The 72089-nt window shown below is 28.1% G+C and overlaps 2 protein-coding genes across 5 annotated transcripts; both read right to left on the reverse strand.

The window, feature by feature from the left end:
- Window positions 1–18828: 18828 nt before the first annotated feature.
- Window positions 18829–19365, reverse strand: LOC136089759 (uncharacterized). The gene has a single exon (XM_065815842.1). The coding sequence runs from the start codon at window positions 19363–19365 to the stop codon at window positions 18829–18831; it is 537 nt and encodes a 178-aa protein (XP_065671914.1).
- Window positions 19366–23755: 4390 nt separating this feature from the next.
- Window positions 23756–50500, reverse strand: LOC100211556 (protein PF3D7_1417600). Of its 4 annotated transcripts, none has more exons than XM_065816522.1 (4): window positions 50341–50500; window positions 36860–38075; window positions 27260–27472; window positions 23756–25924 (listed from the first exon to the last, which is right to left on the reverse strand). In XM_065816522.1, the coding sequence occupies exons 2-4, from the start codon at window positions 38049–38051 to the stop codon at window positions 24168–24170; spliced, it is 3162 nt and encodes a 1053-aa protein (XP_065672594.1). In that variant the 5' UTR covers window positions 38052–38075; window positions 50341–50500; the 3' UTR covers window positions 23756–24167. The 4 variants fall into 4 exon arrangements, with proteins under 4 accessions (XP_065672594.1, XP_065672595.1, XP_065672593.1 ...); XM_065816523.1 differs by lacking the exon at window positions 50341–50500 and adding an exon at window positions 50151–50264; XM_065816521.1 differs by lacking the exon at window positions 50341–50500 and adding an exon at window positions 49829–49966.
- Between the last annotated feature and the right edge of the window lie 21589 nt (window positions 50501–72089).

Genomic DNA, 72089 nt, shown 5'->3' on the forward strand with positions numbered 1-72089 from the left:
TTTTACTTATTACTGTTTTAATAGTAACCTATGTTTAATAAGAGTTAATAGTTTGATAATATTGATGAGTCTGAGGTCTAAGGCTAAAGCATGCTTCAATTAATTAAGTTGAAGGAATTGGAAAAGTGTTTCCATACTGTGATGATTTTCCTTTAGATTTCAAACCATGTCTAATATGATCAGCTTAATGATCCCGGAATACTTCTTTTTTCTTTAACTTAAAATCTAATTAGATGGTTTAAATACGTTTGTGACAGATTCATGGCAGTATTTAAACATCCTTCTCCTCCATCAATTCCAAAACGTACTATATAATTAAAAGACCTAACTTTCTGAAGTAATAAGTAACAATTTATTTACTAGCACAGACACGACATTAAAAACAAACAAACTAACAACAAAAAAAAGAAGGCTGTCAATTAAGCTCTGTATTACAATTGTATTTTTCTTGGTTAAATGTTTCAAGTATGCAAGCTTTATGATAATGTCAAAAGTTCGGTAAGATATTTAGTAACAAATACTTTATTGAGATGTACATCAGCCAACTCACATTGATAATTGATGATGCAGTCAACTCAGATTGATAATTGATGATACAGCCAATTCACATATTAATTGATGATACAGTCAACTCACTTATTAATTGATGATACAGTCAACTCACATATTAATTGATATAAATTGATGATTTATTGGTTTTGTTGCCATTGATGCGTCGATGTATATTAACAATATATCTAACAATGTTTTTGAGAGTCAAAAGGTATACACCTAATTTTTTTGGTTTTTATCATTCGATAAAAAAACTCAATGTTTTATTCAATCACGTTTTTTTTTCAATATTCTCTTTAATATTTAATATTCTCCTTATTAAATAGTAAATTGTTCATTTCAACTTGTTTGCTATACTAATTTTTTTTCACTTATAATTTTTTAGAAAACAAGTATTGTCAGTAAAAAGTACTGCCGGTAATTATATATATAATAGTATAATAATTGTTTAAATAATAAAACTTTATTATTTATAAATTATTACTTTATTAAAACTTTTTCTGATAAAATTTTACTTTTAGGATTTTTTTTTTTTATATAACAAAAATTTTACCAAAATTGTACTAACAAATTATTGTTTTTACCAAAGCCGTTCCAAAATCATATTGACAGTTTATTAGGAACATCAAAACACTTTACAAAATTATTTATTGTTTAATTATTCTATAATACCTTCAACTCGTTACTCATAACTGTCAAATTTAATGGTTTTATTCATAAACCGCCTATTTTAATAGTTTTATTTAAAAACTGTCAATTTTAATAAAACTTTACTTTAAATTTATTCATAAACCGCTTTTTTAAAATAAATTTATTCATAAACCGTCAATTTAAATGGTTTTATTCATAAACCAAAATTAAAATTTTATCCGCTCCAGCCTAAGAAAAAATATTGTGCTAAAATGCTTCGCGATCTAACTTCAGACTCCACCTCAAAGGTCCTGCTTCGATGTTACTTAAGGATCCATCTTGATAAGTTTCTTAAATAAAAGTAAAATCTGACGACTATATATGTTATATACAGGGGCGGATCCAGGATTTTTATTAACAGCAGCAAAAATGCCATAAATATTTTTTGGTCTGAAAAAAAAAAAAAAGGTCCTCGCTTTTCACATTTGTCGACAGTAAATAGGCCAGTAAAAGTACAATAGGCCAGTAAAATACAATAGGCCAGTAAAATACAATAGGCCAGTAAAATACAATAGGCCAGTAAAATACAATAGGCCAGTAAAATACAATAGGCCAGTAAAAGTAGGGGAGGGGAGAGGGAATCACACACCATTTGCGCCAGCCTTGGATGTACAGTGGCTTGTAGTGATACATGAGGTCCCCTACCACTGCTTTCTTCTTTCGTCCATTAGAGCGGAAGAACGTTACCTGATTTACGCGACGTTAAAACTATCTAGTCAAACTGAATACTTTTTAACGAAATGGTAGTTTACTTTTTTTTTATGACTTTTAATCATGACTAAAACCCTAAACGAACCCTCAGTCGATGTATTTAAACCCTCAGTCGATGTATTTATTAACCTCAGTCGATGTATTTAAATTTAGTTCTTGGTATTCCTATTGCCAGTCAATGTATTTATGCCAAATAATACACAAACCATTGGCGTTAATTTACATCTCTACCCCCCTATTTTTATTTTTGATTATGATAGAGAATTTATCCTGATTATGACTAAGTTATAATTAAGCCGTTAAACATTAGGAACTTAATCATTAAAAAAACTTGATAGCCCGGTTTTTATTCCGCTAAAACATTCTATGGATAAATTTGTTGTGTATTTTTTCTTTTTTTTAGTATTTTTTTCTTGAAAAAACATCGAATTTCAATAAGTTTTATTTTTTATTTTCAGATTATATACATATTTTTTTTAATATATTAATATTTTAGATAGACAAATGTTACTATATACAAAAATAATAATCAAACGGGATATTCATCTACAACTTGGTTCCAAAAGTGATAATAAGAATGTTCTTTAAAACGTTGCGCCCACATGAATACTAACAAATAATTGGGAATCATTACTCTATTTGTGGGTCCAAACATAGCTTTAAATTTGGCTTAGCTTCTTTGCCACATTGCCTCAACCCTGTTTGTTGTAACATTTATTGCAGGATCAACAAAATGTAAAGTATGGTTTACTGTACCATGTTGAAAACCTTGCGCTGCTAAACCTTGGTATGCTGCCCACATATCACTCCATATTTCAGTTCCAGGACGAATCCATTGTATAATGATGGGTAATATGGTTGCTGCATTGCGGTGCGCTACAGGAACTAGTAACCCTTCTTTAGTTGCTATATCGTACGCACCAAAAATCCATTGATCTTCTTTAATTCTACCTCGGTTGTATTTCCTTCTTGAAAAAAGGGATTCATCTATTTCCACTATTGAACCTGGCCCTCCTAATTGTACACGGTTGTTAAGGAAATAAGTAACGGCAATGTCTCTACAAAATTGATTCCAATCAACTACAGTTTTATTGCTACCAATTTCTAAATCCTTTTGTATGTCTTCTACTGAAAGGCCACGACTTTTTCCGGCGCTACGAGTCCAAATATAAGTAATACCTATTATTGGCCAAAGTTTCAGTTGAGATCTTTCAAAAAAACTTCTAACACGAAAACTTATATTCTTTTTGCATGCATCTCCAAATCTTTTCATCGACATTATGACTATTTTGTTCGTTGCACTGGATGTTACATCGAGGACAGATCATATTTATAGCAAGTAAACCAAACTCCCTGCACCACCGGATGCACTCGTTATCATTGTTTTTAAACCTACGACCAATTTTCGGTAAATTAAAGCTATCAAACTCGATAACAGTCGGTCGTCTAACGTTCGCCATTTTAATTTTAAAACAGAAATACAGAAACATTTCTTATAGAATCTTTTATAACTACATTTTATTTTTTGCAAATTTTTTGCATTGGAATTTTTATGAATACTTTCGGAATTTTCATGAGTATTTTAATTACTTTAAAACTACAGAAACCAGGTGGCGTAATTAAATAGTGAAATTTTAAAGTGTTATAAAAAAAGATGGTGAGCATTAGCGTTTTTGGTATATTTTTTTGACACTTTAACATCAAATTAGAGAACATTCCTTTGGTTTTCAGGTCTATGTTTTTATACGATTCTTAATCAGGATAAAATTCTCTAACATAATCAAAAATAAAAATAGGGGGGGGGGGTAGAGATGTAAATTAGCGCCCAAAACATTATCATATAAATTTATCTATATATTTAAATTAACAAAATATTTGTGGTTGTTAAAATGTTTTGGTCTGTAAAAAAAATGGAGGTTGATATTTGAAAATGAAAACGACAGATTTAATCAAAATTTGTTTAAAATTCAATTTTTTTATTTAATCAAAATTTGTTTTAAAACACAAACTTAATTTAATGGCTTACCTTATAAAATATCTGAAAATTAAAATAGACACTTCAACGATTTATATAAATTTATAAAAACAATTTATAAATATTTTCATATTTTTAATAATATACTTCATTACTTCATTACAATAACCTTTTGTCAAATAATGAAAAAAAGAAACAGGTTTCAAATCAAATAAAAAATAGTAAATAAACGTTTCAATAAAAATATATTGCTTTAAATAAATAAGGAATGTTTTTAAAATCCCAAAATAGCAAACTCCAGGCATATTACAATTAACGATACAATGAACAAATGTCAGCAAATAATAAAAATAAAAGTGTCAATGAATAAATGTCAACTTAAAAAGACAAACATAATATGGTTGTTCTTTGTTTAAAACAACATAGTTCTTTGTTTGATTTGGATGTAGAAAGTTTTCAGTTTTTTATAAATGAATATAGGAAAGTATATTGTGACGATAACACTTAATTTCTAAATTCTGTTTCAAGTAGTTCTGTAACAAATTTTCCTAGCGTAACATATTTGTAACAAAAGTGTTTCTCTTAATAGCATTTTAATCAGCTAGATTATTTCTTCAATACAATAACATTTTTGTAACATACACCTTGTCAAAGGGAACAATAGTTCCAAGAAGAAGTTAAAAAAGAAAGCTCCTTTGATACAGTTTTATTAGATAATTCCTATTGGAATTGTCTAATGAAACTGTATCGTAATTTTTAATTTGAGCTGAGCCTTTAACTTTGGAAGATTTATGATATTCATGCAGATTCTTTAAATACTAGTCTTTCCATTTTGATCAGAAATGCGTCAATAACATGGAAAGTTGTTTATTACATTGGTTTACGTCTATATTATAATCATTTTTGAAAGAGAATTTATATCATTGGTTTTCCAAAATCAGTAACTTCCTGATACAATAACATTTTTGTAACATACACCTTGTCACAGAGAATATTAGTTATTTACTAGTAGAAATTTCCAAATTAAAAAAAGTAGTAGAAGGTTCCTGGCAATTTTAGAATAAACTAAAAATCTATCTGAGAGGAAAATTGTGCATTATAGTTTAACCTTTTTAAAGTTTTGATGTCAATCAGATCATATAATAAAGCGTTGCTAGACGTTTTAAAACTTGCATTAGGTAAACGTTCTATCCAACGTTTTTTCTTCTCTTTGTCTCTGGGAAATCTATAAATTTTTTAAAACGTTTTTAAATCGTTTGACTTCTTCAATTGAAGTCAAATCATTGATCAATGATAACTCGTAGAACAGCAAAAAACACATTTCACCATTTTTTATAAACATAAACAAATTCCACCATTTTTATATTAGGCTAAATAAATAAACCAACAGACGGTGCTATTTAATTTAATCTTTATAATTATATAACTTCTTCATTTAATGTTTGCTACCAACTTTATTAAAAAAAGTTTTATTAACGGAGAGTGGATATTTTACAGAATTTCTGTCTTTGCTACACAATTTTTTTTTTTGCTAAAGGTTCTAGCTTGATGACTTTTAGCCACTACGTAAGACCTCCTTGTTAATAAAAGAGATTGCGCGTAAATAGGGTCAATATATATAAAATTATCGGGGGTATGTATAGAGTTGTTTCAAAGTATGACAAATTGACTTTTGCTACAGTTGCTACAGTCCATTTGCCATTTTATTTAACTCCCAGTTCAATTTAAGTTGATACGCTCCTGATATATATATATATATATATATATATATATATATATATATATATATATATATATATATATATATATATATATATATATATATATATATATATATATATGTATACATGTAGTAAGCAATATTAATCTGACGAACAGTGATGTTTTCAAAAAATACTTGCAAAGCTTAGTTTGGATTAACCAAAGTGTTTGGAAATTGTTAAATACAAATACATGTAGTAATTTTTATATTTTACATAAAACATTAGTTTTTCTTACAAGTTTTGTTTGTGTTGGATTATACTACTCGCGAAAAGCGATAAGGCGTAAATAAACCCATAATCGCTTTTCGTATGAATATGCTGAGTTAAAAATATAATAATCATTAAAATAACATAAAGTTACAAAAAAATATACTACTACTAACCTACAAATTATTAATCTCGAAAATTTTATTTAAAACGTTATTAAACTCTGCCCGTTGTTAAAAAAAAACAACATAAGGTACTATATAATTAAATGAAGAAAATCTCAAACAATATAAAAAATCGTTCTATGACATCGAAAAACAAAAACAAAAACTAATCTCTCGATGAGACCTCCCAACTAAACTTAAATTAACTAAAAATTCTTTTTGTTTTAACGGCACCTAAAGAATTGAATTTACTATTAAATATAACCGTCACTGAAACCATTAGAGATTTTTGTAAACAAGTTTTTATAGAAGTTTGGTTGTTGATATTTTTAGAAATGTAAAAGTTTGAGGTTTGAACACCTTACAACACATTAAAATCTTTTCAGACATAACTTTTTTTAAAACAACTTTCAAACTGTTAAACTAATGTTGTTTCATTCTTAAAATTCCTTTTTACACGTTAAAACTTAGAATAAATAAAAAAATTTAGATAAAGAAGAAAAAGCTTTAAAATAACTTAAAGTATTATTAGCTATTTCTTAAAAATCAATTCATGAACCCATCACTCCCCTTACCCTCAAAGTGTATCATAAAATCTGGTTTAGGTCTGGGTCTTATCTATGCTAATGAAATTCTGTCCGCTAAATTCTGGACAGCTCTAAGGCCATTTGAACATTTCTAGACATTTCGCTATCTGGAACATTTCAGACTATTGCTTGGCTATGTGTTTCTGTTTCTAACTGTTTAAAAGCAAGAGCTGTTCTATATGTTTCTAACTGTTTAAAAGCAGAGCTGTCCTAAATGTTTCTTTTCTAACCGTTTTAAAGCAAGCAGAGCTGCTTAAAAACAGTTAGAAAAGAAATCTAGTTCTCTGGTCTCGAACTAGGTGCGGATGCAGTCATTCAATCTATTTTTAAATATATTGTTGTTTTATTTACACTTTTAGCATCTTGTTTGCGCAGTTGTAGAAAAATGGAATAAAAAATCTTTCAAGGAGGTTTATGAAATAAAATTTGAATTAGTGATAAGCTTGTTTGTTGCTAAATCAAGAAATGCATTTAAACCTCTCTTTAGAGCTCTTGATATCAAAACTTGTTTTTTGTGAAACCAAACATGATAAATTTATTGATCTCTACTTGGACGAAAGAGTTTTTACTTTAAAAAATCATAAAATTTTATTAAATCTTATCTTGTTAATGGGATAGAATCTGATGTTTTAAAAAATGAAGAAAATACTGTATGCGCTAAAGCAAATATAAAATAGCCTACACATTTTTTTTTTTGTAAAATTTTTACGCGTATGTATCTTCGTTCTCTGAATTGAGAAAACGGCTTGAAGAATATTGCAATACTTTTCACAACACTCTGTACTTCTCTAATTCATTATAAATTAATTAGTTTGTGATTTTATAATCCATTTTATGGTTTACTTTTTAGCAGTATATTTATGAGACCTTTTGAGAGACCCTGAATTATTTGCCAGGCCGGTAAAATTAATTTAGCTAGTAAGCCACTGCGTAAAACGTCATGATGCAGCGCCAAATACTTTATATACGGTTTATATGCGTTTGTACCAGACTACTTATGCTTTGTGTACGTTAGTAACAGGCTACTGGTGCTTCATATACATTTGATGCTGTTTATAAGGCTACTGGTGCTTCATATACATTTGGTGCTGTGTACAAGGCTACTAGTGATTTATGCAAAGTATAGTTCTAAAGGTCGTTAAAGGTGTGCATATAACAGGTGTTATATGAACTTTACTGTATTTTTGTACAACTTTTGATTATAAAAAAGTTAAACATTAAAGTTGGCTCAGAAAATTAATCACATGGTGATGTTCTTCAGAACTGGATAATACATGCCGGGTGAATCCAAAACTTTGAAGAGATTTTGCTTTCAAAAATTAAATTCAGAGAAAGATGATTTTTTCTTTTAACTACTTTTATATTAAAAGAATACATAAATATTTTTATAAATATTTTTCATAGCTAAACTTTAATAAAACACACATGGTAATAACTTCGAGATGGAATATTTTTAATTCTTCTCTGTCATCACTGGAATAATTATTCTGCTAAAAAGTATAATAGATAAACAGTTTAAAAGAGAGTTTGATTTCATTTGTTTGTTTCATCTATCTATGTGTGTATCGACTTGTGCCATACACGATTAGCTTCACTAACCATGATCTTTCTTGGAAGTTTCACAGTTTTTTTCCAGCAGTCAGATTTAAACTCTTTTCTCCCCCTTCTCCTTCTCCATCTCACCGCCACCCCTCCTCAAAAGGCGGATGTTCAAGTAATAACCTTTTTTTGAGGAAAATATATATATATATATATATATATATATATATATATATATATATATATATATATATATATATATATGAACTTACGGGTAAGTGAACTACGCCCCAGAGGAACAGAACGTAAACATACATATATAGTAAATTATGGGTGAGCTAACAAGGTAAATAAGAGACCTACATCTATAGAGTTGTAAACCATATATCAATAGAAAGGTAGACCTTTTAATTATATAAGTTTTGTAAAGCATATTCGAAAGCCACTGAGCGGTTTGAGGTAATGAAAGCAGTTTGAGGTAATGAAAGAATTAATACAATATTTTGTTACGCTAATTGAAAATTATGTTTAATTGTTTTTTAAACTTTAGGAAAATCTACCTGAAAACTGAAAACTATAAAACGTTTATTTGAAAAGGCAAAAGGTGAAGCTGCAGTTCGAAAAAGACGCTTGTTAGAGGCAAAAAAAAAGTAGAAAAAACAAGCAAACTTTTTAAGAAGTTTTTTAAAAAATCAAGAACAAACGCGACTTCTTTATGGTGTTCTAAAAATTCTGTAAATTCAAAAGAAATAAAAATTAAAAGTTCACCGAGAAAAAAATTGACACAACATTAAATGATGCAGAAGAGATACTTAAAATTATGTTGACAATATCTTCAGAGAATTCAAGTAATGGAAAGTCTGCTACTTCTGAAGAATTAGAAGATGGGGATGACAAAGATATTGATACTGATGACATTAAGTCAATAAAAACTCGATGTCCTAAGACGCAGAAAATAGTAAAAATCCGATTGAATAACGACATTGGTCTTTTTAAGTTACTTGAAGAATCGAAAAAGCCACTTGTAACTAATGCGTTGTGACTGATGCGGTAAGAATTGAAACATTAAAACTCGGTTATTTCAAAACATCGATGGTCCTTTTTTGCCAACTAAAAATCGTTTTTCATATAAATTCCAAATCATCGAAAATGCTTTATTCAATGTAAAGAAATGAAAAGAAATTAACTTAACAACAGAGGAATAATTGATGCAGTACTTCAAGAGCAAATTCAAAGTGAAAGTCAGAAGTGGTGTGATATTTTGAAAAGACTTATACTGCATCAAAAATCTTGCATTACAAAATCTGTCTTTTCGAGGCTACAAAGAACCAATTCAGTCAGATTTTAATACAGAAAATTTGCTTGGTTTGGTGAAATTAATTTTTTATTCTGACCCTGTGTTTATACATTCGAGACATTCTTATATGCGTGTTTATACATGCGAGACAACTATCCATAAATCTCTAATATAATTTTACATAAACTATAAATAGGCTTTTATGCTTTTATATAGATATATTGAAAATATAAATTAGGTTGTTACCACTGCTATTTATTTATAAAATGGTTGCCAAGCTGGATTTATGTAACTACGCCTATGGTTGTAAAATCGAATTAAATTAAACTCTGTAGTATCCATAATATTTTTAAGTTTCCTGATTACCCCTGTCCTTATTTCTCCCTGTTTTTAAGTATGCTTTAAAGAAGAACAAAATTCTTCTATTGGATTAACTGAGCCGTTTATGCTGGCAAATACTTAACAGCTACGCCATGAGAGGCTAGTGTTTGCCTGATAGATAGGCTCCAGTGGAATTTTCAATTGTCCATAACAAGCACGGCGCTTTTACATCTGCATCCCTAATTGCTGGTACCAACATTGTAGCAATAAAAGTACAAAAATGAATCTGCATTCCAGCATCTAGTTTTTATTTCATAAGCCAGCAGTCCCATTGTTGAAACAGCACAAATAAAACTAACATTCTTGCCATGATTTGCAGACGACTGTAAATTTGCTGGGGCACCTCCTAGAGAATATGTGCTGTTTGTGTGCACATTAAATACAGTTTCATCCAAAGAAATAAGTTTTTTATTTGAAATTCCGTTTAATTCGATCGCAAATATATAGCGCGCATCAATAACTCATGTTGAGTTTTGTTCTTCTGGCACATGCACAACACGTTTTCTTGATAAATCCAAGCGTTTGAGTTTTCTTGAAACAGTAGGCTGAGGCATGTTGAAGCCAACTGCAGAAAGGTTTTCTTTTATTGCTTCTTGCGCACAAAGATTGTTTTTTTGTACACATAATTCAATAATATTTTTTTATTTGAATGTTTATAGGTCTTTTACCTCGTTTTTATCAGAAAATGACTTGAATGCAGTCATGTCGAATTCTCATGTTTAACTAAGCGACAAGATTTTGAACTACGCGCTTAGATAAATTAAGAGAAGCGGAAATACTTGTTGTAGATTCATTTCTTTTTACTAAATGCTTAAGGTGGTACTACCCTGTTGAAATCAGCAAAAAGAAAAAAAAAGTTTTCATTAAATTCTAACAGTTTCAACATCATAAATCACAAGAATCACTTTACTTTCCTTCAAAAAATAACAGAAAGTCCTAAAAATTGTATTCAAAGGCAACAAGGTTATTTTCGAACCCTTAGCAACGGCCTTAGAAACCATGACTGTTTATGTGTTTGCCCTATTTTCACAACTTTTTCATTGGTTTTGTAAAAAGGTTATTTTGATACAGAACAAAATATAAAAGGTGGTTAATCATTTTTTCTGGCCAGTATGGATGTTTTTTAATTAGAGATTTTTTTAGTATGTGATATTTTTTATTTAAAAACTGTTTTTCAACAATGATTTAGGATATATAATTTCAGGTTACTAAAAGATGGAAGATAATAACGAGAACTTTTTATAGAAGTAAAGAAATTACAGATTGAGAGATGTATGGTAATTTGCGTATGACTCCATACAAATAGACAATTTAAAATATGTACAAGAGAGCAATTTGATAATTTTGGATAGAAAGTAAAGGATATTAGAATTCTTTACGATATTCATGAAGGCATATTATTTTAAATGTCTTGTTTTTAGATAAGATATTCTTAAAAAATTATTGGTTGATAGGTAGTTTATAGGGTATTTCACTGAAATTATAAGTATATATATATATATATATATATATATATATATATATATATATATATATATATATATATATATATATATATATATATATATATGTATGTATATATATATATATATATATATATATATATATATTAATACAAACAAGGTACAAGCAACAAGGCAAGGAGGCAAATCCATTCAAAAATGAGTTTAATAAATTATTTACAAACAAACAAGGAGGCGAATCCATTCATGAGTTTAATAAATTATTTACCATATATCGATTCTTTCTCCACAAATAAGGCATAAAAAGTATTCCTAAATCAAAAAATTAACAATAGTCATCAAAAACTAACCATATAAACAGAAAGGGTTTTGATTTTTATTACATTTTAAAAAATATTTTTAAAATACATTTTTACAGCAAAATTAAATTTAAGCAACAACTAAAAAATAGTCAAGTATAAAGGAAATAATAATAATAATGAAAAAAAAAACTTTTAATTTGTGCAGTTAGAAATTCTCAAAGTTTATTTCAAAAAAATAAAAAAATCACTCAATATTACAACAACAACAACAACAACATCCAAAAGCAATATATTTACCAGAAATATAGATGTTTTACATAAGCATGTAACATGCTTATGTAAAACGTCTTGTATCATGCTTATGTAAAACATACTTATGTTAACATGCCATGCTATTAGATAAAAAAAAACATGTTCAGTCCATATTTTGGATAGTTCACTCTCTTATAGCCTCAATTTTATTTATTTACTAATAAAAAAAAAGACATTTATTTATTGAGTCAGGTCAATAATATGGTTGCAACATAAATTTTTAAAAAAATAAACTAAAAAAGCAGTTGCCATATAAAAAAAGGTTATGTAGCTAAGAGCCGCAGCCATTTTAAAATCTCTGATATTTCTAAAAACTTCTGGCATATGCGCACCATAACGCTCGTTATAATGCGCATATGCCATATTAAACTGTGCCTAATTAAAGGTTTTTGCATAGATATATAAAACCTGCTTTCCACGCACTGGCCTACAAAAATTCCTAGATACGTCGCTAAGCAGTATATTCATTTTTGCTTTATTCATTTATTATAAAAAAATGCATAGCTTTGGAGCTCTTCAAACCAAATCGCACTTAAGCTTGTTTGCTACTTATAACTTGTTTGGTTACTTATGCTTGCACTTAACACTTGTAATATTTGGCAACTACTTTGCCCTTTCAAAAAATTCACATTTATACTAGATTAGATTTATGCAGATTTACAGATATGAAAATCGCACTTATTAAATGCAAATTTTATAGAATTCTTGTATAATATGACTCCTTCTGCTTGGTATTTTAGTCTTAATGGCGATCAAATGGATTAGACTATTTGATTACATAAAATCATGAACGCAGGGTCTATCAGATAGTGGAGGAGGGGGAACAGAAGGGGAAGTTTAGTGGCTTTAATTTCACTGAATTTAGGGGTCCCATTCAAATTTTGATGATTTTTTTAGGCATGCCTGTGAAAAGGAAGGGTCGTTGATATATATATATATATATATATATATATATATATATATATATATATATATATATATATATATATATATATATATATATAGTTTATATATATATATATATATATATAAAATTCGTTATTTTTTCAGTACTATTTATTAAATATAGTTAAAATTAAGAAGTCATTCGTCATCAAAATAATATCCTTGGCTATCTATGACCTTTTGCCATTTTGTGACCAACTGACGAATTCCGTCTTTGTCCCGTAAAAAATGTCCCATTGAACAGAACAAATGGTAGTCTGATAGTGCCATGTCTGGTGAATACGCAGGATGCGGCAAGACTTTCCAGCCTAGTTTTAAAATAGTTTCCTTGGTTCTTATAGCAACATGGGGCCGAGCATTGTCGTGCAGTAATATGACTTTACGGTTTCCATGACCCGGTCCGGACTTTTCTTCTAATATTTTTTCATTCAAACGTCTCAATTGTTGCAAGTAATTTACACCATTAATAGTTTGCTTCGGTTTCAGCAGTTCATAGTATATTATACCTTTCATATCCCACCATACGCTAAGCATTACCTTTTTTCGATGAATATCGAGTTTAGGTGAGGCATATGCTGATTGGCTAGGACTCAATAACTGTTTTTTGTTGAAAGGATTGTCATAATAAACCCACTTTTCATCACCCGTTAAAATTTTCCACAAAAAGTCCTTTTTTTTGTACTTAGCCATATGAGAAATACAGGTGCTCAAACGTTGCATTTTGTTGTTTTCAGTCAAGTCATGTGGGACCCATTTTCCGACCTTTTGAACCTTTCCCAAGTCGTGTAATCGTCTTAAAACAGTCGAATGATTAACTCTAAGTTGTTCTGCTAATTCTAGAGTTGATTGCCGTGGGTCTTCTTTGAGCAATTTCTCTAAATTGTCTGTTTCCAGTTCCTGCAGCCTTCTCAGGAATGCCACAGGAACTGGAAACAGACAATTTAGAGGAATTTAGAGGATTTTGATCTTGAGGACAAAGAACGTTCAGACGTTTGTTGTCCTCAAGATCAAAATCTCCGCTGCGAAACTTAGCAAACCACTTCTGGCAAACGCGAACATTTAGAGCATCCACACCGTTAGCAGAACAAATCGTTTCTGTCGCTTTTGTTGCATTTTTACCCTGCCGAAATTCGTACAACATGCAATGTCTAAAATATATTTTTTCTATGGGCATTTTTCAAAAAAGAATTATATATATACAATGTTATTAAAAAATTAGAATTTATAATTTAAAATGTGCAAAAAAGATTGCTCTTTCAACTATTTTAAGAACTCTATTCTTAAAATACGAATAAAGTTCTTAAAATAAGAATTAAGTTCTCAAAACAAAAATCAAGTTCTTAAAATAAGAACAAAAATTCTTAAATTAAGAACAAAAATTCTTGACCTAGAATCTTGGATTTTGCTGTGTAATTGTAAACAAAAAAAAAACAAATGTCCAATGAGTGGAAGCTGTTTATCAAATAATGTGGTATATAAATGTGTTATTTCCTCTAAGAATGGACCTGATAAACAATATATTGGCATAACAGAGGGTGAATGGAAAAAACGTTTTGCCAATCATAAGCAATCTTTTAAAATAAAAAGTATTCAAAAGACACCATGCTGTCAAAATATATATGGGAATTAAAAGATAAAAATATTGATGATTTTATACTGAGTTGTCCATCCTTAAAACAGCGCCTGCATATAAAAATATTTCCAAAAAATGTATACTACGCCTACAAGAAAAATTTGAAATAAGTACACATGCAAACCAAGAATGTTTATTAAACAAAAAATCGGAATTAATTTCTAAATGCAGACACGAAAATAATTTTCTCCTAAAAAACTATAAAAATAAATGAGCTCAAATAATAGTTACATTAAACCCCCTTCTAAAAAATATTTTTCTAAAAAAACATAAGTAATCATTTCCAAAGAATTCTTTTTATAATATTGTCAGCAAATTCCACAAATGTGTGAAAATTTACAGTATTAAATTTTTGACACATTTTGAAACACAGTGTGAAAGTTTACTGAACACAGTGTGAAAATTTACAGAAATAAATTTTCACACACAAAAAAAAAATTTACTGTAGACATTTGCGGCTTCCTGTAGTTTAATTTTTGGTATAGATTGAATTTTATTAATTTGATCATTCATTTCTGATGAGTTTTTATTGATTAAACACAGTGTAAAATGAGAATTTTGTTAAGTGATTTTCTACTGATATATATTTATATATATATTCTTATTTTTTTTATTTTTTAGGTGTTGTCTTTTGTTGATAACAAGTAAAAATAAATAAACGTCCCTTCCCGTGTAGTAAGCACCTAACAGTATTAATTTAAACATTTAACAACTTTTTAAGGCATTGTCAATATTAGAATCATTAGCTGAAATATTAAAAAAGACGATATGTGAATAATCAAATCTTTATTTTAAATCTTAAATTTTAAATCCATTATTTTGACATCTTCTGCTGATGTTCTGCTACAGAATAACGATGTTTTGTAACAACTTAGTTCTCTTCTTCTGACCAAAAACGTTATAAAAGATTCATTTGTTTACGACGTAGTAGTTGTTGCATCAAAGAGAAACTTCATGTTATACTAACACATAGACGTTTCTCAAACAATGGTCCAAAGGCATCTTGAAAAATATATGAAACTTTTTGGGGACTCATACTAAAATTCTGACTTGTTATATCTGTAATCTATTATATGAAGGGGAAAGGGGGTCTTAATAAAAAGGTGGGTGGAAATTTTTTACAGAACACGAATAAAACAATTTAGTTTAAGCGTGGTTTTCGGTCAAATGTGTGTGTTTTTAACAGCTGTTTCATCATACTCTAAGGCACTTAATACACAGGAGACGGGAGGCGTTTATTAATTTTCGGAATTTTTTTTTTCCCATCCCAAGCTTATTAAAACCCCTCTTTTCTCCCCCCCCCTCCTACCCTCATTATTAATTTTTACTTGTTATCAACAAAAAATTAATATCCCAAAATTCAAAAAAATATCAGTCACTGATAAAAATAAAGATTATTGAAGCTTTAACGACAGCTGCACCACCCAACATTAATTGTAAATTGAACCTAACACTTTCAATTTTGTCACAGTTTCATCTGTCTATTATTTCATCTGCACACAAACCAATAGATAGAGACTGGAGCTCTGACCTTTTTGAATCAAATGGGTTATTTGATTTAAAAAACTGAAATATTTTAAGTCATCATAGTCTTTTTTAATCCGACTCTAACCCATTTCTTCATGTTGATTGCTACTGTTGTGTTTGTTGCCGGTCAACTCAGAGAAAACATTGTGAATGCCCGCACAAGAAGGCCTAAATTGCAGCCATAGAGTGTGCACTGATAAAGTATCACGCTGATTTTCACCGCGAACGGACGTGTTTTTATTAACAAAACAAAAATGGCGAAAAAAGTAACGACTGCACAATTAAAAGAAATATTAGACATTCACGAGAACACAATTATTAAGTTATTTAATGAAAGAATAGATAAATTGGAAAGACATATTGACAAGTTAAATAATGATAATAAAATTCTCAAAACTGAAGTAAATGATCTGAAAAAAGCTGTCGAATTTATAAGCGAAAAATACGATAAAATAATAGTTGAATAAGAGGGATCAAAGGCTGATCGCAATAAACCTGAGAGAAACTTAGAAAGTAATCTAACAAATATAATGAGAGACAAACTGGCTGAGATCGAAGACCGAAGTAGAAGAAATAATTTAAGGATAACCGGTATAGAAGAATCAGTTGGTGAAAGTTGGGACGATTGTGAAGAAAAAGTCCGTGACATGATAAAGACAAAACTTGATCTTCAAGGTGAATTCATTATTGAAATGGCTCATAGAGTTGGAAGAATTAATAAAGATGATACTATTAAGAAAAACAGAAATTTTATTGTCAAGTTTTTAAATTTTAAGGACAAATCAACAGTACTACGTAAATATTTAAAGACGAAACTCTGGGAACAAAGAATATATGTGAACGAGGACTTCAGCGAAAAGACAACCGAATTGCGGAAAAATTGTTTACGGCTGCAAAGGATTTACGATTAAAAGGTAAATATGCAAAGATTGTATTTAACAAGTTAATAACGCGCGGTTTTTAGAGGAAATTCTTTTATTTTAAGGTTAAACATAGTAATGATTTCCAATGAAATAATGGAAACATAAGTATTGCCCAATGCATTGCCCAATACTTTCTTTTTGAATTCTTGAGTTTGTGAGCTCTCCAAGAAACAATTTTAAACTTTCTGGAATCCAATTACCTTTTATTTCATCACTTGTTGGGTAGTAGTCGGTGTTATATACCTTTTCATGGATATCGGCTTTTATTAAATTAGCTACCGTCTTTATAATTTGGATTTTTTCACAATCGATATATTTTTCTGTTTCTTTGAATTTTTTGTTAATAAAAAAATTTTCCATATTTTTAAAACATATTATGTTGTCAACACCTTTTGAATTGTCCACAAATAATATATGAGATCCAAATTTATATTCTAACAACCTCTTTAAGTAATGTTTATCATACACTTCCTCATCCTCGGCCATAAGTTTTTTAAATTTATTGCAAAACTGGCTGAGCATTATAATTTCTGCAGTTGCTTTGAGCGATTCACATGCTTGGGTAAATGCGTTCATCATATTTTCATTTTGCGGCCTTCCTATTTTAGTGGATTTGGTGATTCTTTTTTTTTTCTTTTTTTTTTTTTTTCCTTTTTTTGTTTAGAAATTTAAACTACAGCTCTGATAATATCTTCCACAGTAACAAGATCAATGCAACTTAGTAATCAAGCTTGAATCTGAAGAGCCGATGAGTTATTTCCTTCAGTTTTGCGTGAAAATGCAAAGTAGCCTTTGTCTAATATCTAATGTTGATATCATATGCCAATCTATTCGATTTGGGTTTTTTAAATGCTGGATATATTGTTTAGCACAATAAAAACAGTTTACCTTTTAAGCAAAGGTGTCAATACATTTTCGAGATTTTTTTTCTTGAAGGCTCTAGAACAACATTACGCTGTTTGTTGTTAAAACATTTCCTACAGCTTTTGTGTACAAACACTATAGTTTTACTCGATTTCGCGAAACATAGCTCTCAGTGTAACGAATCTTGTCGAACTTTGCTGAATTGTTGAATCTTGTCGAACTTTGCTGAATTGTTGAATCTTGTCGAACTTTGCTGAATTGTTGAATCTTGTCGAACTATGCTGAATTGTTGAATCTTGTCGAACTTTGCTGAATTGTTGAATCTTGTCGAACTTTGCTGAATTGTTGAATCTTGTCGAACTTTGCTGAATTGTTGAATCTTGTCGAACTTTGCTGAATTGTTGAATCTTGTCGAACTTTGCTGAATTGTTGAATCTTGTCGAACTTTGCTGAGTTGTTGAATTTTGTCGAACTTTGCTGAATTGTTGAATCTTGTCGAACTTTGCTGAATTGTTGAATCTTGTCGAACTTTGCTGAATTGTTGAATCTTGTCGAACTTTGCTGAATTGTAACAATCCACTAAGTCCTCTCTTTGTCGCTTGAATCAAATTCTCTTTTGTTGGTTCTTTACAAATAACACACTCCATAATTTGTTTTAAATTAGTAAAAATAAAAAAATATATATATAGTAAATTTCAAAAATATTAAATCACAATTTATTTTAAATTCTCGTACGAAAGCAAATAAATTCAGCACGAAAGTGCCGCTACAAGTTAAATCTATCAAATAATACAATGCATTGACTTCTTGAGAGTAAAAGAAAACCAAAAAGTTGCATTATTTGGGCAAAATTGGCCGAAAATCCACCTTTTTTTTTTTTTTTATTTTTTTTTTATTTAAGTTTACAATGTTAGTCGTGTTACATAATTCATAAACCGTAATACATAAACATAAGTCGTCATACAAGTAATACAATTACGCAAATAATACAATTCAGCGTACTAACAATATAAAGCTAGGTTTCCAAAAGTTTCTTTCTAAAATTTTAGAAAATATAGAAAGAACAGAGATAGGACGATAGTTACTGATATTGGATCTGTCGCCTTCTTTATGGATAGGGGTAACCCTGGCAAGTTTTAAACGTTCAGGAAAAATACCTTGATGAATTGATACTCTGAAAATTTTAAAAAGAACATTTTTTAATTGTTCGTAGCAATCTGAAAAAAAAATAAAGCACCTGGTGCAGATGAAATAAAGGGGAATAACAATATTCCCGTTTATTTCATCTGCATCAGGTGCTTTTTTTTTTTTAAAGATTTGAAAGTTTTTTTCAAACTCATCAAATGATAGTTCGGCAGATAATTCTTCAGAGCAAATATCTTTGTCAATAGGTACCAAAAAATCATAAAATGAGGTTTGGGTATTTGGTATTTTTCTTGACAGAGTTGATCCAATTTCAGTGAAATATTTATTGAATTCATGAGCTATTATTTGTGGTTCATACAAGCTATTGTTATCGACTTTCAGCATTTGTGGCAAAGAGCTTGAGCATGTTTTTTGTTTTCCAGTAATTTCTTTTAATAATTTCCAAGTGCTTTTTGAGTCATTTTTAACTTTATTAATTAATTTTAAATAGTAAGTTTTTTTTAAATTTTTTCGAAAAGATTTATGTTATCTTTATAAATTTTTTCACTAGCTGGTGTTTTTGTTTTCAGATAACTAATGTATAGCTTTTGTTTTGTTTTGGATGATTTTTTGAATCCTTTGGTAATCCAAGGATTATTAAAGTGTTTTGTTTTTAATGTAACTGTAACAATTGGGAAATTGGATTCGTAAATAGAGGTGAATGTTTCAAAGAACTTTTCATAAAGGTTGTTTGCGTTTTCATTAGAATTTAAGTGTTTCCAATGTAATAATGAGAGTTGATTTTTGAAAGACTCAATATTTGATGGTTTAAAAAAACGTTTTTTTATAACTTTATTTAATTTTTGTTGTGGTTGGTCAGTGTTTATGGTTAGAAAAATAGGAAAGTGGTCTGAAATATCTGTTTTTAAGATGCCTAATTTTATATCACTGTTGAACTAGTCTGTGGAAATAATATTATCCAGCAAGGTTGCTGAATTTTTTGTTACTCTATTTGGACGATTTTTTAAAGGAATTGCTCCAGATTCAAAAATTGCATCATAAAAATTTCTAACTTTGTTATCGTCATTGTAGTCAAAACAATTCATATTAAACCAATTAGAAAGTTTTTTTTCTTTGCGTTGTTACCTTTCGCAATAACTTTTTGCTGTAAAAACATGCTCAAGTTCTCGCTCACGCCATCTGGCGGTCAATAACAACAGCTAATTAAAATGTTTTTTGTTCGTTCATTAATAATCTCAATTGTTAATATTTCTCCGTCGCCGTCAGAAACACAAAGATCATTTCTACAGCAATGCCTAATATTTTCATGAACGTAAATTAGAACTCCACCACCACGCTTATTTATTTGCCTTTCAAGAGAAATCATTTCAAAATGAGAAAGATAAAAATTAGAATTTTTATTAGTGTCGTTTGAGGTAGCCCAAGTTTCAGTTAAGCATTAAAAAAGTATTTAGTTTCCTCAAGTAAATTTTGGAACTTTTCAAAATTACAATTAATGCTTCTGATATTTACGGAAAGCAACGTTCTAATTTGAACGTTACTTTCTTTGTTAACATTCTTAAATAGAATTCCTTTTAATTCACTTGGATAATAGTAAGAACATTTGAATTTTGTACCATGAAAATAATTAATATCTGGGTCGGAGTTTTCGCGTAATGAAAAAAATTTCGTTTCAAAAAAATTAAGGCAAGAGTTTCAAAGTCACTTTTTAAAGCCATGATTAGTTATAACAAATAAATTAAAAAGGAGTTCTTTTTAAGAACGAACACATTTACTTCCGAAATTCTCTAGAAAAATTTTTATCGTATTTTATAACTGCATACCTTCGAGTCGCAGCTTTTTGACTTGATCCCACAACTTTTTTCGGTTTTCGATCGTTTCTTTAGCGAAATCCTAATTAACATAAATCCCTGTTCCTCGCAAGTTTTTTGTAGCATTAAGTATTTTTGTTTTGTCTTGAAAATTTAACAACTTTAGGACAATAGTTCTTGGTTTCTTATATTCTTTAGGTGGGCCTATTCTATGAGCTCTTTTTATAACTATATCATTTTTAATTTTTAAATATTTTTATTACTATATCATTTTTAACTTTTTAATATTTTTACCCCCTGAAAATACATAACAGTTCTAAATTTGATCGTTTAGGTTCACTTTTCTTTATTCATCAAAAGTCAGAATAAGATAGACTAAAAACAGTCATTAATAATATTTTATAGTATGTTGAAAAGCCAAATTTGGGCAAAATTGGCTGAAAATTCACTGTTTTTAATTATTTTTCTCCCCTGAAAATAAATAGCAATAATTATATTTCATCTATGAGGTTCAATTTTCTTTTAATTATGACAAATCAGTAAAAGATAGACAGATAATAGTCCTTAATAACATTTTACAATCTATAAAAGGCCTATTTTAGGCAAAATTGTATAAAACTCCGCCATTTAAAATTTTTTTTGACCCCTCTGATATTATTTTTTCTAAAAAAGTTACATTTTTGTTAACTTACATTTATATTTGATAAATATAAACTTAAATGAGCTCAAAGTAATAACTGACAAGTTAATATTTTTAATTTGAGTAAAGGTGCTGTTTTAGGATTTCCTAAGAAAACCATGTTTTTGAAATTTATCGCATTAGGTACCTCACTTTGACATCAGATTGTGAAAAACGCTCAAGGGGTATGCAGGTCGGGTTTTGGATTTCAACAATTGAAGTGTAGTAGAAACTTTTAGGCTAAAAACTGCTTCTGCACTACTTAGTTTTCACTTGACCAATTTTAAGGTCTTTATTTACTTAACTATTACTTTCATATGTTATTTGATCATCAGTATTTTGTATCTTTATCATCGAGACTTAAATTTTTAGTAAAATATTATAATAGCAAACTCCCATCCATTAAAAAATTATGATTATAAAAACTAAATGTATAGAAAAGAAATAAAGTTGCTTACTTAGTGTTCTAATTTTACTCCTTCACAATCAGTTTATCATATGCAACGGCGATTTTTTTGATTGATTTTTCCCCCCTTGCTATGGTTTACGAGATTTTCGGATACGGGTGCAACGAAAACAGTTTATTTTATTTACGCGCTAATAAATAAATTTTCTTCGTATAACGTATCGAAAAATTCAAAATGGTTTCTGAACCATCTTTTTACCGATAAAGTAACCTACTATCAAACTCGTGGATAGACTCGATCCATGATGCATCTTATGATCTAAAATTATTTCCTTTGAATATTTTATTTATTTATAGCCCTAATTCAATGCTAAAGATGGTAACTTTTTGTAAATTTTCATAAAAGTTAAAAATTGCGGACATTTTGGACCGAATTTCGTATTTCTTCAAAAAAAGCTTTGGGAATTTTTAAGGCAAAACAAAATCGCCGTTATGCTAAAACTGCATATTTTTCGGAATTTCTTGCAATCTTTATTTTCTTAATAAGATCGCGTCGTATTTTATTTGTTTCTTCCGAAAAGTCATCGCTTATAAAGTTCCCTTTTCCTTTTAGTTTCTTAGCATTTTTCAAGATTCTTGACAGTTTAAGTATAGCAGTTTTACTTGGACTGGAAACAAGTTATAGTACTTTAACACTAAATTTTATTTTTTTTCTGCCTAATCTCGGCGACCTAAGTGTTCATAGCTCAGGACAATCATTTAAAAAAATAATGCATACATGACTTAACAGAGTTTAATATTTATATTACAAGCTATTTTTTCCAAACAAAGCCTAATTAATAACTTTCGGAAAACTAAAAAAAAACTGCATTTCCCCCCGTAGTAAACTTTTGTTAATTGTTCAATAATTTTTTTTTTGAATGTGAAACGCTTCCTCCTCAAAAAAAAATTTATTAAACCATAAACAAAAATTTACTACGGGGAAAAAGCAGTTTTTTTTAGTTTCCCGAAAGTTTTCATAGTTGGACTTCGCCCTTTTAACATTCACCGATTCAATTATACTTCAGTCTTAAAAATTGAAAAAAATAAAATGAAAATATGCTCAATTAAGTTTGATCATATGATGAGCTACAGTTTGTCGAAACAATTGTACAATTTTTGTATGGTTTTTTTTTTTTTGCAAATTAAGCGCATTTGATTAGATCAAGTTATTTTTTTCTTCCAGTATTATTAAACAAATTAATTATTCGTTTATAAACTCATAAATTTAACAAGGATTAAATACGAAGGGGTCGAAATAGGTGCTGGACAATGGCGCCCCTTATACTGTTTTTTAAACTTATCTGAGCGGGGCAACTAACGAATGGTCATATTTTTGAGGAAATGCTTGGTTGCCTCCCTCAGGTGGATCTCGTGAACGATTAGAGAAACGCGAATGTCTTGGACCTGTTACAATCGTTGTATAAGTCCAAATATTTTTTAAAGAAGAGTATTATGATTTTTCACACTAACTTTCCCTTAATAGTTTGGTTCTAACTATATTAAAAAGGTATGGCACAACCCAATCTCATTTAAACCTGGTTCAGCAGGGGTGTGTATCACATAAAATATTTTAAATATTAAGATAATTATCATATCTTCAGTACTATATTACTAGTAATACTTTTAAAATCGTTTAAAATAAGTAAATATTTTCTAAAGCATTGTTTTCGTGAAAAATAATAAAATCTTTTACATACAATAAGCATTGACTGTGCAAACAATATATATATATATATATATATATATATATTATATATATATATATATATATATATATATATATATATATATATATATTTATAGCAATTATCTACAAAACCAAAAAAAAAACGAAAATTTTTAAATAAAGAAAATAAAAAGCAAGTTAAACAAATGAAAAAGCTTTAAAATTGCTTATTAAAAAAAACATTACAAAAATAGCAACAAAAGTGGTCCTTTAAGAAAAAAGCAATAAAACAAAAATTCAGCAAAATAAGATTTTTTTAAGCAGTTAAATCCAGTAAAATCTCTTTATTCAAATTTTTAATACCTTAAAAAAAAAGTTGAAATAATTTATAAAATTTAAATTCAATAACCCAATATTTATAATGAAGTTGATATTTTTTGACTGCAAACTAAATGAACAAATTTCTCTTCAAGATGATAATGTTCAAATGACAAAAGATTGCATAACGAATTCAAAAGGATTTCATAACAGATTAATCTTGGTATCATGTTTTCTAGAACATGTTTAATCTTTTTTTATCTTTTACTCACTTTCATCAGATAAATCTTTCTCTAATTGATTCTCATCTGCTTCAAAGCTCTGTTTTTCATATTCATGAAAAACGTCCTTCTTTGTTTCTGGAAAGATCTTATCGTGAATTTCATTTGACAAACAATTTTCATGACTTGATAAATCAAATTGATTTTCATTAACGTTAAAATGAAAGACTGATGCATACTTACTATTTTCATCAGCCAATGACTCATCAGAACTAGTGATATTAGGTTGAAAATCTTCATTATTAGCGCATTCTGATTGATTTTCGTCGCAAAGTCTAGTATCCACAACTGAAAAATCATTGTAAATTTCTAAAGGTTCTTTTGTGAATATTATTTCTGAAGGTTCTTTGGTGCGAAGTTTTGTGTCACATAAAATCTCATTTATAACATTTTTCTCCAAAACATTACAGTTATCATCAAGGTATTGAGTGTCTGAGTAGTGAAATTTATTGAAACTGTTAATATCAACTTGTTCAATCTCATCTCTACAGTCACAACAACTAACAAGATTTTGATCTCTTTTTTCAAGCTCATCACTACCCAAATGAAAATGATCGAGACTAATCTCTCTTCTAGAAACATTGTCAAATGTATTTTTGAAATTATTTTCTAAAGTTGGATTATCTGAATCATCAGTCAACTGACAATCATTTTTATTTTCAACTTCACTATCTTTATCAATTAAAACCGATGCTTCAATAAATTCTGTTTTCTCAACTAAGCTTGCATTTTCATAAGAACCGTCATTTGTAGATACTAAGCTATTTAATACCAAGGAGCTTTTATCACTATTTAGCATATCTTCACATATTTCATGAACCATATCAGAATCTTTAAACGAATCATACACATAATTAGAACCAACACAGGAGTTTTTATTATCTTTACATAAATCATTATCAATTATATCTTTGCTTGAATTATGAGTAATATCATGTACGCATGAATCTTCACATGAGTTATGAACATAATCTTCGCATGATATCTGAACAGAATCTTCAAACAAATTTTGAACATAAACAGAACCTACACAAGAATCATTTGCATAATCTTCAGATGATTCATGAACATTAACAGAATTTTCATATAAATCAGATCCACTTTCATTATTATTGAAGTTATTATGATCAACAGAATCTTCACATGATTCATGAACATTAACAGAATTTTCATATAAATCAGATCCATTTTCATTAATATTGAAATTATTATGATCAACAGAATCTTCACATGATTCATGAACATTGACTGCATCTATACATACATGATGAATATCTTCAGGTTTCATAATATGTGCATCTTTATTATCTACATAACTATCATATAGGTTATTGTTATTATTGTCATTATGCCCTTCATATTCATCAACATTATCTTCACGAATATTATCTTTACAACATTCATCTTTGTCATACTGATCATCAATAAGGTTCTTATTATTACAACTTTTCATTTCATTTTCACCAACATTTAAATAAATCTCTTCACTAGCCTCTTCACAATTTTTATCTGATAAAATGTAATTTGCCTCATTTGTTGCATCGTTATGATTTGCAGCATTTTGATCAAGATAATCAAGTAGTTCTTGTTTATTTATTTCCAATGTTTTATTTTGAAAATTTGCTAAATCAACAAGCTCAGGGTTTAGTATAGTGTTTCCCATCAAATTTGCCTCATCTTGCTCATCTTGATCATTAGCATCTTTTATTCTTTTGATCCAATTTTCATTTCCAATTATTTCTAGATAATATAGAAAGTGAAACTGTTAAATAACATGATTTAAACTTTTTTTTTAATTTTGTTTAAGAATTTTGTTTTTAGTTGCTTCTTTTGATGTTTCAAAAAGTGAAGCGTTTGAAGTTTTTGTTCTTCTGCTTTATTGTTCTCTTGTTTCTAAAAAGATGTAAGTTTTGTCTTTAGTCTTTTCTTCTGCTTCAGGAGTTTTTGAAGAGTTTTGTCTTTTGTCACACTTTTGTTGCTGCTTTTGGTGTTTATCATGTGTTTTGAAGTATTTTTTGTTTGAAGTTTTGAGTAATGTAGATAGTACAGTAGAGTTTATTCAATACTCACACTTTCTATAAAATAGTATGTTCTTTTTAGAGTTATTATAAAACAATAAATAATACTTTAAATATTAATAATTCATTAACAAAAATAAAAGAAATATTTATAAGCTAATACAGGTTTTACACTATTTTTAATATTATTATTATTAAAATTGAGATTTCTAGATTACTTTAATCTTATAAAATAAGACTAAAGTAATCTAGAAAGATTACAAAAATCAGATTACAGCAATCAGATTACAGCAATCAGATTACAAACAAAGTATTAAAGTAAAAGTAAACATATCAAGACTTGTGTTAAAGAAGATCTTCAGTTAACTTTTATAAAATAAAGAGTTTAAACCATGATACCATACAACATATGTACATGTAAAACATTAGTACATAGTATGCCAAGAAGAATACAAACCATGATAATAAGAGACATCCGACAAAGTATTGAACTATAACATTCATGTCATTTAAACTTTTGCTATAATTTGGTGCTATAACTATTATTTCATTGAATATTAACAATTTTTGACAATTTTTATCTGTTTTTTTCATTTATTTTACATTTTCTATTGTGTTTATTCAATAAAAAATTTACACTGCAAAATTTGAGTTATTTTTTATGACGTGCCTTATTTTTCGGCCACTACTGTAGATTGGAACTTTGATATTGCATATAGTGAAAGAAAAATAAACTTTAGGCTTTCCAGATGCATGCAAAATAGATAGTAAATGTGTGAAGTATAAAACAACTCATTTAGGGAGTCTGTGCCTAATGTAATACATAATATTTTTAAAAAAATTATTAAAAAAATGTATACTTGAGATTTATATTTTAATTACCTTTTATGTCTTTATTTTTTTATATTAAAACAATTTAATTTTTAAATATAAATTCTTTTTTAATTTATTATAGAATAAGTAAACTTTTATATTATATTAATTTAAATTTATATTAAAATAATTTAAATTTTTTATATTAAATTTAATGTTAAGTAACTAAAAAAAAAAATTATACCTGAAGATTCAGAAATAATATGAGATTTTAAAACTTCAAGATCCTTATTTTCAGAATCCATCGGTTCATCAAGCGAAGTGCTAAATATAGGTTTTGAAGAAGCTTCATCAAAACAACTTGTTGGATTTGTCACATCCAAAAACTTTTGCTTTCGATTTTCAATCTGTTCTTCATTTTCTTCATCCAAATGCTCTTCACTTGGAGGATGACTAACTTAAAATAGCACACATATATAATGATAATAATTATTATTATTCTGAAATTAATAATATAAATATAAAATTGGTATGTATAATTTATGATTAAAATTTATATTATGTTTTTAAACATATTTAATAAAACTAGTTAGACATTGGCAAGTGAGTTTTCAGTCAGTATTGATGTTCCCTTAAACTCTGAATATCTCATTAAACATTTTCAAGAGATAATTTGTTAAATCTTACTTTAATTTTTAGCTATATGTAAAATGCATGTGGCATGACAACACAAAGTATGTAGTATATATCTCAAAATTGTATGATCAAACACCACATAATTAAATTTCTCTTTTTGTTAGAAAAATAGAAATTTAATTATGTGATAGAAGTTTTTTCTTGCTTACAAAAATGCACACGTTTTTGTGTGCATATCCTACCCTGTATAATAGATTTCTTATTCTTTTAAAAGAATAAAGTACATATCACAATAATAATTCAATTTAGGAATCATTAATAGGTTTATTAAAAAACAAAAACTAAGATGGAAAAAATTTTCCTTTTTAAGTTAATCAAATATGTTTATGTAATATAATATTTTGTTGACGGCAAATTGTTTTAAAAACTAAGTAGACAGTTTACACCTGTTTACAATTTACATTCGGTTTTTCTAACCTCTACAATGAATAAGAATTTACTTCTCCTACAGCAGTAGTTTTTCATTTTTTAATAAAAAAAAAAACACTTTTTGAAATTGTAGCATAGTATGAACTTGTAACTTAATGAAAATAAATAACCTGACACTTTAAAAATAACGTGGAGGCAAAAAAGAGAAATTAAAAAAATAATACTAAGAATAGCTGATTTTTTTTATTTATAAGAAATGTTTCCATGCAATTTTTTGAGTTTGCTTTGTGTAAGACTGTTGCTTATCTTATTTTGAATGGATTTAATCAACACCCTTAATAAAAAAGTTGAATCAAATTTAAAAAAGTTTATTGTTTTTAATTAAAATGTGTTTAACATAACTATACTAAGACTAAACTTTCTAATCATAAATAATATTAAAAAAATCATTAACATGTAAATAAACAGTTGTAACAAATAAAATCAATTAAATTAGATCCTAAAATTTAATAAAATAATAAGTGTGCTAAAATTTCAAGCAAAAAAGTGTGAGAAAAATGTTGAAAAGTAATTTTTAAATGAATAAATAACCTTGCTATGCTTGAATAAATTAGAAAAAAAAAAAAAAAAAACAAGTTGAAAAAAATGAATGATATTTTTTTTTTTTTGTTATTCACCTCCTCAAGGCCAAGAAGGCCACTACAGATGAGGAGGCTACTTAATAGTGGTTTATAACCCTCTCCCAACTCTATAACTCCAAAACACGAACCTTGACAAACAAGGCCGCTGCGCAGAGAAACAAGTTAAGCGCGGTACTACCAGGGATATGGTGGGTATCGAACTCAGAACCTCTCGTTTATGAAGCGAGCGCTTTACCACTACACCACTACCGCTTTACCACTGCACCACTACCGCATATATACATATATACATATATATATATATACATACATATATATATATATATATATATATATATATATATATATATATATATATATATATATATATATAAAATGCAGTAGTGGTGTAGTGGTAGAGCGCTCGCTTCATAAGCGAGAGGTTCTGAGTTCGATTCCCGCCACGTCCCTGGTAGTACCGCGCTCAACTTGTTTCTCCGCGCAGCGGCCTTGTTCGTCAAGGTTCGTATTTTGGAGTTAAAGAGTTGAGAGAGGGTTATAACCACAAGTAACCTCCTCATCTGTAGTGGCCTTCTCGGCCTTGGGGAGGTGAATTATAAAAAAAAAATATATATATACATATATACATATATATATATATATATATATATATATATATATATATATTATATATATATATATATATATATATATATATATAAATATATATATATATATATATATATATATATATATATCTATATATATATATATATATATATATATATATATATATATATACATATATATATACACATACATATATATATACATAAAAAAAACAAGTTGAAAAAAATGAATGATATATATATTTTTTTTTTTGTTATTCACCTCCTCAAGGCCGAGAAGGCCACTACAGATGAGGAGGCTACTTAATAGTGGTTTATAACCCTCTCCCAACTCTATAACTGCAAAACACGAACCTTGACAAACAAGGCCGCTGCGCAGAGAAACAAGTTGAGCGCGGTACTACCAGGGACATGGTGGGTATCGAACTCAGAACCTCTCGCTTATGAAGCGAGCGCTTTACCACTACACCACTACCGCATATATACATATATACATATATATATATATATATACATACATATATATATACATACATATATATATATATATATATATATATATATATATACATATATATATATATATACATATATATATAATATATATATATATATATATATATATATATATATATATATATATACATATATATATATACATATATATACATATATATATATATATATATAAATATATATATATATATATATATATATATATATATATATATATAAATATATATATAGATAATGCGGTCGTGGTGTAGTGGTAGAGCGCTCGCGTCATAAGCGAGAGGGTCTGAGTGCGATTCCCGCCACGTCCCGGGTAGTACCGCGCGCAACTTGTTTCTCCGCGCAGCGGCCTTGTTCGTCAAGGTTCGTATTTTGGAGTTAAAGAGTTGAGAGAGGGTTATAACCACAAGTAACCTCCTCATCTGTAGTGGCCTTCTTGGCCTTGGGGAGGTGAATTATAAAAAATATATATATATACATATATACATATATACATATATATATATATATATATATATATATATATATATATATATATATATATATATATATATATATATATATATATATAGATCTATAGTTTGTTGGCTTTAGGAAGAGCGGAAGGAAAAAAGTGATTCTTACGCCAACACATACGTCACTTTTAATTACTTTTGACTTTCGTTCAACATTTTCGTGTTGGACGAAAGTCAAAACCATTAATTTAATTACAAATTAATTGTTATATAAAAAAACCACAAAAACGCAAATTTAATTGACCAGAATGTTTTTAAAAACATTCTGAATGTTTTTAAAACATTCTGAATGTTTTTAACAATATAAACAATGTTTTTATTTTTATTTTTTTTAATAAAATGTTTTTATTTTTATTTTTTTTACTGTAAATCATGCGCGGAGTGTTGCTACATCGACTATCTTATAGCCTGACTCGCAAGGGAGTGCTGCTACATCGACTGACAAATAGCCTGACTCGCAAGGGAGTGCTGCTACATCGACTGACAAATAGCCTGACTCGCAAGGGAGTGCTGCTACATCGACTGACAAATAGCCTGACTCGCAAGGGAGTGCTGCTACATCGACTGACAAATAGCCTGACCTGCAAGTGAGTGCTGCTACATCGACTGAGGGTTTGGTTGGGGCAGGCAGTCTATCATTATTAAAAGAAAAAATTCCGGTCTTGCATTTTAATTTTTTTTTTTTGTCAACAAAATATGGAAAAAACTTTCAGACAACATCTAAGGGTTCTATATACATACACATACATATATACAGGGGCGGATCCAGCTTTTTTTAGTCTTTGAGATAGCTAACTTCCAGATATGGAGCAAACAACAAAATGTTTATATGTTTATACTTATGTCAAATAAGGATGCTTTGCAAAAAATTGCGATGATTGGAGGCTGGGAACAAAAAACCCCCAAATTTTGTGCCCCCCCCTGCCCCAAACGTGAGAGCAACAAGTTGATAAAATATTTTTTGTACTGTTCTCAACTAGACTTATATTCATCGATAAATTTTAAGTTTCATAGTATTATCTTTTAGTGTTCAAAAATAATGACTATATAAAATTTATAACCCCCTCAAATTGAGGGGGGTTTAAACTTTATATGGTCATAACTTTTAAAAGCTAAAATATTTTACTATGAAATTTAAAATTTATCGATGAATATTAGTCTAGTTAAAAAAAATGCAAAAAATATTTCATCAACTTGTTGCTCTCACGTTTGGGGCAGGGGGGGGCACAAAATTTGGGTTTTTTTTGTTCCCAGCCTCCAATCATCACAATTATTTGAAAAGCATCCTTATTTGACATAAGTATAAACATATAAATGTTTGGTGTTTGCTTCATGTCTGGAAGTTAGCTATCTCAAAGACTAAAAAAAGCTGGATCCGCCCCTGCATATATATATATATATAAATATATATACATACACATATATAAATATATATACATACATACATACATACATATACATATATATATATATATATATATATATATATATATATATATATATATATATATACACATAAATATATATAACAAAATAGCAAAAGTGAACTTTTGCTATTTTGTTTACATTAAAATGTACATTGTAAAAACAATAATATGTTAAATAAACTATACATAACTGATGATTTTTTGGGTAACAGCTCTACATCTTAATAAAGGTATTTTTATTTTTGAGAAAAAAAATCTTCCATTAAATCATCATAAATATTATGCCATCAAAATGGAGTTTTAGTTGATTGAACAAGAGATAATAACTCACTTGAGATTACACTAGTAATTGTAAGATAAAAAGTTTGACTTTGTTTTAGAATAAATTTAAACTATTTTTTAAAATGTGGCTTATATGTTTTATGTCATTATATTGATGTGACATATATATGTTATATGTGCATTATATATAAATATATATATATATATATATATATATATATACACATATATATATATATATATATATATATATATATATATATATATATATATATATATATATATTAAACATCTTCGCTTCCAACAAGGCTGCAAGCTACCACTAATTAAAGTTGGAAGCTACTGGAAGAGAAAAGATGAAGATTGTAGAGCAAGATAACGATTGATGGACAACTTAAAGGACTGCAAATTATATGAATCAGGAAAGCAAGATGAAGGAAGAAAAATACCAAAGAACTGATGTTCGGAGAAAAAAATTAGATGAATAAAAGTCAAAGAAAAAGGATGAGACTTAATTGAATGATGAGAAATGCTGAGATGAGAATGATGAGAATGAATTTTAGAAGATGGCACAAGAGACGCTAGCTCTTTAGAGCAGTACCAATTATAGTATTGGTAGAAAAGAGAAAGAGAAGCAACATTATGACGATGTGATAATGGTTGGAGGTTGGCTGCATATATGTATATATATATATATATATATATATATATATATATATATATATATATATATATATATATATATATATATATATATTATATTATCGACTATATTTAGTATTTATAACAACAATGACTTTTAATTGCAATTTTTTTTAGCATTTTGAATGATTTTTTTTATTAAAAAAAGTTTGAACAAGCTCAAGTTGTTTTTATTAAATAACAATAAACAATATATAATTTTCCTATCTATTTTTTAAGTAAATATTTGTTAACCACACAACCCATATTTTGCTTTAAACACCAATATTCAAAGTTCAATCATATTTTCCATTTAGCAGCTATGTTATATGCTAAGTCATTATCTTCATTTTAATTTTAATTTCATGGCATTTTTACAAGCCTTCTAAATAAAAACCAAAACTTTATACTTTATGATAAAAAAAATGTAATGATCAATTTAATTGGCCACAGAGTGACTTTGCTTGTCACATGTTTAGGAGCTATTGGGTTGAAATATTCTGAACAGAAATTGGGTTTTTAGTGACTATAGTGACATCCAGAAACTTGAGAAAAATATTAAAAGGGAGACAAAATAAAAAAAAAATGTAAAGAAATAAAAAAGCTGTACATTGTATGAGTCACAAAAAATGAAGAATAGAGAGAATTTCATAGCGAACTTAATGACTTGATTGAAGAAATATTGAGTTTTGGTTAATGGAACAAAAAATAAAAGCTCACCTGAGCAGCAAACATGATAGAAAATGGAACCAGAAGATGCACAATAAAGAGTAGCAACTTTAGATGCTAACTTTGCAATTTTAACTTAGCAATAGATTGCAGTTTACCTAAGAGGTCACAAGCAGAGTTGTTACGACATAATATGTCTGGCAGATCTGTCGACATATTTTCTGCCGACATAAAATATGTAAGATATATTTTCTATGGACATATTTTGACATTTTCTATGGACATATTTTTTATATCTGAATTATTTGCTGTTTGATATTCTTGAAGAAAAAATCAATCTAACAAATTTATTGTGCATTTCAACTTAACTTACAGAGTTAAGTAAAAATAGTTTAACAAATTTGTTGCTTTTTTGCAATCAATTATAACTGAAGGTCAACAAAAAAAATTTTTTTTTCTGGTGCCGAGCAAACAATTTGTTTTTTGGATTGCATTTCACATTTTGATTTCAAATATGCAACTCATTTTTTACCATCACGTCAAGTTGTAAAGATATTTGGGTTCAGATCTTTAATATTTGAGGTTAAGTCCTTAATATTGTCAAAAAAAAGTTGTTCAAAAGTATGTCAACTTGGGTCTCAAAAAAAGCGTATTTTAGAAGATAGTATAGAGATTTTAGAAAACATAAAAATTTTTCCTTAAAATTTTTTGGCAAAAAATTTATTTGAAAAAATGCTAAAGACTCTTAAAAAAATGTCAACAAAATGTTTTTCAGCAATAATACAAAAAATACTTATTTTTATTACAAACGAATAACATCTTTAAAATCTCTATGAAAATAGGCTTCTTTTGAGACTCAGGTTGACATACTTTTGAACAACTTTTTTTTCGACAATATTAGGGACTTTACCCCAAATTCTAAAGATTTGAACCCAAATATCTTTACAACTCGACGTGATGGTAAAAAATGAGTTGCATATTTGAAATCAAAATAAGAAACCCTACATAAAAAACAAACTGTTTTCTTGGCACCAGAAAAAAATTTTGTTTTTGTTGACCTGTGTTATGCTTCATAAAACTTTTATTTTAAATCCTATCAGCAAATATCTTTTGTTTCATAAAGGTCTTTTTCTTCCCTTTTTAGCGATGTATCATTTGATAGTATTTGTTAGTATTGATTAGTATGGATTAGTATTGGCAATTTCCCTTATTAGAATGTAAAAACCATCTCAAGCTGAGTTTTTATTACTGAAAATGGTTTTTATTAATATGACTAAACTTAAAATTATTCTCTTGATTAAAATAATATTTAAAAAAAAACATTTTTAGTTATTTTTAACTAATAGTTGATTCACGCAATAAATTACTCTCCATTTTTGACTTTAAATCGTAAGGAAAACGAAAAAAATATTTATTCCAACATAAATTTCACTCAAAACATTTTATGCAAGTTTATGGCAGTTAATTATGCTGTTATAATGCAATTGTCAATTATTTTATTGTTAAATAAATCATAACTATTATAACTAAAAGTATATCATTCGTAATTAGTTATAAATTATTACCGGTTAGTCTTTTTAATATGAATTTAATGAGCTGAATATAACTTTTGTGAAATATTTCAAGTTCTTCAGCTTAAATGAATTTAATTTGGCAAAAATTTTTTGAAATTCTGTGAACCGTTTTTTTCATAGAATCTTTTGAATTCAATTTTTCATAATTAAATCTTTTTCAGGATCAACTAATAATTAAAAATAACTGAAAAAGTTTTTTTATTATTATTAATTTAATCAAAGAAATAATTTTAAGTTTAGTCATACTAATAAAAACCACTTTCAGTAATAAAAACTCAGCTTGAGATGGTTTTTACATTCTAATAAGGAAAAGCGCCAATACTAATCAATACTTATCAATACTATCAAATACTATCAAATGATGCCTCAATACTAGTCAACATTAGTCAATACTATCAAATGTCAATATTAGTCAATACTATCAATGTCAATATTAGTCATAATCAATAAATAAGTCATAATCAATAATTAAGTCAATAAATGCCAATATTAGTAAGTACTATCAAATGATACATCGCTAAAAAGGGCAGAAAAAGACCTTTATGAAACAACTGATGTTTGCTTATAGGGTTTAAAGTAAAAGTTTTATGAAGCATAATTGATTGCAAAAAAGCAACAAATTTGTTAAACTATTTTCACTTAACTCTGTAAATTAAGTTGAAATGTGCAATAAATTTGTTAGATTGTTTTTTTCTTCAAGAATATCAAACAGCAAATAATTCAGATATAAAATTATGTCAAAATATGTCGATAGAAAATATGTCTGACATATTTTATGTCAGCAGAAAATAATTCAGACATAAAATTACGATAAAATATGTTGATAGAAAATATGTGGGACATATTAAAATATGTCCCACATATTTTAATATGTCCCACATATTAAAATATTTTATATTTTATGTCGGCAGAAAATATGTCTCAGACATATTTGACAGATAACAACCCTTGTCACTAGTGAAAGGTATTCAAAGAAGTAAAAAAGTAAAAAGTGTTATCATTCATAAATATAGGAATATCAACAATATTGCAAACAATTATTAGCAAAAAACAATAAAAGTTTATATGAAGTTGTGTCATCAGCAAATGCTTTAGATTATTAGAAGATTATTAGAAATATTATTAATATAGATGAGAAAAAGCACAGGACCAAGAATCTAACTTTGTCATAGCCAACTAAAATTACTTTCATTTCCAGATTACTGGAAATGAAAGTAATTTTAGTCCATTAAGAACAATTTTAATACTGCAGTTGGAAAGTTATGACTTAATTTATGATACACCATATGAAGCATGCTTTTGAAGAAAATCAGCATGCCATATTTTATTCAAAGCTTTTGATGTGTCAAAAGCAATAGCCCTTTCTTTACAGCTTCAATCTAATGCACAAGATAAGTATTCTATTACAATATTAACAAGTTAGCAGAAGAACAGGAGTATCAAAACCTGCATTGATGGTTAGAAAGTAAGTTGATGGATTTAAGATGAGATATTATAATTTTGTTAACTAAAAACTCAAAAATAAGGCTAATAATAATTTTGTAGTAGTAAGAAGTCAAAACAATTTTCAGAGTTTTTCAAAATTAGAACCACAGATGCCATTTTCAAGCAGGCAAGAAAGCAAGATTTAGTTTAAACACTTGTTATGTAACTTGTAGAGAATTGAAAAGGAGAACACTTCTTGGAAAACATTTCGTTGGTCTGTGACAGGAATGTTGTCACATGCTATGAGGAGTTTAAATAAGAACTCATTTGTAGACAAAAAAAAAAATGATGATGATTATAATAAAAATTACCAATTACTTTAATATTAGACACAAAAATGCATATAAAAAACAATGTAAAAACTTTATACTAAATATCACTTACCAACTGATTCCTTTACTTCAGCAGTCAGAGAGCTTGTAACAATAGCAGGTGTCTCATCTAATGGAATGACAGCAGGTATTTCATGGTGTATATGATTCTCAATAAAACTCTCCACAACACCTTCTGTATGCTGCTCACTTTCAGTATGCACATTTTCTTCAATATGTTCATTTTCAACTGAATCCAAGTTATTTACTTCATTTAAAATACTTGGTTTCAATTCAACAACAACTTTGTCTGATTCAACCTGCATATAATCATTAGGTTTTTCAGAAACTTCTAATAAGGGATTATCTGATACAACGTTTATTATTTCTGTTTTTATTTCTGATTCTAATTTGTTAGAGTCATCTTTTAACACATTTGATGCTTTTTCTTTAGGTGGCACCTTTTTAATACCTTTTACTGATGGAGATGGTTTAGAAGCTGTTGAAACTTTAGCTGATCCGAGTTTATCTGCCACTTTACCAGGAGGTTTTGGTTTAGCAGAAGTTGGTTTAATATCAGTTGATTTTGGTGCAGGTTTAGCAACAACTGTTACAGTAGATTTAATTTGTTTTGAAGCAACTGGCTTTGCATCTTTTGAAGTTTCAACAGCTGGTTTACTTTTTGCAGATTTAGGTTGTAAAGAACTGCTTAATTTGTTAGAATTTACTTTACTTTCTTGAGAATGGCTCGATGGTTCTGGAGTTGACTTTGTTGCTGCATGTACCCCATCTGTAGTTGTTGTTGCTTTCTTTGATGAAATAGTATTTTGCTTAACTTCATTAGATGCTTTTGATACCTTAGTTGCAACTGTACTATCTTTACTAGTTGATATCACAGTTGATACAGATGTTGTCTTTTTAGCTGATGAAACAGAAGTGGCTTTATTTCTAATCACATCTTTTTGAACAACATGAGAAGGTTTTGGTTTTTCTTCATGTTTTGTTTGTCCGTTTGACAAAGTTTTTGGAATAACTTTGGTATCTACTTCTGTTTTTGATAAGGGCTTTTTTACATTTTTAGCTGCAGAAACAGATGGTTTTGAAGGACTAAGTGGTTTTTTAGCTGGTTTCGATGGTAATTTTCCACACTTTTTTGCTTCAACTTTATCAGCAGGCTTAGCTGAATTTTTTGATTCCAAGTTTTGATTATCTGTTGAGGAGACTGGAACTTGAGAATTTTCAGATGACAAACTGTTTTCCTCCATTATGCAAGTTGAAAAGCAAATTTTCTAATGAAACACAATCAAAAGTTAAAATCCTGGCTATGAAATGTGTCCAAAATATAAGTTTGATTAAATAGATACAGCTAAAAGTTTAAATAAAACAATTAATTGACTGGTTACTCACTATTTGCAAGAGATATTGGCATATAAATAATTTACTGAGACAAAGGTATAAGATTAGTAATGTAAATTGTTTTTGCAAAATAAAAAATCTATTTGTTGTTGTTGAAAAAAGCAAACAGATTTGAATAAGTCAGTCGCCTTATATAACCAAAACTGAACAGCAAATGATTATTAAATAAAACTTAAAATTTCTCAATGAGTATAAATTTATTTGAGGAATATATATATATATATATATAAATTGACCCATGACCCTCATAAGTGACAAATAAAATTGACTTTTAAAAATAAGATATTTTAAAATAATTTTTATAAATATACTCAACAACAGTAATAAATAAAACAGTCAACAGTAATGATTGACAATCTTTTATAATTATATATATCTATATATCTATATATATATATATATCTATATATATATATATATATATATATATATATATATATATATATATATATATATATATATATATATATATATATATATATATATATATATATATATATATACATACTATATATATATATATATATATATATATATATATATATATATATATATATATATATATATATATATATATATATATATATATATATATATAGGGTAACAATTTTTTATATTTTTTTAGAAAAAACAGGGGTGCACAGATGTTCACAGAAAAAATAACAATCTAAACGTTGCGCTCAAAATGTCTGCAAATTTAGTAAAAACAAATTTGGCAGGAAAATCAATGACAGCTTAACTGGTTGATAATAAAAAAAATTGGTAGATTTATAAATTCGTTACAGCTTAGGGTTTATTGTTAGTAATCAGGCAATCGCTTAGGCTATTAAATAGTGTACTGGGTACTATCTATGCTTTGAATTAAGTTCTTTAACAAATTTAAAAATGACTAAAGTACCAAAAACTATAAAACATAAAAAACCATCATCACCAAGCTCTGCAAACCTATCATTCACTAATATTCATGGTCTTTGGAGTAGCTTTTCTTCTGTTGAGCCTTATCTCTTACAAATTTCACCAGACCTAATTACTCTTTTCATGACTAATTTGAGTTCGGCTGTCTCGTCTTGCAATCTTAGTGTTGATGGTTATTTTCCATTAATTTGTAAAGACTTCAATACCTACATGCTTGACCTGGGCATTTACATTCGTAAGAATTCACCCATTTGTCGGAAAACTAGGTTTGAATCCACAGACTTTTCTTTTATGTGCCTTCGTTTAGCACCACATCACTCTAATGCCTTTCTCTTTGTTCTATATCACTCTCCTTTATCAAGACTGCACTCTTTTTGATGTTATTTTTGATCATATTGACCAAGCCCTTTCTCTTTATCCATCTGCCAATATCGTTGTTGTTGGTGACTTAAATGCATATCACACTGAATAGCTTGGCTCTAGTGTCAGTAACAACTTTTGCCTTTCTCAGATTTTGTCACCTCACCTAAAGACAAAGCTGAATTGTTTGCTAAGAACTTTTCATCAATATTATCTCTTGATTCCACTAGTTGCATTCTACCTTACATTGCCGACAAACAGGTTGATCCATAGCTTGACATTTGTATCACTCCAGCTTCTGTATCTAAAGTGATTTCCTGCTTAGACTCTTCTACAGCTTGTGGTCCGGACAACATACTTGTTATATTATTGCATAAGTATTCTCCGGAGCTGTCGTCTATACTCTCAAAACTATTTAACAAGTGCTTATCGGAGTCTTGTTTTCCGGCATGTTGGAAAGCGGCATCTGTTATCCCTATTTTCAAAAATTCTGGAGAGCCATCTTATTCGTTTAACTACTGCCCCAATAGTCTTTTACCAATCATAAGCAAGGTTTTTGAGTCTTTAATTAAGGTTTGAGTCTTTAATTGAGGTTAAGGCTATTGCTCTTGACATTTCTAAAGCTTTTGATAAAGTTTGGCATGCTGGTCTCCTCCAAAAGCTTTCTTTTTACGGTGTATCAGGTAACATCTTCAAGATTATTAAACCCTTTCTTTCCAATCGTAGTATAAAAGTTGTCCTTGATGAACAGCACTCTTCTTCATATCCTCTAACTTCAGGGGTTCCTCAAGGTTCAATCCTTGGTCCCATACTCTTTTTAATTTACATTAACAATCTTCCAGATATTCTCACATTTAAGGTGGCATTGTTTGCTGATGATACAACCTTTTATTTTTGTCTTGATAAGAAGCCAACAATTTCTGATAGCTTGGAGTAGGTATTTGAGCTTGAAAAGGATCTCACTTCTGCTGCAGCATGGGGCTTACAGTGGCTGGCGAACTTTAATTCAGATAAAACCCTATTTTTTTCAGCCAAATAATTATGTGGAGCAAAGTAAGTTGGCTTTCAACTTATTTTGCTCCACATAATGAAACCTTTGTTAAGATTGACAAAAAGAAACAACACGAAACAGACATTGACTACAACAACAATGACTATCTTTAAAAGTTGTATTTCAAGGTATTTCTTTATCAATATCCCTTTGCAACTAAAGTTACAATATTTTTTAACAGCTTATTACACTTCACTTTTTTTTATTAACTAATTCACTTTTAATTAAACCGTTTTTTTATTAGTCATATTTTAGTAGTCAGACATTTAAACTTTTTTTCTTCAGTGTTATCACCCAAGAAATAATGTCCCCCAAAAATTATTATACAGGACTACTAATTATTGTAGCGGACAATTCAAGTTAGAAATAAAACACATTTTCGTCACCTGCAGAGCGAATGGAAAAAAAAAAGGAGGGTACACCCCTGGAATAACACTTGTCACTTCTGCGTAAAATTGGGTGAAACATCAATTATCATAACCATAATAGCAATGTTACCAGCATACACTTTTATTGGAAATTCTGCTGCTAGTTTACTGTTAAATCGTGGTGGTTATTTTCAGTAATAGCAACTAGACTAAAAAATTAAATTAAAAAATGAATCAGAACTTGTACCAAAACTGAGTTCATTTTTATAATTAGACTCCATTGATTGCATTTTCTTTGTTATTTTTTTCTTTCTGTTACTCTCTGTTGCCTGCAAGCATTAAAGAATTAATTTTAACTGAAATAATTAATAATAAACATATCTTCTAAAATATTTAGTTGTAGTGTTTAACCTTTCTACTGAACTTAACATCTTCTATCCTAAAAATGAACTTTCTTACTCCAACCAAGTCTTTCAAAAATATCAAATCCTCAAGCTTATCTATGGAAGATTTTTTATGTCCATTGTTTTTCAAATCTGGTATATCCAAAAGTCTGTTTTTAGGGTTTTTTATGGTTTGCTAAATATTAGCAGAGCTTCTTTTTCATTATTCTTCAGACCAGAATATTGTTTGTCTAACTTGGTGATTTTTTAGTTTAGTGTTACTGACAGCATCAAACCTCATCTTTATCCAAGGTTTTTAACCTTATTTAAAGTATACTTTATGTTTTTATTATAGTTATAATAATTTTCTGTTATTATTATAATTATTTTTGTTGTTATTAATAGTGTCAGTTAGAAATTGAATCTCTAAATACAAGTTTTTTTATTGAGATCATTTAGATTAAACTTTGTTTATCTCTTTGTTTTTTTCTCTCCATGTAAATATATTAAAGTTTCTTAAAAAATTATTAACAATTATTTATATTTAAATGATCACCTTTAAATTTAATATTTGTAAATCTTAATAAAGATTTTAAGGTACTTAATTTAATATATTTTTTTATAAATAAAAATATATTAAATTAAGTACCTTAAAATCTTTAAATAAAAAAAAATAGTATTTAATTTTAATCAAAATAGTTATTGAACATAAAGTATATTATTTAACATATAGTAATATGAGGTCATTTTTAAAAACTGCAAAATTGTTGTGGCAACAAAATAAATATTTTGCAATCAAAATAGATATTAAACATAGATAAAATGAGTAAATTTAATCTGACAGAATACATACATTTCTAAACATAACTATAAAATTTAAAGTTTTTTTTAAAGTATTTTATTACATTATTTTTAAATAATTTAATTTTTGTAAAGGTTTTAAAAGCTTTACCGAATAATAACTATATTTCAGTCAATTTAAAATGTAAATTATACTATTTTTAGAGGAGAAAAAAATCCTATATATATATATATATATTATATATATATATATATATATATATATATATATATATATATATATATATATATATATATATATATATATATATATATATATATATATATATATATATATATATATATATATATATATATATATATATATATATATATATATATATATATATATATATATATATATATACATACAGTACAGAACTGTGAATAAGTTTTAGACCACTTGTATAATTAGACGTATTTACAATTTTTTTCCTATGTAATTTTTTTAAAGCACACCTAAGTTTAATAATATATTAAAAAAGTTGAAAGAATATATTATTTTGAATAAATAAACATAATTGATGAGGAAACATTAGGGATTTGTTTACTTATTAAAACGATGTGTCATAACAACTACATCCAAAACAGGATATTCGAAGAATGCTGTTACAGAAATCAGAAAAACTGGCTCCCTTGAAGATAGAAAGAAAAGTGGTGAACCTTCTAAGCTGAAGATGACAATAAATATTAAAAAACCCTATCTTTAAGAAATATAAAAAAGCATCAACCGAGCTGGCAAAACACATTAACACATCAACTGGGGAAAATGTCAGCTCTTCTTTTATTCGACGGCACCTACTTAAATCGGGATTAAGAGGTTGTGTTGCAATTCAAAAACCATTATTACGGTGTGGCAATAAAGAAAAACGAATTAATATGCAAAACAACACAAAGATTGGGCCCAGGAAATGTTTAATCGGGTTCTGTACACCGATGAGTTCAAATTCGAAATTTTTGGAACGAAAGGACGCCAATATGCTTGAAGAAGAATTGAAGAAGCCTATCAGCTCAAGTGTTTAAACCCTACTATTAAACACAGAGGCTCTTTACAAGTTTGGGGCTATTTATCTTCATCTGGAGTAGGTGATTTGATCAAAATAGGGGGTGACTCACTGGGGAACGTCATATTTAGGCATGGTGCCTTAAGATAACATTAACGTTATCTTAAGGCATCATGCTGTATCATCTGGAATGAGACTAATAGGTCATAATTTTATTCTGCAGCAGGCTAATTACCCAAAACATTGTTTCCGAGAGACAAAAAATTATTTAAATGAAATGACAGAGGAAGGAGTACTGGAATTGATGAACTATCCTCCCCAGAGTCCAGTTTTGAATATAATTGAGCATATTTGGGAATACCTGGACAGAAAGAAGTTTGAACATGCTCCACAAAATGCTGAAGAATGTTTTGAAGAACTTCAAAGAAAATGGCATAACATACCCCAGGATTTTATAACTAATTTGTATGAATCTATTCCCCGCCGAATATTGGCTGGGATTGAGATAAAAGAAGGACATAGTAAATATTAAGAGTTTTTTTATGAGGTTTGACATTAAAAAGTTTGTAATTGTTCCATATTTTGTGTAAAATACATGTGTTTTAATAAGTTTATAATTTAGAACTGCAAACTTAAATATTAGAGTAGAATTCTCCAGGATTTTTTGAAAAAATGTAAGTGGTCTAAAACTTATTCACAGTACTGTATATACATATTTATATATATATATATATATATATATATATATATATATATATATATATATATATATATATATATATATATATATATATATATATATATATATATATATATATATATATATATATATATAGTTTGTTGCATTTGGGAAGCATGGAAGGAAAAAAGTGATTCTTATAACACATACGTTACTCTTAATTACTTTTGACTTTCATCCAACATTTGCGTGTTGGACGAAAGTCAAAGCCACTAATTTAATTACAAATTAATCGTTTTTAAAAAAAACCACAAAAAAGCAAAGTTAATTGAGCAGAATGTTTTTAAAAACATTCTGAATATTTTTAAAACATTTTGAGTGTTTTTAACAATATAAACAATTTTATTTTTATTTTTTTAATAAAATGTTTCTATTTTTACATCGACTACCTATTGACTGACAAATAGCCTGATTCACAAAAGAGTGCTGCTACATCTACTATCTTTTAGACTGACCCGCAAGGGATAGCTGCTACATCGACTGAGGGTATGGTTGGGGCAGGCAGTCTACCAATAAATAAATAAAAAATTCTGGTCTTGCATTTTAATTTTTATTTGTTGTCAACAAAATAGGGAAAAAACTTTCGGACAACATATAAGAGTTATATATATATATATATATATATATATATATATATATATATATATATATATATATATATATATATATATATATATATATATATATATATATACACACATACATATATATATATATATATATATATATATATATATATACACACACATACATATACACACATATATATATATATATATATATATATATATATATATATATATATATATATATATATATATATATATATATATATATATATATATATATATATATATATATATTATATATATAGATCTATAGTTTGTTGGCTTTGGGAAGAGCTGAAGAAAAAAAAATGATTCTTACGCCAACACATACGTCACTTTTAATTACTTTTGACTTTCGTCCAACATTTTTGTGTTGGACGAAAGTCAAAACCATTAATTTAATTACAAATTAATTGTTATATAAAAAAACCACAAAAACGCAAACTTAATTGACCAGAATGTTTTTAAAAACATTCTGAATGTTTTTAAAACATTCTGAATGTTTTTAAAACATTCTGAATGTTTTTAAAACATTCTGAATGTTTTTAACAATATAAACAATGTTTTTATTTTTATTTTTTTTAATAAAATGTTTTTATTTTTATTTTTTTTAATAAAATGTTTTTATTTTTATTTTTTTTAATAAAATGTTTTTATTTTTTTTACTGTAAATCATGCGCGGAGTGTTGCTACATCGACTATCTTATAGCCTGACTCGCAAGGGAGTGCTGCTACATTGACTGACAAATAGCCTGACTCGCAAGGGAGTGCTGCTACATCGACTGACAAATAGCCTGACCCGCAAGGGAGTGCTGCTACATCGACTGAGGGTTTGGTTGGGGCAGGCAGTCTATCATTATTAAAAAAAAAAATTCCGGTCTTGCATTTTAATTTTTACTTTTTGTCAACAAAATATGGAAAAAACTTTATATATATATATATATATATATATATATATATATATATATATATATATATATATATATATATATATATATATTTATATATATATATAGAACCCATAGATGAAGTCCGAAAGTTTTTTCGATATTTAGTTGACAAAAACTAAAAATAAAAATGCAAGACCGGAATTTTTTTTTTTTAATAATGATAGACTGCCTGCCCCAACCAAACCCTCAGTCGATGTAACAGCACTCCCTTGCGGGTCAGGCTATTTGTCAGTCGATGTAGCAGCACTCCCTTGCGAGTCAGGCTATTTGTCAGTCGATGTAGCAGCACTCCCTTGCGAGTCAGGCTATTTGTCAGTCGATGTAGCAGCACTCCCTTGCGAGTCAGGCTATAAGATAGTCGATGTAGCAACACTCCGCGCATGATTTACAGTAAAAAAAATAAAAATAAAAACATTTTATTAAAAAAAATAAAAATAAAAACATTTTATTAAAAAAAATACAAATAAAAACATTGTTTATATTGTTAAAAACATTCAAAATGTTATAAAAACATTCAGAATGTTTTTAAAAACATTCTGGTCAATTAAATTTGCGTTTTTGTGGTTTTTTTAAAAAACGATTAATTTGTAATTAAATTAATGGTTTTTACTTTCGTCCAACACGGAAATGTTGGACGAAAGTCAAAAATAATTAAAAGTGACGTATGTGTTGGCGTAAGAATCACTTTTTTCCTTCCGCTCTTCCTAAAGCCAACAAACTATAGAACTATATATATATATATATATATATATATATATATATATATATATATATATATATATATATATATATATTTATATATATATATATATATATATATATATATATATATATATATATATATATATATATATATATATATATATATATATTATATATATATATATATATATATATATATATTATAAATGCCTGCATTAATCTAGAAAAATTCTTATTCATCTAGTTTTTTTCCTTGAACATCAGTTCTAGGAAAAAAACTATATATATATATATATATATATATATATATATATATATATATATATATATATATATATATATATATATATATATATTATATATATATATATATATATATATATTATAAATGCCTGCATTAATCTAGAAAAATTCTTATTCATCTAGTTTTTTTCCTTGAACATCAGTTCTAGGAAAAAAACTATATATATATATATATATATATATATATATATATATATATATATATATATATATATATATATATATATATATATATACATATATATATATATACATATATATATATATATATATATATATATATATATATATATATATATATATATATATATTATATATATATATATATGTATGTATATATACATATATATATATATATATTTATAATATATATATTTTTTTTTATGTATATATACATATATAAAAAATATATATATTATAAATACCTGTTTAGATAAGTATCAATTTAAGATTATAGACTAGACAATTAAGAATTTTTGTAGCACTTAGACACACTCACAGTAAAAGGATGAGACTTGATTGAATGACAAGTAACATGAGAATGAATTTTAGTAGATGGCACAAGAGATGCAATCTCTTTAGAGCAGTGCCCATTATAGTATTATTAGAAAAGAGAAAGAGAAGCAATAATACAATGTTTACAATGCATTTTTGCATTGCTTCTAATATGACAACAGTATACAAGGACAGATTTGAGATTTATAGAGATAAAGAATAAAGTCAGGAGTAAGAAAGTGGTGAGCATGATAAAGATATGTAACCTTAGCAGATGCTAATTTTGCAATGGATTTGTTATATGGTTTCCAAGAAAGATAACAGGTAACAGTTGATAGATAACAAGTAACAGTTGATAACAAGATAAGTAGATAACAAGAACAGTAGATAACAAGATAACAAGTAACAGTTGAACATATAAGACGAAGGATAGATGACTCATTGAGTACCTTTCATAAATATAGGAAGATCTAGTTTGTTGCAATAACAATTAGCTGAATAAAATTGAGTCTTATCTAAGTTAAAGTTTACCACTCACTGAGAGCTCCATGCTGTAGCAGAAATGAGATCCTTTTTAAGCACAAATGCCCCCTACAAGCAATCAGAAAATGTTGGCTTCTTATCAAGACAAGAATAAATGGTAGTATTATCAGCAAACAATGTCACCTTAGATGTGAGAATTTGTGGGAGATCTTTAGTATAAATTAAAAAAAATATAGGACCAAGGATTAAACCTTGAGGAACCCCTGAAGTTACAGGAAATGATGAAGAGTGCTGTCCCTCAAGGACAAATTTTAAACTACCACTAAGAAGGAAGGATTCAATTATCTTCAAAATGTAACCTGATATACCATAAGAAGAAAGCTTATGGAGAAGACTAGCATTCCAGACGTTATCAAAGGCTTTAGAAATGTCGAGAGCAATAACCTTAGCCTCTCCACATCTATCAAATGCACAATAAAACATCGGTTATTACCATTAACAAATCAGAAGTAGAACGAAAAGATCAAAATTTATTTTGATGATCAGAAAATAATTTATTAGATTCAAGATGAAAGATTAAGTGTTTTTTAATTAAAGACTCAAAAACCTTCTTTATGATAGGAAGAAAACTAATCAGAGGTAGTTAGGCGAGTCAGATTGGTCTCCAGAATTTTTGAAAATAAGGATAACAGATGCTGCTTTCCAACTGGCTGGAAAACAAGGCTCTAATAAAAACTTGTTAAATAGTTTTGAAAGTATAGACAACAGTATAGACAAATTAGAACAACTTTTTTTTGAAAATAACCCTTTAATTGTGCTCTATATAATTAACTGACACTGGATATCAAAAATTATTTTATAAAGATTAATTTTAGGGGTTACTTAAGCCCTTGGGTATTGGACAGACAAAAAAAAAATGGGCATAATAAAAAAAAATCTCTTTAAAAGCATGCCAACCTGGGTCTTAAAAGAAGTAAAATAAAATCAAAACTTCAAAATTAATATTCATTTAATAAAAAAGAAAAAGCATTAATTGTACACGCATACAAATAAGGTTAAAATAATAGAAATCTTATTTGTACGCAAAAAATGTTAATATACTCTAATTTTTCACGTCATCAATATATCGATGTAGTGCTATGGATGTTTTTCTTTGAGGCATTACTGTCAGGGTTTAGGGTTCAAATCCTTATTTGAGAAATTTTTTATTTTTAATTTTAATGTTTTATTTCTAAGTAGTTTTATGTTTTTCAATATTGTTGTTTATTTATAATTATGTTTATTATTTATTTTTATCTTTCAAAGAATTCATAAAATAAGTGCAGCAATCCATACATAAATCGACTGATTTAGATGTCGTCCCAGTAGAGTATACTGACTTAAATAAAGATAAGCACTGTGGAGTGTACATATATTGACATACTTAAATAGGGATAGAAGCAGTGGAGTGTACATACATCTATTGAGAGTTTAGGTTTGAGCAGACATTCTTTAAAATAAAATAAAAGTATTTTAATATTTATTTAAATTGGGTTTGTAAATTAATTTAATATGTAAAAAAAATATTAGGCTAAATTAAATATGAATTTCAAGAAGTTGTTAATACAATTAATAATAGCAAAGTCTAAATATGTGCATACAAATAAAAAAAATATATACAAAATATATATATATATATATTAAAAAAACATATATAATACATAAATATATATATATAACTATGTAGTATAAATATAATATATATACATATATATATATATATATATATATATATATATATATATATATATATATATATATATATATATATATATATATATATATATTATATATATATGTATATATATATACATATATATATATATATATATATATATATATATATATATATATATATATATATATATATAAATATGTATCATATATATATATATTTAAAAGCAAACGTAAGAACAGAAAATGGTTGAGAGATCAAGCACAAGTTCTTTTCGGACTTATTTACGCGGATTTATCATATGCGTTTTAGCGTTGTACAAAACGTTCGGTTAAACTAAATAATGCATACTAAATACATTCCAAGCGTGACAGATCCAAGTATGCAATGAAATACGAGAAAACTATAAACTTATGTTATATAAATAGGACGTAAAAAAACAATTATTTACAAATTTATTAATAAAAAATAATAATATCTTAATATTAAATGAAAAATAAAAACTTTTCATAACTTTAAATAAACAACAACTCTTAAAGCAATCATTTCGTTTTCATAATTTTTATTAATAAGGTTTTATTATTATTATTATTATTATTATTACTATTATTATTATTATTATTATTATTATTATATTATTTCATTGAAGTTCATATCTTCTTTTTTATTTACATACTGCTCGTAGCCCTTATAGATTATCGCAAAACTTACATTTATAAAACCTTGTTGTTTTCAAAAACAGACGTCTTCAAAAAAGACAAACAAAAAGACCACGTATGGCTTTTTTATTCTTAAAGTATTTTAAACGTTTAATCTCATTGAATAAACAGCAACATGCTTAAAAACAATATCATCGTTCCTATTAAATGTCTGATTTTTTTAAATTTTTATCCATATATCCGTTGTTTGAATGTAATGATGCAGAAAACTTTAATTTATAAATAAAAATACATAAATGCTTTATATAACGCGATAAGCTATAATCAATGAGTTCACTATAACAAAAAAATAAACAAAAAATATCGTAACTTACACTTTGACTACTAACTGACGACAAAAATTGGTTTACAAAAATATTGAAAAAAAAACCCCAAAAAAAACTATTAAATAATGTTCAATGGTTTGACGATGAATATTATTGAAAATGTTTTATTTGTTCATTAATATATGTATTTTCTAGCTAAGTCGAAAAATGATTTAAAAGCATAAAAAATTTAACCAACCGTGAATTCTTTTTCTTTCTTTTTTACCACACCTTATGAACATAAAATTATTTTTGATGAAAAAACAGCTATATGTCTCACATATGCAAATCACCTGCTTTTTATTGTTTTGTAGACTTTTCGATTTCACTTCCAAATGAATTATTGATGTTTTTACTCTAAATATGATGAAAGTAGACTAAATAGACAGAAATTAGACAAGAAAAGTAGACTGAAACGAGAGAAGGGAAAGAGTTACTAATATAGAATTTTACTGATTGAAAAGTTTAGCTGAAATCTCTTTTAGCATTATATTTAGTACCACTTATATAAGAATTTTTTTAAGCATATTTGACATTTACGGTATATTTATTGCCACCTTTATTTTTTTTTGCTTAGAAAAATTTTGTTTTGTCTGACATTTGACGTTGTTTATTTTACTATTTCCGATAATAAAATTGATGTGTTTTATGTTCACAATTTATAGTTAAGTTTCGTCGGACATTTACAGCTGCATTATTTTAATATGTCCGACCATTGCACCTGTTCTGTTATAGTAAATCCGATATTTACAGCTGTGTTATTCTGGTAGCTCCGGTATTTACAGCTGTTTTATTATATTAGGTTTGACATTTATATTTATTTTAGTAATTCTAACATTTAGAATTAAAACATTTGTAAAACTTCATTTTATTTTTTTTTAAATCTAGCAAAACAATTAAATCAAATATTTCCCTAAAAGAATGTTTATTTGCCCTCCCTTATGAATTCTTTTTTAAAACATTAAAATGTAATAAATTTTCATGCTGTTTTTAACAAAAAAATTTGAGTTTACTAGCAACATTGTATTAAACAGTTATTATTAGCAAACTGGGAGTAATTTAAACTGTTCATGCACGAATGCATACATACATACATACATACATACATACATACATACATACATACATACATACATACATACATACATACATACATACATACATACATACATACATACATACATACATACATACATACATACATACATACATACATACATGCATACATACATATATACAATTAAATAGAAATACCAATGCATTTATATATCAAGTATTAGTAAATAAATGATTTGATTAAAATACATCAGAAAACACTCAAAGCTACCAGATTGACCTCGTTAAGAAGAACAGCTGGTTTTTAAGCATGCACCTGGTTAAGGCGAAGCCATAGGTTAAAAAAAAATGTTTAATTTTTGAAACTTTTCAAAGGTTGTGATGGTTACGCGTTAGAATAATCTGATTGTTTTTATTTTAAATTAATTATTTTTACGTAGTTACGTTTATTCCAAAAAAAAAATACTTCACTAAAAAGTTTTAAAATTCCTGTCTAAACTTTTTTTTCCGCCGACTTTTGTCGCGACAATATTTTTAATCTTATAAATCAAAATATTGTTATGTAAAATCTCTCAAAATTAACTATTTTAGATTTCAAAGTATGATTAACTATTTAAAAAAACATTATTTTATGGTTGGGAAATGAATATAAAATTATAAAATACATTTCTTCATTCATTATAACTAAATGTTTACTGTGCCCATTTGAGCGAATCCAGAGGTAACACAATCTTCAACATTAAAAAGACAAAACCCAGGCCTAAGAAATTAAGCGCGGTAATTTTAATCAAATTTAGCTGAAACCAGTTTAAATTGGAATCAATACCTGGCAATGAAAAACAATAAAATCATTTATAACTACTTCTCTAAAAGGCGACTACGCACAAATAATTTGATTGATATGATATTAATAAAACTTAAGAAACACACAGTCGGATCTGGTTATGGTAATATCTGCTCTTGAAAATGACAGTTAAAGAAATGGAAGTCACTAAGTTGTCGGGAAAATGTCTTTGAGGAAACGGTAACAGGGCAAATCGATATCCAGATGCTTATGTAAAATGTTTAAATTCTCATTACAGGAAATCAAGAGTAAAAAAGTTATTTTTTTGGGAAAAAATTTCTTAAAAATAGGTTATCATTTTTTCTGAATTTTGTAACAACAGACCGTTAACTTTCACACTTTAATAGGGATACTTTGCTTTGAGATGAATAAAACTGACGGAGTTCTATTTAGATTTATTGCAACTTTTAGAAAAAATCTACTAAGTAAGTCCTAGTACCTTCAGGAAGCCACAAGGAATTTGCTATTGCTTTATACGCTCCACTTGTCAAGACAAATCTTTATAAACTTGATGTAATCCAAAAAAAGCGAAAGTTATATGTCACGCTTCTCAAAAAAAGCTTATGCAATTCGATTTATTAAATTACTTAGGTATTAGATCTTTTAAATCTCTAAATAAATAAATATAAAGAGAAGAAATAGCTATATCTCCAAAGTATTTTGCTCTATTATTAATGAAAATCATCACCCAGCAAAGAAATATTTACAGCCACTGAAAGCAGTTCCATCAGAATAGGGACGTCCAAAACTTGTCATAGGAAAAAAAGATTTTGTTTACAGAAGTCAAGTTATATAATGAGGAATATCTTCCATATTTTGAGAAAGCATACTAAAAGCTGAAAGAAAAACTCAAAGAGCGGTAGATAGACCGGTTTTTATACAGGAGCAAAAAAATAATAATGAATCACATGATATGTGTACTGAACAGTTTTTTTGTTGTTTTTTTTGTTTAAAAAAATGTAAGTACTGCTTTTAACGCTGAAGATTTCTGGCTGAAATTGAGAAGATGTCTAGCTGAAATTGAGATAATGTCTACCTGAAATCGAGAAGATGCTGAAATCAAGGATAAAAAATAAAATAAATATTAAATAAATGAATTCTTTGCAATTTTTCTTATTACACAACTTATTTTTAATTTTTATTACTTTATAGAAACTTTTTAATAAACTAAAAGAATAAAGATTATTATTTCGAACTACTTTAGGTTTAGAAACACGCACTAAAAGATCTTCCACTTTCAACTGATCTTGGTTGGATAATTTTAAACACTGAGTCTCCAAACAGAGGCGATTATACGAATAAAATGAAGGAGAGTAAATATTTTAAAAGTGACGACTGGCTCCTAACATTTATCCTAATAAACTTCATAAGTTACTTCTTGTTTTAGTACTTTTCTAGCTATTTTTTTTTTATCAACATTTTCTTCAGCAGGATTTTCAAAATCAACTTTACTATCTCTTTTACAATCTTCTTTGATTGTTTGAAATAAAAGTTATCGCAAAATAGCAATGACAAAGTTGTGTTGCTTTTTTTCAAAAAGAGTCCCATATGATACGAAACTCAGGCTTATCAAACATTCCATAAAATGATTATTTGATTGATGTAATAATGTTGCATGTTTTGCAATATTTTTTATGTACTTTAAACATCTTTTTCTTTTTTTCCTGCGTCTGGTACGTATGCTCCTTGTAATAAAAACTTCATGTTGAATCGCTCGATTACACAAGTTTCATGACATTTAAATCTTTTCCCTCATTTTTAAAGATATCTGTTAAGGTTAAAGATACAGTTTAATTATCAATTAATGTCCAATCCAACCAAATCCTTTACTATTGCATTCTAATCTGAATGATAACTTTTTCAACCTTAAAGTTGGCATACAACAATGTGCAACAAAAGTTAGGTCTAGTGAAGACTGGTGTATCATGAGTGAAGACTGGTGTACGCATGGATTGGTTAAGAAATTTTTGACATGGGGCTGTAAATATTGAAAAGCCTAATGCGGCGGTAACCTAAAAATGCCGAAAGGGAACGAAGCTAAGCTAGGAATACTGGGAAAAATTTTTTTAAGTTACGCTATTAAATGAGTGTAGCCGTACTTAACCAACTGGTTAAATACGGCTACACTCCATTTGGCCCAGGCACCCATACATATGTAAACCAGTTTTGAAACATAACTTTTAAGAAAACAATTGCTGAGCTGTAGGTATACATACTAATGAGACAATGGAGCATTTGTATCAGATTGATAATGTTTTCACAAAAAAGTATAGAAAAAGTTGATGTGGAGTAGACTTACAAAGACCCGTATTTTTATGGGGTCTTGTCAGCTAGATCTTATAAATAAAATGTGATCTACTGAAATCTATTTTATGGGTCATGACAGCTAGTATTATTTGTTTATAGAATATAATGTTAAGTGAATTTTATTTGTTCAATGAATATTATTTGTTAAATGAATACCGTAAAATCACCTAAGTTCAAATTCAAAAAATTTCATTGTTGTTGTTGTATTATTTCAATATTTTTGCATATATTTTCTAGGATATAGATCATTGAACGGTGACAGTTTGGCAAACTGAAAGGTGAAGTGCATGTATTACCTTATCATGTCTAAAATTCCAGGAGCCCCAATAACAGCATTTATTTTATATTGGATTTTTTTTTCTATTTTTTTTTCTTTAACTTATTATGAAAGATTGCTTTACTAAAGTTTACTTTCATATTTTTTTATTTATTTTCTATTATGTATTCTATTTTATTTATAATACAAGAAAGTAAATAAATAAAGTAAAGTCTGTGTAAAAACACTAAACGCTTACTATATCGGCTTGATGGAAGCGTGTGCTTTCTGCTTCATTCTGTCATTCTTCTTGATGATAGCTTGTACCTTTTGCTTTATCATTCTTCTACTTCTTCTTGATGATAGTTTGTGCTTTTCTGCTTCATCATTTCATTTTTTTTATGGCTTCTACTTTATTAAAATATGTGGCTTTTACTTGCTCCTGTCATTCTTTTATTTATTTTTTGGACATTTCTTTTATATGTTGTTTTGATTTTACCACCAAAATTTTCAGTACTTTCTTCTTCATTTTGTTTTGTGCTTGTAAAAATGTACCGTTCATGCGTTCTTGTTTATCTCTTTTAGTTTGGTTATGTTCTTCTTGGTTAGAAAAATTGATCAAGTTTTTTATACATGAGATTGTATTGATCGTTATTATTTCCTTTAAGAATTTTGTGTATTTTTACATTTTACCATGCTAAATGCAATATGAACGCCTTCGTTGTTGCTAATCTTGTTTACGGAAGTAAACGCAACGCCCCCCAATCTCCCAAAAATTGGCTATAAAAAGCTAAGAACCATACAAAGATAAAAGTTTTTTGATTCCCTATAAAAAAAATTGTCACAGGCCGGAAAGTCTATTTTTTCAAAGGGCCTGGGGCTATAGCTCCATCAATCCCTGGTAAGTTTACTATAACATACTTTGTTGTAAACATTTTTTTGCATCAATTTTATGTTTAGGGATCATCCCTAAATTACGCGACGCAAACTATATTTAAAAAACAGAAGTCGGAGATACGAAGTGCTTTTACGCGGCGATTTTCATTAAATTGAGCTATTTTGCTTTTATACTTTAATGGGAAAAAAATAGACTCTGCGAGGGAAAACATTTGATTTTTTTTGTTTTGTTTATTGTGAAAGTTTGCGTTACGTAATTTATAGACGATCCCCTTATTTAACTGATTAAAATAGTACTTAAGTTGAGCTTGTTTTAAGCGGAAGTGTTACATAAAGTTTTTGTTTTATTCTTGATGATTTTTTTAAGTTATTTGTCATAAATCCATAGATTCTTAAGTAGTTTGTTTTTAATTTCAGTCGGTAATTTTTAGCAGACATTGTAAAAAATATTTTGAACTAAAACTAATAATAAAGCTATTAGGGCCTGTAGAGGAACGAACATTTTTTTAATCTTTTATTTAACGCAGTTTCATAAATGATTAACTTGTAAACCACAACATCGTATACACAGTTGTCCAAAAAGAGGTCCTAATCACTTTGGAAATGACCCATTAAATCCCTTTGAGGGGTGGTTCTATAAGTTATGGTGATTACTTTGAAACAAAAAATAAAATCCCTTAATTATGTCCGCATTGCATTTAAAGTCTTGCCTAATTTGTACTAAGAAACTTAATTTTTAAAACGCGTTTCCACTGCTAAAAGTCATTAAAAAAAACTTTTGTTTTGTCTTAAATGGTGTAAATATCTCTAAACAACATTGTATTAATTTATTGTTTAACATTTTTTCTTTCTTTATTAAAAATTCAAATTTAAACGCAATAGAACTGAAATATGTTGGCGCAAAATTTTTGCCGCTGAAATAATGTAAACAAATTAATTGACATTTCTTTTAAAAATTAATTTGTCTTTGTCAAAAAATGCCCAATATAGCAAAAACTTATGGTGATAGCAGAAAACCTGTTTGCTTTTTGTGTTTGAAGAAAAGTGATCGCATTTTAACTGATTTTTTGATTGAAAGAGTCAAGAATATTTTTAAGTGTAATAAATTATAATATAAAATGTAAATTTCAATGATGAGAAAATTCCACCTTGCATTTGCAATTAATGTAGAAGCAAACTACAAAGACATGTTACTGTCAGTATTATTGGACAGATACCAGACTTGTACAATTTCAATACAATTATCATTAAGCCGTCTACAATGTATTCTGGTGCTTGCCAGCAGAGCTGGATAAAATACTTTATAAAAGTATTTAAAATACAAACACAAATACTGGAATAAAAAGGTATTTTAAATAAAAATCCAAAACAAATACTTAAAAGTATTTAAATCAAAAATACTTTTGAAAAAGTGTTTTAAATACTAAATACAAAATACTTTACGACTTTTAAAACTTACTACTAAAAAATACGCCATTTTCAAAATTTATATTTACGCACTCTCATTGCTCAAAAGTAGTTATTAGCCATTTATACCACATTTATATTTAAATATCATTCATTCAGTCATTCATATTTGTTTTTAACAGCAGCATTTGTTCAAACATTATATCACTTAGACAATTACGCCAAGGTGTTTGTATTTGTTCTGCTGTGCTAAATAGTCGTTCAATTGGAGCCGACAATGGTACTGTGGTATTGAATTCGACATACAGTGACTGAATAGTCTTATACTTATTCAGAGCATTCAAACTTGTATCTTTATTATTCAGATACAACATACATTCTTGCTGAGTACCATTTGGTGCACCAGCGTTTAGAGTGTCATCATTATATTCAACAAAATTTTCAACTCTGCTGTCAGTGTTCACATTAAGATTGGTCGCTATCAACGGTTCACAGGCAACTAGTATGGCATTTTCAAATACTTCTCTGCAGACAGCTCGTTTATTTGTTGGCATCCACCGTTACTTAAACAGTGGGTGCGAAACTATTGCAACAATCCTGTATGAATTACTTAGAATATGTATGAATTACAAATCTCAGTTCCTTTTCAAAACAAATTTTCATGCTTGCTAACAATGCTGCAGCAAACAATTTAGCATATTTTAACTGGCAACTTTGAAACGTTTCCAATTTCACCTGTAAACTATACCAATGGGGAAACACTTGGCCATAATACTCATTATCCTCTTGCAAAGTATCCAATGTTGTAGGAACAGGTTTTATGACCAAGGCATATTTTTGCTTACTTTTTTAACTATTGCGTATTCAAAGCATTTCATATATCATTAAGTTTATTACATAATTCAAGTAATTGCTTGATAGCATTGTATTAAGAATTCCAACGTGTTGCCACGGGGCAGAGTATTGCTTTGTCTGTAATATTTGACACAGTATTTGATGCTTTACTACTTTTTCGAGTTGCATTCCATATTGAAGTACATTTTGCAAGACCTGCACTGAAGGTACGCTTAAATATACTGTCTGTATCAGATAGCTTCTTAGCATCATAATTTGCCTATAGATTCAGTGAATGGCTGATACATGTTTCATGAGATAGCAAAGAAATACTCTCGGCTATGGACTCATCATCATCATTATTTTCGGGTGAAACTAAAAGAATGTCTCCAATATTAACTATATCAATTTTATCCTGATTAACTTGCTCTTTCTCAATGTCATCTTGCTCTTCAAAAGTATTAGGTGTGATAGTCACATTTACATTAGTTGCTGCTGCACTTTTAGTTGACTCTACAAAAAATTCTCTTAATGTTTTTCCAAAATTTCACGTATTGTTGGTGACAGTTGCTAAGATTTTTCTACGTTAAGATCATATTGACAATGAATTCTAGAAATCATCAGCAATTGCTTCATATGTGTGACAAACATAATTTCAACGGCAGGCAAGGGATACAGATGTTCGTGTAACTGAACTAGAATCATCTAGTGGCATTTCAATATAATGCGCAGCCGAGATAACTTTTTCTATTCAATGGCCAGTTCAATCAGCAGTAGTGCAAACAATTAATGCTTTTTTAAATTTGCTTCCTATTTTTCATGCTTCCGAGAAAGCTTCGAATTCAAACGTTTGTTAAGAGTCTTGCGACACATGATACTTACGTTAGGATTAAACCCACAAAGCAGTCGACGAAAAGTTGGTTTTTTAACTGTAGCCAAAGGACGCATCTCTTCAGTAATATAATCTGTAAATGAGTTGTCAACTAAAAAAGGCTTCTTCTTTTTTTAGCTGACAACTCATTTACAGATGAAAATTCCGAGGCTGCTTTATGGTAAGTAATTTGTTTGAACTTCTTATTAGCAGGGTCTTCATCAGCCGTTCTTCCTTCACAAAGCTTAAGTTTTTTCTGAACATCTGCCTTATTTGCCTTGTAATCTCCAAGCGATTCTTGTGCGAGTTCTATGTAAACGTAAATCCTTTTAAAAAATAAGTTTTTACTTTGTTGTAACTAAGTGAGTAATGTATATTTCGATTTATATGAACTTGTACTGTCTTGCCTTTAATGCATCATTAAGATATTTGTTTGTTGATAATTAATTGTATATTGTTTATAATAGATAAGGTAAATTAATTTTAGATAATACTAAATTTTAAAATTACCTTCAAATGCTTAACAAAATTTGATATTACCGCCATCGTGCCCGATAATGGCTTTGAATTACGAACACATAATAAGCATAATGATGGTATTTTATTACTTTTTTTTGACCTGGCTACGATTTTGAAAAAGATATTATCTACAATGGCCGGTAAAACTTCATTATTTTCTTCAGTCATTTCGTTTTCGCGGCTCACGGTAACCACCTTTAAATTAATATTGTTGATTCCCGCAAAATAATTCGATAACTACCCTAATGAAACCAAGGTAGATAAACCAAGGCAGATAAATAAAATAAGAAATAATTCAAAATAAATAGTGGCAGAATGACACTATGACATAACAGTTAGTTAGCGAAGTACAAGCAGCAACTATTTACTTCTGAAACATTGGTTAAAGTTTAAAACAGTACAAAATTTTTCAAAAGTTGGTGTGAAAAGGCTTGCATCATCTCTAAACAAATCAATGGAAAAATGAGCTGTAGAGGCAAACGTGAAGCGAAAACTTGACAACTTTTGGAAAAAATCAGCAGATTTTTTCATGATGTCAAATATTGTTATTCTGGACAAAGTGAAAAACCAAGTTCGAAAAGTGGTTCACTGCAAGAACTTGAATGCCTTAATCAACCATATTCTCTCAGTAAGAGGACTTACATCACATCATTTAATTAAACTTGGTATTAATGGAGGTGGTTTATTTTTGAAAATTACCCTCAGCGTAATTGACACATATTCCAAGCAAAGTTATACTCAAAGATTACCATGTCTCCAATCACGTTCTTCTGCCCAGGATGGTGGTGTAAAAAAACAGCTAATGATTGTTGTAACAGAAGGTATTCCTGAAACATATAAAAATCTTAGGATACTATAAAGCCTCATACAAATTGAATATATGCCTCACACAATTTCATGTGACATGAAAGTAGCTAACAATTTTAGTGGTATCCAGTCTCACTCTAGCAAACACCTATGTTGGTGGTGTGATGTCGAGTCTATTAACCTTACAAACTCTGGCCAATCAAGAGCATTTAGTTCTTTATGCAACAGCTATGGTGGATTCCTCTCTTCAGGCGCAAAACTTCAATCGGCTAAGAATTATGCCAATGTTGTCCATCCTCTATTAATTAACTCCTACAGGCAATCTGAGCTTATTCGTGATGTAATTCCTCCCATGGAACTTCATCTTTTTCTTGGAATCTTTAACCATATTTTCAAGCAACTCCTTGAAATATGGGATTAAGCACAAGAATGGCCGAATCTCTTACACCTTCAAATGCAAGCATATTATGGGGAATAGTTTAATGGAAATGAATGCAACAAACTGTCGAAGAATGTTGACATTCTGCAGAGTTTTGTCCAAAAGCATTGTGCATTGCAAGCAATACCTTTTGTTGATTGTTTCAGAAAGCTTTAATTTGTTAAAAAAGCTTATTGTGGAAAGATCTTGGAGTAGGATTCTGTCAAAATATTTCAGAATTCAAGCATTTTTGCCTAGTTCTTGGAAATTCATTTGCTTCCAAAACGCATGCAACTATTCATCACATTAAGGAACTTGCTGAAAAAAATGAAACTGGGCTCGGAGTTTTCAGTGAGCAAACTACTGAATCGATGCAAACCAATATCAAGATCCACTGGCAAAGGTTTAAAAGACAACATTCTTATCCTGAATATGGGGAAAGTTTTCTTAGTTGTATTATTGGTCTTAACAGCAAACAAACTTGAAATTAAATTGTTGTAGATTAAAAACTCTCAGAAGAAAAATCTCAATCAGAGTATATTTTTGTATGTGTAATTACTTAATTTTTATTATTCTACAGCCTCAAACTTCGGTTTAAGCTTCTTTGTAAATCAGTGTATGTATATTTAGAAATATATGCACATCTTTTTGAAAAAAGTTGTTTTAAATAATGCCATGCTTAAGAATAAGATTTTAATATCAGTTTCTTTTGATTTTTTATTCTACTGAAAAATCAAAAGAAATTTGATATCTATATTGTATATTGATTACTAGTATTGGAATGTATATACAAATATTCTTTATTAAAACATAATTTTGAATCTAAGGGATATAAGTTTGTGATATTTGTAAAATTTAAGGCAAAAAAAGTGTGTTTTTGAACTTTTGGCTGTGCAAACACTTTTTGATAATAAAGGTTTTTGGTGTATTTAGGCGGAAACTTTAAATGCAATTTTCTCCATAAGACGTAATTTAAAGATTTTAATTTTTTCTTTAAAGTAATCCCTATTACCTATAGAATTAACCATGAATTCATGAATATAATCTTAAATTCAAATAATAAAAAACTTATTATTTGAATTTAATATAATTACCATTTTCAAGTCTACGCGTATTACAAAACCTACTTCGTCTGCAATCAATTGTTTTTTAACAAGTAGCTACTTACAAATTCTGATTCAGGTATATGAAAAAATAATAATTTTAAATCTACAATAAAAATTTAATTGTATTTTTATTGTAGATTTTTCTGATCACTATCCTATCATCTATTTTTACCATATATTTTCTAGAAACAATATGAATAGTAATGGCAATTAAAAAAGATTATTAATAAAAATGTTTAAATACAAAAATTTAAAAAGAAATTGTACAGATAACTATTGGGCGATCAGTTGAATGATTAACCAACTCAACTATTGCGTGATCAGTTAACGCAGTAATAGTGTAGTAGTAAAACGCTCGCTTCATGAACGAGATGTTCCGAGTTCGATTAGCCGAGGTGCAGTGGTTAGAGTTCTGGCTCAGAACTATAAGGTTTGTGGTTCGACGCCGGCTCTAGCCCAATAAACAAAATTGGTAAGAAAAGAGGCGTAAACTTCCTGGTTAAATGCTCCCCCGCGATGCTCTGTGATAAGACCACTAGGTCTTCTTTGAGCACCTTAATAATTTAAAAAAATTCTTCCTAGATCTCTTGTAGTTCCACGCTCAACTTGTTTCTCCGCGCAGCAGCCTTGTTAGTAAAGGTTCATGTTTCATAGTTGTAGAGTTGAGAAAGGTTCACAACCACAATTTAAGCAGCCTTTTTGACTGTAGTGGCCTTTTCGGCCCAGGAAGGTGAATTAAAAATAAAGTTGAATGTTATCTAACGGCACTATTGCATGGTAAGTTTTCTAATTAACTAACTCTACTATTTCGTGATAATTTTTTTTATTTGAATTAATTTTTAATTTAAAAAAATTTATTTCATATTGATTTTTAAAAGATAGTTTTAACATTAAAACTAACTTAAATCAACGAATTTAATTTTATAGACAGTACACAAACACATACAAATGTCATGAAAATTTATAATTGTTTCAATAAAAAATATTTATATAAATACAATTCTTGCTAAAGATATAATTCAGTAGAAAACTAAACGAAATTTTAAAATCGACAAATTTTGCAAGCGTAATTATTACCATACCAATTCTTGATATGTTTTTTGAACACCTCAACACTTTTTGCGAACATGGTCTTGTTATTTAGAGTGTTCCAGAGCGAGGTGGCTCTATAAAACGTACAGCATGTATCTTATATATGGAACCTTTGGGAGGAAGAACCAGTTTTTTGCTACAACAGAGTTTACATGTAAGATTTTTTATTATCAAAAAGTTTTTCATAGATATAGACAATTTGGACAATTTATGTATTTAAACGTCTCAATAATAAAATATATAAAATTTCTTAGATGGATTTCTGTACTGTTATCAAAACTTAATATTTCACCCATAGAAAAATCAAATCTTTTATGGACTATACTTAGAGCTTGTTTATGAAATCTATTTATTAGTTTGTCATTTTATAGTTTGTCTATTTATTAGTTTATATGAACATAACATCCAAATTAGAGGACAATAAGAAAATTAAAGACAAAATAAACGTCGGATCAGCACAGTCAGCTCGCTGACTGTGCTCGGATCTAAAATCTCACTCCATAGCACATCATTCAACACTAGTACGGGACAGTAGCTCTTTTGGCTAAGAGCGATGGCTTGTGGCCTACGGTGACTAATATGTGCATTCGATCAATTGAAACTCATTCTGTAGGTCTTACGTCTGGCTCTGATGTGCTAGCCCATAAGCGCAAGGAGTGAGTGTGTTTAGCTTTCTATTCACCCGATTTGAAAGTGAACGAAAACATAACAAGACCATACGAAACGACCAAACGATACATACTAATGCACTATACCATCACACCTGTAGACATCAACAGTCTTTAAAATTAGTATATCAAATATTTGTTCTTTGTTCCATATGTTCTATACACAGAGTGACTAGAGCGTTAGTTATTTCTCCCCATGCCCTCTTATCGTCTATTCTTCGTTTTTCTACTTCACAAAAGTCTTGCCACATATTTTATATTTTCTTATGATTTTTATTTTTTATTCAATGACACCATCTACAATCTGTTTTTATTTTCATATCTCCCATGTCTACGTAACTGGACGGCTCCGTTGGTCACTTTTTGCGATCTTTGTGTCGCATAAACAATTAAAATATCAAATTTCTTAGATGGATTTCTGGACTGTTATCAAAATTTAATATTTCACCCATAGAAAAATCAAATCTTTTATGGACTATACTTAGAGCTTGTTTATGAAATCTATTTATTAGTTTGTCATCTTTTTATGAACATAACATCCAAAATAGAGGACAATAAGAAAAGTAAAGACAAAATAAAAGCATTAAACAGCAAAATAGATTTATGCGTGAAAAAGAAAATCATTAACAATAAGCTTTTCTGCATAACTTTTTAATGTGTTCCCCAAACTTTAGATCTTTATCAATTGTTATACATCAATTGTTATACAAGTAGTTTTACCTTATCGGAGGCAAAAATATTAGATTTTTTGCGTTTTTTAAGCCAACTAAAAGAAATTGGAACTTATCTGAGTAAACCGTCGAGTTTAACTGAAACCGATTGATGTTATTGGTTGCTTCTTTTTGCAAACGAAAAATAACCTAAAGGCTATAATTACAAGCATAAATAGAGTTATCATTCGCAAAATTACAAAGTTCCGTATATTTAATGAATAAAAATAAATCATTTATAAAAATATTGAAAAAATAGTATATCCACCCAGTTCGAGGCAGAAGACCCTATTCTTACACTTTGTTTACGACCACAAATATAAGATAACAAGAGATCAAGACTTTCTATAGAAAAACCATAGACATCTAATTCAGCAATTAGTAAGTCACGCGGGATAAAGTCGTACGCTTTTGTGAGGTCAATTAATATTTATTCAACAACACCTCCATTATTAATACATTTATGCCACTTATTAAGTAGCAATAAAAGAGCTTGCTGAGTAATATAAGGTTTTAACATAAAAGTTGGTACATCACCATTAATCTTTTTTTATTGCTCATAGACCCTAAAATTTTTGTAATATTATCAGGTGTGATTTTACGGAACTGGAAACTTTGTGTACAAGTTCTAAATTTTTTCTTTATGTTTATTATACTGGGATGGTCAATATACTTTTTGATGGCTGCATCAACTGGGTTTATAGAGTAAAAAAATAAAGACGATTGTATGAGGTCTGCACTACCAGATGGCACTGCAACGTTTATGCAACATGATAATTTGAATATATATATATATATATATATATATATATATATATATATATATATATATATATATATATATATATATATATATATATATATATATATATACTGTACAACATACTATTTTCAAATAAATAAGTCAATGAAAAAAAAAAATTAGTTACAAAAATCCGTCATTTTACTCTTGTTCGGAGTCACTCAATGGTTGCTAAATGTTATAGAGTGAAGGTCAACAAGTTATTGTTTTATATTTACTATTGAGGAGATGTTCAAATTGAGAACATTATAGTTAATGGAGCATATTCATTGTGAATAACAGTGAACCATTGACTATTTAAGCTACGACTTAGGACAAAAAATAGATATTGCTGGTTTTAATCAAATGCTTTTTGAGACAATAATTTTTTTTATATAAATTTTGAAAGAATATACGCGTTAAGTTTTTTTTACACTTGTACATAAAGCAAAGAGAATTAAACATTTACTTGAGAAATTGACACTAAGAAATTACTTGATATACATTAAGAAAATTCATTTGCAATAATTGAGGTCTGGCATAAGTATAACAATTTTTATAGTTTATTAAACGTGCTAGATGCTTTTGTTGCCGATAAAGAAAATCTAACTGTTTTTTTTAGCACTACCCTGTGTGATATTTTCATAGTTTGAATAAGCGAGTAATAAAGTTAAAATAATGCATGTCTATTAAAAAAATTTCTTGCTTTATGCAATATTCCAATATTTTTTGAAACTTTGTGCAAATAGGTTTCAAAAAATGGTATGATTTTTCCATGTGATAAATTGTATGATTTTTCCATGTAAGATTTTCATCAATGAAAACACCAGAGAAATTTATAACATTTGATTGCTTTATTTGAACATTGTCAATATATATTTGGGACATATCATTTGGTAAATATGCTTATTGGATTTTGGATGAAATAGATCCATTTAGTTTTTTCTATGTGTATTGATAGTTCATTTGATGTAAACCAGTTTGAAATTTTATTTAGCTCTATGTTTATTTAGCTCTATGTTTATTTAGCTCTATGTTTATTTAGCTCTATGTTTATTTAGCTCTATGTTTATTTAGCTCTATGTTTATTTAGCTCTATGTTTATTTAGCTCTATGTTTATTTAGCTCTATGTTTATTTAGCTCTATGTTTATTTAGCTCTATGTTTATTTAGCTCTATGTTTATTTAGCTCTATGTTTATTTAGCTCTATGTTTATTTAGCTCTATGTTTATTTAGCTCTATGTTTATTTAGCTCTATGTTTATTTAGCTCTATGTTTATTTAGCTCTATGTTTATTTAGCTCTATGTTTATTTAGCTCTATGTTTATTTAGCTCTATGTTTATTTAGCTCTATGTTTATTTAGCTCTATGTTTATTTAGCTCTATGTTTATTTAGCTCTATGTTTATTTAGCTCTATGTTTATTTAGCTCTATGTTTATTTAGCTCTATGTTTATTTAGCTCTATGTTGATGTCATTAAAAAGTTTTAAGATATTATGACTGGACAGAAAGAACTTTATGTCATCAGCAAACATTACTGTGATTAAACTTGAGGCATTATGAAGATTATTAAATAAATAAGAAAAAGAAGTGTTCCTATTATAGACCCTTGGGGAACACCACATGTTATATCTAGTAACTTTTTAGAGGAGTGTACATCAATTTGAAAAAATTTTTTACGAATTCTTAAGTAGCTTTTTATGAATTTTAAAGATTTTTTGCTGATTCCAAAGTTTTAAGTGTGATCTATTGTATCATAGGCTTTTGGTAGATCGGTGAAAACTCTAAGAGTAAACTGTGATTTTTTAAATAAATCCACAAAACTTCTAGTCAGATGAAGTATTGCGTGTTTAGTGAAATTAATTTTTTTTAAATCCATATTGAATGGTATTTAATATTTTATTTATAGAAAGATAATCATTTATTTCATAGTAAAGAATTCTTTCAAAGGCCTTTAAAAAACCAGGAAGTACAGAAATAGTAGGATAATAAGTTATATTTGATAATTCTTTAAATATTGGTGTAACTTTAGAGATCTTTAGTTGGTCGGGAAATATTCCTTGTTTATTTAAGTAACTAAAGACTTGGAAGAGTATAGTTTAATGATCTTGTAAGATCCAATTATAATGTTACTATTTATTTCATCTGGACTTTTTACTTTATTGGTTTTTAGCATTTTATAAGCGCATTCTAAGTCTTTAATGGAAACTTCAAAGTTATTTAGTACAGAAACTACGGGAAGAGTAAAATAATTTGTTGCATTAGTTATAATAGGAAAATTTTGTGCTAAGTTTGGACCAACATTTAAAAATAGTTATTTATCTTATTTGCTATATATTTTGGATTATATAAAAAATCATCATTGTTTTTAATAACTTTTGGTAAGTTGCATGTTTTAATCTTATAATTTCATTTAAAATTTGTCACGTGCGCTTTGAGTTATGTTTAAGCTCCTCTATTAAGTTTGAGGAGTATTTTTTTTTTTTTTTTAACTTTCAAAATGCTTCAAGCAATTTTTATAAATTGTCTTACTTTTATCACTTATTGACTTGTGATACTTAATATACAATTTTTGTTTAACTTTAAGACTTACTTCAAATCGAGGAAAGTTTGTGTTATAAGCTTCAAAATATGTTTTAAAGAACGAGTTATAAACTAGATTTGCTTCAAATGAAAATATATGTTTCCAGTGTAGTAAAGATAGTTGTTAATTAAGCAACATTGCTTATAAAATGTTGAGAACTACCCAGCTAGCACACTTACGTTGGGCAACGTATGTAAATACATCGCTTTCTTTGATGCAAATATATTTATCCAATTGTTATCCATACATTGATCCAATGTTGGTTTTATCGTATTTATATTAATGAAATGTTAATAACGACGTGATTCAAAATAGTAAGCAATTATAATTACAATTATGAGTATCAGAACACAAGAAAACCTTTGAAAATTAGTTGATCCAATTAGTTTCAAAATATTATGTACTCCAATGCATTTTATTTAAAGTAAGCAAGCTCAATCTTAGGTATTTCAAACCACGCTAGAAAGTATTGTTGTTTTTGGTGTGAAAGAGATAATTTTTTGGATGGGGGAGAAAAAAAAACACTTGTTTCCCATAATTGTCAGTACAGTAAATACACAGAACATAGAAAACCACAATCGCATTCTCCATTAAAAAAGTAGCATAATTAATTTCTAAACTATATTTCCCAACTTCTATAACTTTTCTCTCATCTTTAAGTTCAGTTTTTCTAGGTAACATAAGTTACCCCTAAATATTTTTTAATATAAAAATTGACATGATTGCGTAATAAATTGTTAAAGCATGATACAATCTGCTTAAATTTTAAATTATTCTAGAAACAAAAACAAAGTTTGAATCGCATCAAACGCATCAAGTCATCATCATTTTCAGGTAAGTTTAAACTCGGTTTCAGGTAAGTTTAAACTCGGTTTCAGGTAAGTTTAAACTCGGTTTCAGGTAAGTTTAAACTCGGTTTCTCTAAACAAATTGGTAACAACTACTAAAACTTTCGATTTCAAGCGAAATAAGTTTGAATATAAACGAAACAACTTCATGCAAGTTTTTAAACTTCATAAAAAAGTTTTATAAAATTGTGAATCACTTGTATGAAATAACTTTTTAAAAACTATAAAACACAAAAAACCATCGTCATCACCAAGTTCTTTAAACTTATAATTCACTAATATTCATGGTCTTTGAAGTAACTTTTCTTCTTTTGAGTCTTATCTCATGCAAAGTTCACCAGACCTACTTGCTCGTTGTGAGACTAATTTGAGTTCAGCTGTCTTATCTTGTGATCTTAGTGTTGATGGTTATCTTCCTTTAACTCGTAAAGACTCCAATAGTTACACGCTTGGCCCGGGCATCTACATTCATAAGAATTCACTCATTTGTTAGGAAATTAGGTTTGAATTCACAGTCTATTCTTTTATGTGCTTTTGTTTAGCACCACTTAACTCCATTGTTTTTGTTCTATATTGCTCTCCTTCATCTTAAGACTGCACTCTTTTCGATGTTATTTCTGATAAAGTTGACCAAATCTTTTCTCTCTAACCTTCAGCCAATATCGCTGTTGTTGGTGACTTTAATGCTCATCACACTGAATGACTTGGTTGTAGCGTCACAACTTTTGTCTTTCTCAATCTCTAACACAAATAGTCAACTTTCTAACTCGCTTTCCAGACAACCCAAATTATTTAACTTCTCTGCTCGATTTATTTATTGTTTCTGATCCTAGCACTTATGTGTCTCATAACTTATAATTTATCTTGTAGTAATAATATGAACAAAATATTTTGTTTCAGAAAATAAGAAATGCCAAAAATAAAAAACGGCCTCTTACGCAATCCAAAAGTGAAGAGGTTGGTTTTATGTGGTCATTACGGAGGTTGCCCTTGTGATATATCTACTACGGATCCAGGCACATACAGACAAACGATTAAACTTTATTCCTTCCTAGATTGTTTTGACATAAAGCCAAGCTTTTGGGTAATTGTTAGGCGTCTTTTTGTGTGCTTTAAAATATGGTTATCTGTCAATCCACGATTGCCTTTAATACACAATAAGTCTATTGAAACAAAAGTTAAAAATCTATTTGCAACTGTAAAAAACATAAAGCCTAAACACGCAAAAGCAAATATCAAAAGAAACCTAGATTCTAAACTAGATAAACTTTTTGGCGTATCTGCTTGTTGGTGCTCACTGGACATTGTGTCATGTAACAATGTTTATATAAAGTGCAAAGAAGAAAAATGCAAAATGCAACACATTATTTGCTTATGTCCTAAAGAAGTAAAGGTCCCAATAGAAGAAAGAGCTTATATACGAGACCACCATTTAAAAACAGGACCAAAAAGGCTATTTCAGATGTCTTCGGTAGACACATTTGCTTTAAAACACAAAATAGGATTAAACAGAAAGAAGGAAATATATCACATCACAAACATATTAACAATGAGCTCTGAAGTTTATTACCAGATCCCCCAGAATGTATATCTGTGATGAGACGTCCGACGAACGTCCCCCAGACGACGAGTGCCAACTGGGGTTAGAGACGGATGTTCTTTAAATTTCGGTGCAGCTCTTGGAAACGCCTTAGTCAATGATATCAAACATCTTTTGTTACCGGAAGTTGTTATCAATATTATTCTAAGTGTAAATTAGATAAAGTTAAGTCAAAAGTAAAAGTAGCTTCGGATAATGCAGATTCTGAAGGGAAGACACAATTATTTTGCGTTGGTTTAGATTGAAAGAGAGATAAAAATAAAAAAATGTACTTAAAAGCAAACAGTTCTGAAGGAAAAAATTTCATAACAACATATGTTGCTGCAGAGCATCCCTTACTTTTACACATACGGATGGAAAATCTCACGGGATCTGCTTGACACACAGGTTAAATGAGTGGTTTGGTGGTTAATCTAGAAGAGTCGTTTGTAAGAAAACTTTACACAATAGATTGTAGCCTTGATCAGAATGAATTCCCACTAAAAGCCTTTTTAAAAAGTTAGACGGAAAAACAACCGTTCCACAAAATTTTAGTGGAGCAATCGGGAATAAATGCTCCAAAGAAAATCATAAACAACCACAAGTAGAGTTTTAAGCAGCTCAAACTTCTATCACTGAAGGATATATTTCAGATGAAATATTAAAAGATATTAGTCATGACCAAATGCTTCTTTACAAATATTGAAAAAGTATTGAATTAGGTAGAGTAGGCAACAAATGGGCTAATTGTAAAATAAGTCCACGAATATAATGGGGAAACTAAAATAAATATAATGGGGAAACTAAATATGCATGTTAATCTAATATCTTAAGTTTGTTCAGACTCAAAAAAAATAATATCGTAAAATTGTCTAAACTTAGAAGTGTGTCTTTTGCACCGAAACCTATTGAAATACAAAAGGTGTCCACTTGTCTACAAGTCTTAAGTGATGAAATTGTAACTGCTTTAAAATCTAACATTAATATAAAAGAATCATATGACACCATGACTTTTATTGAAATATTTGTTAAGTCCTGGAAAATTGTCAATACAAAAGGACTGTATGCTAATACTTGATATAAAGATCTAGGTAGAGCAGTTATATCAACTTCAGAAGATGCTAGACTATCATTTTTACTCAGTCTTGTAACAATGACAGAACAAATGACTAGCAAACAAGGCTACAGACAACATCAGCTCACCATAAATAAAGGTGCAGTTTTAGTTCATACGTGTCGTGGTTTAGTAGTCCTTGCATAGTTTTTGTCAGAAATCTTTTAATTATGTAATACTGGGAAAATTTACAACTGACCCACTAGAAAAAATGTTTGGAAAACTCCGACAAGGATCTGGAGGCACATATTTTACCAATATGCAACAAGTCATTGAAAATGTAAGAATTCAACAAGCAAAACTAAGTCTCAATATCGATATAGACATTGATTTTTATTTGCAGAAAGTGGACATAACTGCCAGAAATGCCGATATTTTTTTAGCAGCTAGAAAAGAGTGTGCAAATAGATACATTAGCAGGATTTGTATAAATAGCTGGATATATTGTGCGAAATGAAGTTGAAGAGAAAGAAGAAGCTAAATTTTATTATGAAGAATCCGATTATACTGCTTAAATAAATCGTGGAGGTTTGAAAATACTAAATGAAAATGTTTATCAGTGGACCATATTTTCTAATATTTTGTTTCAGGAAACTGTTCATAATGTCTGCCAAAAGTCACTCTGCAATATTTTAATGTTAATATGTCTTTTAATTTTTATACTAATATGGAAAAGAAACATGCTATTTCACTTTCAAACATTTTTTTAAAAAACTATGTTAATTTATATGCACCAGGGTCATCTAGAGAGTCACAACAAAAGATCTTAAAGCTTCCAAAGTAACCTATTGTATGTGTTTTTTACTTATGAAACTCAACAACTCCAAGTTACTTATATTTTCTGTTTGTTAAGTGATTTTGGTAAAAAATTTAGAATTTTAATCTATATCTGAAATATTTTAAAAACTTTGTTACAAATTTTGTAGTTACTAAATATATTTTATTTATGGTTTTTTTGAAACTTCAGCATTTTAAAATATATTATAAAATATCATTTTTTGTATCCTCTGATTGTATGATTTTGTGAAAGATTTTGCATCTTACAGCTGAGGAAAGTTTTGTTTTTATAGACAAAGTTTTAGCTAAGAAATGTTTTTTTTTTTATCTTTGTAGGAAGCTTGTTATGAATAAATAGGTTTTAATCATTAAGTAAAATAAATAGATTAGCTATAATTCACTCACACTAAATGGAAACGCTTTTTTACAAGCAAATGTTCATGCCACACTTTTTGTTTTCATTGACCCCTGC

This window comes from Hydra vulgaris, chromosome 13 (genome assembly GCF_038396675.1).
Source record: "Hydra vulgaris chromosome 13, alternate assembly HydraT2T_AEP".
Lineage (NCBI taxonomy): Eukaryota > Metazoa > Cnidaria > Hydrozoa > Anthoathecata > Hydridae > Hydra > Hydra vulgaris.

Coding starts and splice junctions, on each gene's coding strand:
- LOC100211556 (XM_065816522.1), bottom strand. CDS start 38,051: ATGGAGGAAAACAGTTTGTCATCTGAAAATTCTCAAGTTCCAGTCTCC. Junction 27,473..36,859: donor TGAAGTAAAGGAATCAGTTG/GTAAGTGATATT, acceptor TGCTATTTTAAG/TTAGTCATCCTCCAAGTGAA. Junction 25,925..27,259: donor TATTATTTCTGAATCTTCAG/GTATAATTTTTT, acceptor TATATTATCTAG/AAATAATTGGAAATGAAAAT.
- LOC136089759 (XM_065815842.1), bottom strand. CDS start 19,365: ATGCTGAAAGTCGATAACAATAGCTTGTATGAACCACAAATAATAGCT.